The 72,089-nt window shown below is 45.8% G+C and overlaps 1 protein-coding gene across 1 annotated transcript; it reads right to left on the reverse strand.

Annotated features, from left to right (window-relative positions):
* Window positions 1-7,741: 7,741 nt before the first annotated feature.
* Ankrd50 (ankyrin repeat domain containing 50) lies at window positions 7,742-39,045 on the reverse strand. Its single transcript, XM_075950351.1, has 5 exons — window positions 38,908-39,045; window positions 36,926-38,227; window positions 19,055-19,284; window positions 9,666-13,201; window positions 7,742-8,166 (listed from the first exon to the last, which is right to left on the reverse strand). Exons 2-4 carry the CDS (start codon window positions 37,435-37,437, stop codon window positions 9,669-9,671), a joined length of 4,275 nt encoding a protein of 1,424 aa, XP_075806466.1. The 5' UTR covers window positions 37,438-38,227; window positions 38,908-39,045; the 3' UTR covers window positions 7,742-8,166; window positions 9,666-9,668.
* Between the last annotated feature and the right edge of the window lie 33,044 nt (window positions 39,046-72,089).

Genomic DNA, 72,089 nt, shown 5'->3' on the forward strand with positions numbered 1-72,089 from the left:
GATACACGCCTAGATTACCGGCAAACAGAGTTTCTGATAGACATGTAGAGACAGGGTAGGTTCACCAGGAAGCGCTTGCCTTTGATCGGGAGGGGTCTGACTGCCTAGACTCCATCTTACTGCGTTCCTGACAGTGTTTGTCCTCTGTGCTTGGAGGATAAAGAGCAAATGAATCATTTTCGCCCGACATCGTAACTGGCTTCTAAATTCTTCTCTATTGAAAAGTCAGCCGAAGTCAACTTAATGGTTGCCAGCCAGTTCAAAGAGTTTCGGACCTGGTATCTGCTGAAAAGAGATTAAGCAGCCAGGATGGGTGTACAGATGAATAAGGGATGTGTGACCACCTAGCCGCACTCAGCACTATCTGAACACGGCAGATGGGAAGGCAGGGAGGAAACATACCCTCGCTTGGGCCATGAGTGGGGTTCCTGTTTGAGCACAGCTAAGCAGAGACTATGTTCTGACAGGTGGCCTGACATAGCAGGATTTACATGGGGCCCACAGCACACAGCTGTTTCTGAATGGAAAGAAAACACTACGGAAAGTAATCGAACACTTACTCCGCGAAGATAATTCAGACACACCGGGATAAGGAAGGCTCGATTTCTATCCCCCAGCAGATTGCAGCGTCAGCAAGGAGCTAACTCCAGCTAACTCAGAAAAGGAACCAGCAAAGACAAAATATACCACCTCAGTACGAGAAAGAAAAGGCTGGGAGAGGCAGACTCAGGTCGTTGAAGATGGAGACCCAGCCAGAGAGGAGGAAATTATTTTAGAAAGGGGAGGGACAGGATGGGGCTCACTAAATCTTGTGGGGTTGGCTAGAGGGAATGAATTGGAAGAAGTAACTGGAAAGGCAGGTGAGAAAAAGTCTGAGAAAAGCCCTGGGTACTTTGACATTGCCTTAGAAATGAGAGCTCCTCAGCCTCCTTCATAGTTAAGTCCTAAACTTTTTCTCTGAAGTGACTTTAATAGATCTTAATATGTCAACATGCAGCAGTATGATCCTTCAAAAGAGAAGCCAGCTGTATAGCAATTAGTAGTCGCAGAGTGACAAATATCTATTTTATACTTACTAACACAACGTGGAAACGAAGTCCAGTGAGAGTAGATGGCGGGCTCAAAGCTCGTGCATCTGCTAGAATGAACTGCACAGAGAAAACGCTGGTCAACCCAACCAGAAGGGGTAATTGGTTCTCCGAGAAAAATAGAACAGTTCCTTGGCTCTTCTGGGCATCAGCCACCCAAATGGGATCTTTCATATTAATTCAGTAGAAATGACCAACTTGGCCTTCTCACAGGCATCAGTGTGACCGCTGGCTGGCTGCCAGGGAAAGTTGACAGTCTCAGGTGTGGATATACAGTCTTTGCAGTGTCCTTAGAAGATACACATAGGAAGCTTTCAAATTTATGACAAGGTAACATTTTGTTAAAGTTTATGTGCTCCTGTAAAAGTGCTTTTATTACTGAGGTATGGTAGTAGGGATATGTATGTGTGTGTGAGTATATGTGTTCATGTGTGTGCTGGCACACATGTGTGTGGATATAGATGCACAGATGTGTGTCAGTGTGTGAAAACTGGAGTGTCATCCCTCAGATGCTCTTCCTGTGTTTTGAGACAGGGTCTCTCACTGTCACAGAGCTCCTGAATGAGGTTAGGCTGGCTGATAAGCCTTAGGGAACTGGAACTGCCTGACCGTCTCTTATGAAACATCGTAGCCAAATTATTAAAGACCATCAAATGTGGAAAATCATATGGTTATCTTAACAGTCTTTCTTTTCACAAGAATATTACTTTCTTAAGACATAAGGAGGATTACATTGGAAAAGACTGGGCTGCATTAAATCTGGGTGTGCCGAGAAGCATAAGCAGGTACCGTGCCAACAATGGCACCTGGCTCTGCCGCACACATTGTCGGGGCTGAGCATGGGTACCCAACAATATAAGTCTTAGCTGTCAGCACAGTACATTTGTCTTTTTCTGCTTTTGACTTGGGGTGCTGAGGACAGAACCCAGGGCACATGCTAAATGCACACTCACCCCAGAGCCACACTCCCAGCAAAATGTGAACTCTTGTTTTTACAATGTTAAGGGAACCCGAAGATAAGATACTGAGAAAATTCTTTGAGAATTTCATACATGACTCTGTGTTTCAGGCTGAGACAGGACGATTGCCAGTCTGTCCTGGGGTACACAGCAAGGCTGCCTCAAAACCAAACCAATCCAAACCAAACAAAATATAGAGCCAGGTACTTGTATTCTACTCATTGGCAAGCCTAGAAAGGCAAAACTACTAAGAAATCTAGTGAGTGGTTCTTGGGGGGAGGGTGAGAGGAGAAAACTGATTGGGAGTAGGCAATGAGCCTTGAGAGGCTCAGAAAATATTTCCCAACTCAATTACGCTAGTGAGTTTATCAGACTCAACAAAGCACCACAAGCTTGCTGGGCACAGTGGCATGTACCTAGAATCCCAGTATTTGGGAGGCTGAGGCAGGAGAAAGTGAGTTCAAGGCTAGACTGGGCTATATGAACCCATCTAAAAGGATAAATTTATTAAACAATATATAAAAGTGAATTCTGGTAGATATTGCTTTAAAATAAATTTAATAGGACTTGTGCCAAAGCAAGCTGTATTTCTGTGTGTTAACAAGGGAAATGAAACTTAAGATGTCATTTATATCACTATCTGTAACCAACAAAGCACCAGGGAGCCCTTCTAATCATTGTCCATAGCTTTGTGTGAAAGACACATCACTCAAGTAAAGATATACATAATGAAGGAAATGAAGAGACTAAAATATATAAACAATTTGGTTAGCAACAGCTCACCTGTGGAGTCAATATCTGAAACAAAACCAGAATCTTAAAAATTACATTTTGTTTACGTGTGTGTGTGCACAGTTCATATATATTGAGGTCATGGCCACTGTGGGATCCTTTTCTTCTTCACTCTGTAGGTTCCAGGGACACACCTCAGGCTTGGCGTATGTACCGATACTCTCTGAACCATCTTGCCAGTCTTGAACCAGATGTTTTAACAATCAGAGTTCAAGCCTCTCTAAAGCTCTTGGGAGATGAGCTACACCAACAGAAACTAAGGCAAGATTCGGGGAGGAGATGTGAGGACTCTCAACACCCTATGAAAACGTAAGCAGCTACTGATGGTGGTAACTACCAACAGATGATGCTGGTCAAAAGCTACACATCAAAACACAATGAGGAAAGTGGTCACTTTAACAGGTGATGCTGGTTACATCACCGACTCAGAACAACTAAGATATTAGAGGAAAAGAGAGGACAATGTCATCAGGACGTTGGGATGGAAAAAACAAATAATAATCTCTTTTTGTTAACGTAAGCCAATTAGAGGAAGAGGGCAGAGTCTGAGAAGACACTTGCATATATTACCCAAAGAATGTAGTGACAATGGGAGCCTGCAAACCAAGAAACCTAAGGGGGATCGTGGGTGAGTTCTCTCCAAGTTAGAATATCCTAGTACACTTTCATGCAATGCTTAATATCATTAGTTGCCTGACAGATACAAATTCAAATATCAACGCACTATTAATACATGACTAGAGGGGAAAAAGAAAATTAAGTAACTGCTGGCAGAGACGTTGAGTGAGAGTCCAGTATAGAGTTGATGGAATGGAAATGGTAACACCACCACAGAAGAGTGATAATAGCTAGTAAAAATATTGCTTTATTAACAACAAATGCATACATTTACGATATATGCAAGAAAACCGATGTCAGAATTATCCACTGTAAAGTGGTACATTCAGCTAACAGTGGGCTACTCTAACATTAACACAGGGACATGGCTCAGTAGTTAAGGCACCTGCTACTGAGGTGTGAAGGCCAGTTCAAATCCCCAGAAGCCACATAAATGATGGGTGGATGTTGCTGCTCGTCCATTGGTTACTCCAGGACTCAGAAGCCAGAGATGGGATCCCCATGGGCAAGCTGGCTAGCGTTGCTGAGCTCTGGATTCAATTCAGGAGACCCTGACTCAGAGAATAAAGAGCAATGAAGACTCCTGATAGTCAGCCCTGGTCCTCCTCCACAGATACACAAGACCATACAGACACACATGCAAACACAACTGCACAGACACAGGCAAATACATACAAATACCTACATTTAAGAAAAAAAAACCTTGAAAAAATGGAAATCTAAACATAAGTTTCAAATTATTTTATTGTATATTGGGTTGTTTTATTTATCCTGTAATGGAAAGCCTGGTAGGCAGATCTCATATCTTCACGGTAACATTAACACATATGTTGTATGATGAAAATTTCCCAGGAATGCAGTGTATTCTTGAGTGTATCTCACCACTAGCTGCCCTGTCTCTTTCCTCCACCAGTTGAATTCTGCTTGGCCAAGAAGTGTTTTTAAAACCCTGTAAGTATCACTTATTCTGCTCAAACATCGCCTACATTAAAACTGCTTAGAATATTATTTTATCAACCCATCAAGTGCACAAAAATACGAGTGTAGGAAAAGTTTTCCGGCCCCGCAGCCACTCTCAAATAATCACTAAGAGGCCTAATATTAGTTACAAATGCTCGGCCAGTAGCTCAGTCTTGTTACTAACTAGCTCTTAACCTGTTTCTATTCATCTATGTGCTGCCCCAAGGCTTGTGGCTTTTACCTCTGTCCCATTTTGTGTGTTTGACTAGCTCTCTATCTGGCTGGTGACTCCCTGAGTACACCCTTCTTCACCCCTGCATCCTCCTTAGATTGGTTGTCCTGCTTATACTTCCTGCCTGGCTACCGGCCAGTCAGCTTTTTATTAACAGTGATGGCCATACATATTTACAGTGTACAAGGACTGTTCCACAGCGTATGAGTAAGCGGATGATTGCAGGAAATGATGAGTTCTAGGGAACTACATTACATCATAAAGTCATGAAGGACAAAGAACTGTTGGCCTTCTTAGGAGCCTTCCCTGGAAAGAAAAGAACGTACATAAACTCACGGCTCCATGTCCAGGTCAGTGCTGGCTTCTTCTGGGGAAGAGCACACAACTTTATTTGGAAAAAAATCCATTTCTCCAGAAAATTAAAAAAATAAAACAAACAAACCCAACTATCCAGGGTAAGGCTGTAGTAAAACCAAGAGACATGCATGTACACATCTCATCTCGGATAGCAGAAACTGACAGAGAGGTCTGACTGACAGTAACACTCTGTCAGAGGGAAAGAAACAGAAGCGAACACTTATCAAAGCTGTGTAAAAGATAAAGGCTACCATCTTGGTCTCCTGCCTCCTTCGGTCAGGCCAGCGTTATATCTCGCCCCCAGTTTTTTAACTTATAAACTTTATTAACTTACATCATGCACGCGTTGTTCCTTAAAGGATAAAGTTAAAACAAGACACCTTCTGTAAAGCAAATAGATTTATTATGCACTTCATGTACATTGGGATGTTCTCGCATAATATAATACAAGGGATAAAATAAACTTTACACTGTGAAATTCAATGTACATTTTAGGTTATTTATACACCCCACACAGAGCGAACAATAGAAGGAAAGCATTTGTCTGCCACTGTATTTGTGGAACGCGTTGACAGACGGCATTAAGCAAAACAAACAGTTGCATAGCCAAACAGCACGGGCAACTCGCTCCTGTCTCTGAAGTAAGGGGCTGTTTTTGGTTGAGGAATCTGGTAGGGGTGGGAGAGGAAGGAACAAAAGGTATTCGCTGTACACCACAGGGCGCTGACTTCTGGTCCTCTTTCTCCCCACATTTTCCTGGACCCCCTCCAGATGTTCACTTTTCTGACATTTTTACCACTTCTCCTGCCAGTGGCACTGACCTTCAGCACGGGGTGTGAAGGAAACGATACAAAAGCATTACAAACACGCGACATCCCAAACTGCTGATTTACAAAATTTAAACATTTGAATTTCAAAAATAGTTATTTATTATTTATTTGTGGGACTGTTTCTTAGCTTTGTGATAGAGCAAAAGCCATTGCTTTTCCCCAGTGTGGCACTAACCTCCCGCATCCCAAACTGGACAAGCACAGGGGGGTGGCTGCATCACTCTGGTCAGCCCGATCCTCACACCAGAAGCCATTTTTGTTCTATCAAACTCCTTGAGGAATACTTATGAGAACCCTAGTTTTCCAACAGGCTCCCCTCCTACCAACTTTTCCAGGGGTGTAAAGATGGAGACAAAAACACTTGGAGAATACAGATCCCCACTGCGACGAGCCCTTTGCCCTTTGGTCACAAGGTGCAATTTTGTAAAAGCAATAAAATTAAATAAATACAATTTCAATAATTCAAGAGTAATAGACAAACTGGCAGCTTTCGTGGTTCTCTTCCTTAGAAAGAAAAAAAAAAGGTACACCTAATAAGAAGGCAGAGGTTCCTCTTCTATGGCAAACGTAGTGTGTGTGTGTGTGAGATGGAGTCACACTGGTCCTAATAACAGGGTACTATCGACAGATTCAGAAACACTTCCTAGGCTGCCTTGCAAGAGTCCTGTTAAGTGTCATTAATCAACGTCCCATAGGGACAAGAATTCAATCCTTGGGACATTCACATTTGACTTGTCAGTATCAACCACGCCATCACCTTGAGTGACTTCATCAGCTATCCCTCTTCCTGGTTATGACTGGCGGGCGACACACAGGAAACGAGTTTGGCTGACATTGAAAAACAAAGCAAGGAAAGGCTTTCACAAAGACTGGAGAGAGAAACACACAGCACAAGCAGTTACACATCTGAGCTTCCACAAACAACACTACTCGTGCCTTTCCCACGTGATGACCATTACTGGCCTCTCATTATAACATTCCAAAGTTTTCAGTAGTAGCAATGGTTTTGTGCTCAATTTCCAAATTCTCTTTCCCCATTCCCCCTTCTTAGCAACAGTATGAGGAGAGCACAGAATCTCTAAGACCCGGGAGATGAACAGGACTACAGTGCTCAAGGATCAAACCGCCCTCGGCTTCTATACGATCCTGCCAGGCATTTGCACAATCCATCTAAACTGCTCCACGTTCCTGAAGCTGATGCCTCCCATACCTTGGCACCCAGCCATCCTATGTGCAATTGTACGAAGATGAAAACAGGAAAAAGAATGTGGCCAGGAACGTGCAAGCCCACCAGTTCTGTCAATGTGCTGTGACTAACGGTTAGTGGTGTCACCTGTGAGGGACAGCACACTGGACATTTCAGAACATCCATCCCAGCAAGTCATTCAAATGTACCCAGTTGGTTCTGACTGGGGCTAATTTGATTACGCAGTAACTGGCAAGTGGAAATAGCTCAGAGAAGTGAACATTCAATTACAATGAGATTACATTTCATTCAGCTGAAGGAGGCGAAGGCAGCCGGTGAATGATTCAGGGACCAGAGTCATCCTTAGCTGGACCTGGAGCCTCTGTCTGCACATGTGCCCCCGGGCACTAACTGCTCTGTCCCTGAGAATGTCCAAGCTTCAGGAATGGTGGTCCATCTACTCGCAGGTGGGATGACAGGCAGGTAGAAGATGGCTCAGAGCCTCAGTGGATGTAGAGCTCTTCCGCCTGTAGTCAAGAGTGGCCAGCGTCTCTGCCTGCTCTGTCATTCGGCCTTACACGGATGGTGCTTGCCTGGATTTAAACTGCCAGAGTGACTCTTACACCATGGAAAACTTGTCACCAAGTCATTTGTTCACCTCCATGTGGCATCAACACAGAAACTCATTTGTATCTAACGCTGAAGGTTAGCAGACAAAAAACAGTTGCAAGAATTGCTTTATTGAGTAACATCTTTAAATACACAAGAACCAGGCACACCAGACAATGCGATGGGACTGAGTACACACCACAACGCAGGAAACAATAAATACGGAACACTGTCTTTGCGGAGACACCTGACTGTGGCACATGCACATTTACAGAATGGGAAAATACTCAAAACCGGGTTTGGTTGTATCGAGGAGCTGCAGTTCACATCTGCATTTATTCGGTGTGGCGGAGACTGCTTCAGCATGGGGTTGCGCTGAGAAGGGCAGCCTTACTGGGTAGGCACATGACAGTACATCAGGACACAGTACTGAGGGAGTCACAGTCTGGCCAGCACATCCTCCGGTGTCCTGCTTCCATCTGGCAGCTGAACGGCCATTCTGACCACAATGCCTTCTGTTTCACAGAAGGGGAAACTGAAAAAAAATATATATATTTTTCTTGTAATGACAGTTTTAAGACCTTATAAAAGAAAATTATTCTACCAAACACTTACCTTCTATCCATTTTTTACAGACACAGAGGTAATACTTCGTTTTCCTAAGAGAGATTATGAGCTTGCTTGTGTGTTTGTGTGTGTGTGGGGGGGAGGTGTTGCACCATCACAACCAAGTATTTGGAGGAGTATTTCTGAGTGACTTTGGATTGACCGTTCATCTGACCTCACAGAAGGATGTTTAGTGTTAGAAGATACTTGTAATGATGGTTAATTTGTCAAATCCCTAAACTAGATCACTGAAGACAAGAGGAGCAGAGATGGAGATGCCAGCTGGCCGGAGTGCGACCGTCACAGGAAGTCAGGCCTTCTACAAAGCCGCTGGACATTAGACAAGCTGCTTAATGAAATCTTCAGTTTATTTAGACATGGACAAGTGCCGGTGAGGGACACCCAAGGCGTACACATGAGCTCCTGCTATTTCTCCACCCACTTTTTCCTATGTAGTGCAGCCTCCTTTGAGATGGAGGATAAAAAGAGCTATTTAATAAAAAAATACTAGTGATCTGAACTTAATATATGGTCTCTATATCCTGCCCCTAAATATGGAACTAAGTAAATGATAGCCTAAACCCTTCACCATGGTCCACACCTGTTCATGATACATGCAAAACTACTAGATTTCTATCAGTTATTATAATAAAACTTGATTACCAATTTAAATCCATGGTCTGTTTCTGGGTGAAACAGGCAAACTAACATTTGCCAACCATCCACTAGGCACAGCCTACTGTTTCCAAACCAGAGTGAATACTTAGAAAACAGTCCTGTTTCCCACCAGAAATCTCCTGGGGGAGGGAAATGATAATACAGGAAAAAATTCTTAGTCTAGAACTGACAGATGATATATTCATCTGCTCATCCTCCTATCCAATATATTTTTTACAAAAGACTGCCACAGGTTCAAATAGGATTAAGCACATGAACTCAGCATCGACTACACACATCCCTTCAGTCTAACATTTTGAGGGGAAAAAGGGAGAGGAGATAAAGAGTAAATAGATTAAGCGTCTATGTATGTATCACCAACTATATATTATCTGTCGCCCACTGTCTCTGTCTATCGCTATTACCTGTCATCTTCTACCTATCAATCTATGACTATTACCTATCATCTGAGCCATGTATCAACACATCCAATGTCTATTACCTATCTACATAGATTAGCATATCTATCCACTGTCTATTACCTATTAGCTATCCTATCCTCAGTCTTTGCATCTGTATATGGATCTATCAATTCTATGCTACATAGGTGCTTTGGACAGGTGCTAGCATTTGGAGACCTCAAACTGAGCAGACTGGCTGGGATGAGATCCCTGAATGTGTGCCCAGGGGAGGAGCCCGAAAGGCCTTAAGAGCACCAGGAAGATGGGATTTTAACTTATGGTTCCTTCATTCTCCCCACTGCCTTCTTACCTCTCACAAGGGCGTTTCCTTCTTGTAGTTGAAGCTGGGATCAGAGCCCTCAATCTGGAGCTTCAGGGCTTGTTTAAGGTTCAGCTCTGTCTCGGAGGGAGGGAAGCCCTCCAGCACCTCTGGATGCCCTCGCTCCTGCACTGTTCGCGGGACGGAGACCCTGCCCAGGAATACCTGGTTGCTCTGCAGATGGTAATTGGGGTTCGTCATTATCCCATTCCTCTTCTTCTGCTCCCCACTCTGCTGGTGGATGAGAAACTGCGGCTGGCTGCGGCTGCCATCCTGAGCTACAATTTTACACTGAGATTCCCCCGGCGTCTGTTTAGGTGGGCTACTCCCAGACTTAGCAACAGGTCCTCTTTTGTCAAACTGGGTCATTTCATATTCTAGAACCTTTGGCTGTGAGGAATTATTTTGCTTAGCTTTCTTCCCAGCTGACCCAGATTTGCTGGAGTTTTCTGATTTGCCTCCTTTATTTGATTTTGTTGACTTCAGACTTGGTTTGACTTGGCTCCACTCAAACTCACTACTGGGGGAATTATGGCTGTGTCCTAAGGACTGGGTTGTGGAAGAAGGGGACACGACTGACTGCCTGCTGCGGCTGCGCGGCAGCGAGTGCTGCTGGATCTGCTCCGTGAATGACAGGCTGTGGAAGCTGTCAATGGGCACCGTTTGAGCCGTGGCTGTGGAGGACGTTGTTCTCAGGGAGGAATTTTTGGAGCTTTTCAGGGAATTGTTGGACAGGGACGATTTCTGCCGATCCACAGTTGAGTCTGGAGACTCTGATGGAGAGCTGAAGGCATGAGCTGGCCCATTGGGCAGGCCCCGGAGGGAAGGCTGCAAGTCACCTCCACCAGTCCCCCCAGAGCTGTTGGACCTGATGGTCAGAGACTGCATCTTGGTGGGTGCCGACTGCGGAGGCTTCTGCTCCATTGTGTGGACAGGGGAAGGGGAGCAGCCATTCAGACTGGAAGCACCGTATTTTTCTAACAACTTAATGATCTGAGAATGCCCGTTTTTGGCTGCTACTCTCATGGCAGTACGTCCAAACTGGTCGGCGTGATTGGGATCAGCGCCGTGCTCCAGCAACACCTGCACCACATCCACATGTCCCTCCTGGGCCGCGATGCAGAGGGCCGTGGCGCCTTGGTTGCATGTGTGGTCCACCACGGCGCCATGCTCTATCAGAAGCTGGACTACTTTGACGTGGCCCTGCCAGGCTGCAGACTGCAGAGCCGAGCGCTTCTCATTGTCTGCTGCGTTGACGTCGGCGTGGCAGGCGATCAGCACCCGGACCATCTCCACGTGACCCTGCCAGCAGGAGACGTGCAGCGCTGTCCTTCCTTCTGCATCGCTGGCCTCCACATTTGCACCGTTCTCCAAAAAATACTCAGCCATGGTAAGCTGGTTCTCTAAGGCCAGTATGTAAAGTGTGGGCCGCCCATCGGCATCTTTGTAGTTCACATCAGCCCCGTGGCTAAAGAGTAATTCCACGATGTCCCGGTGCCCTTCCAGAGCAGCAACACGCAATGCATTCCTGCCATCATAGCCTCTCTGGTCTATGTTGGATTTGTTCTCCAGCAGGATCTGGACGCAGTCATAATGGCCTTCCTGTGAGGCCAAAATGAAGGGGATGCGCCCGTCGTTGTCAATCTCATTTGTTCTAGCACCTTGTTCGATCAGAGCTTCACATATTAACCTGTGACCCTCAAAAGCTGCCATGTGGAGAGGCGTCCAGCCAGCATCATCTCGGTGGCTCTCGTCCAAGCCTCTGTCCAGGAGAGTGCGCACCACCTCCACATTGCCCTGTGCCGAAGCTATGCTGAGGACTGTCCGGCCCTCGCTGTCGATGCTGTCCACGGCTGCGCCCCAGAACAGAAGCGTGTTGACCACAGAAGCGTGCCCCATGGAAGCTGCAGCCAGCAGGGGCGTCCGCCCGTTGTTATCCGTGTGATCCACATCTGCTCCTCCTTCGAGAAGCAGGTCCACCACATCCACATGGCCTTCGTAGGCTGCCACCAGCAGAGGCGTCATTCCATCCTTGTCACAGTGATCGACCTCGGCCCCTCGGTCAATCAAGAGGCTCACCACTGACGCGTGCCCTTTGCTTGCAGGCACACAGAGCGCGGCCACCGAGAGAGCTGTTCTGCCATCCACGTCCTCGTGGTTGACCTCCGCACCGTGGTCCAGCAGGTGCTCAACGATCTCTCTGTGACCCATGTATGCTGCAGCGATCAGCGCGGTCCGCCCCTCGTTGTCAGCCTTGTTGACCTCGGCCCCATGCTGTAGCAGGTTCAGGACGATGTCCTCATGGCCACCCCAGGCTGCTGCCCGCAGAGCCGTCCGGCTGTCCGCATCTGCACAGTCCACCTTTACGCCAGCGTAAAGCAGGGCAGACACCACCTCAGTGTGGCCCCCCCAAGCAGCGGACCTCAGCGCTGTCCAACCATCCTGATCGGTATGATTGATGTTGGCTCCACACCCAATCAAACAGTTAACCACCTTCGTGTGTCCTTGTCTAGCAGCTAGCGTGAGTGGAGTGTGTCCATGGGAGTCTTCGATCTCCAAATCCGCTCCCCTGGAGACCAGCAAATTCACAACATCCAGACTGCCACTGTACGCGGCATTGGCCAGCAGAGTCCTCCCGTTGGAATCACACTGGTTGACAGAAGCCCCGTTATCCAGCAATGTCCGAATGGAGTCCTCTCTCTCGAGGGCTTGCCGGACGATGCAGGAAGTGCGATCATCCTCGCTGTTGACATGAGCGCCGGCTCGGATCAGCAGCTGCAGCACCTCTTGTTCCTTGGGTATCAAGGTGGACAGAGAGTCTTTGACTGGGGTGCCATTCCAGATCATCCACAGGGCCAGTTCGGCTGGCTCCAACTGCAAGTTTGAATTAATCAAGTGCAAGGCAAACTCTTGTGCTTCCAGTGGGGTCAGGTTCCGGGCCTGGCAGGTGTAGCTCATGGCCAGCATCCTGTGCCCTTCTGCCGCGTTACACAGGTACTTCTGGGTGCAGTGCTTCACATCCAGGAGCCACTCGGCAAAGCTGTGGTGAAATAGGATCTTTGTGCTGCCCAGCCCATCCACCAAGAGCTTGGAGAGGACATCCAGCTTGCGCTGGAAGTCTTCCAAGGTTAGAGACATATTTTTGGTCCACACGGCATGGTATAATTCTGTCATGGTCAGGGGCCGGCAGGCCGCAAGGATCACGTTCAGGATGGGCTGGACTTTGGCAAACTGTTTTCGGACAAAAAGTCTCTGGCAGAGCCAGAGATAGAGACCGTTCAGAGTTCCTGGGATGTCGCGGATCTCTCGGAGCATGATGAAATTCTCCACAACCCCGTCCAGCACGCGCTCTAGATACAGGAAGCACCCGCTGCTCTTGATGTGCAGCTGGTTCAGAGTCTCCGCCGTCTCCTTGGTGAGGTGCTGCCGAAGAGCCTCCTCTTGATCCAGGCGGTGGAGGATGTACTGCTGTACGTCCTTGACGATGTACGCCTTCCGAAGGTCGTCCAAACTGATCTTCCTGAAACCTGCAGAAGACGGCCAGGCTGAGTAAGTAGAATACAGAGGTGGGCGGGTGTGTGAAGAGAGTGGACCAAGGCAAATAACCTGACTCACGGCTTAATACTAATAAGAGGATCTACCACTACTGCTTGTACGGAAACACATAAACGACAAAGCAATGAGGAGCTGTCTTGCAGCTCGATGCCTATTTCAACCCCTGTGCAAGAAGCACTAAGTGGAAACAGACAGACACACACACACAGCTACAGAAGTACCTAGTGAAGACACTCTGAATATCAGAGATGTGAGAGCCAAATAGGTCTGTTTTTACAGGATGATCTTTTTCACACAAATAATAGCTATTTCTGCCCATCTGTTTGACTATGTTTCAGCCTTGATGTGAACGGTTTATATCAAAACAGTAACACTAGTCACTCTCTTTATACTACATTGCTTTATGATATTAAATTAAAATAATTAAATCTGAAGACTGTCAAGAAATAGCTGGAACCAATTAAGATGCAAATTTCCAAATTACATTTGTAAAATTCTAGCACTGTAAAAAAAGACACTGAAAGTCAAACAAAGCTAAAAGCACATGGTGGTGGTTACTCTAATATCTTCAAAGCAGACTATGACAACAGCTTCTAAAGCAACAGGTCTCAACCTGTGGGTCGTGACCCCTTTGGGGGTCACATATCAGATATCTTGCAGATCAGATATCTACACGACGATTCATAACAATAACAAAATTACAGTTATAAAGTAGCAATGAAATACTTTTATAGTTGGGGGTTTGCAACATGAGGAACTGCATTAAAGGGTCTCAGCGTTAGGAAGGTTGAGGACCACTGCTCTAAATGGACATCAGTGTCCAGACCTGGATTTGTTAACAACTGTTTGTCTCATGAAAGTAAAGGCTACAGATAAACTCATCAAGGTTGGTGTTTGTTAGGAATGGCCATCCCCAAACCACTCAAGAGCAGAGCAGGCAAGGATGCAGACCCTTTGAGATAAAAGACACTCCAGAAGGGACCATGGCATGTCCGACAGCAGCCGCCTCAGGGACGTAGATCCATGCTGTGCTGGGGATTACGAGCAAAAGGAGGTCCACACAGGGCTGGGTGAGTGTGGATAAGTTGAAAGTGAGCTCCACATCTGCCTTGACCAACAGGATTGGGCCACTATCACAGGTCTGGAAAGAAGACTGACCACTTCAACTACCTGAACCCAAGGCTGAAATACCTGAGGGCATTTTTTTTTGAAAAGTACAATCTGCCAACAACAGACAAGATAAAATAACACATGTGCAGTGCCCTACATTTATAGAGTGGTACCTATCCTATAACACACACCACACACACACTACCTAAACCCTCCATATCAAAAGTCAAACTCTGAAAGAGGCTGAACAACAAGGAAGGTTTAGAATTGAGTTTGGCCTAAGTCTGACCTCTCCCACATTCCTAGCCATGTTAGCGTGTACTTCACAGTACAGTCTTGGCCATGTTACTACCTAGTGTGTATTCCCTTGAGCTGTTCTTCCATAAGGTGACTAATAACCTCACGTGTGTGCCTCATGCTGTAACCCTTTAGAAAACACACTTCGACCAAAGTACATTTGAAAAAAAAAGAAAAGAGCCAGACAGTGGTGGCACACATCTTTGATCCTAGCACTTGGGAAGCAGAGGCAGGTGGACCTCTGTGAGTTCAAGGGCCAGCCTGGTCTACAAAGTGAGTTCCAGGATAGCCAAGGCTACACTGAGAAACTCTTACCTTGAAAACCACAAACAAACGAACAAACATATCAAAAAACCCCACACTTTATTTTGCTTTCATTTAGTGGCTGTATTTTAAGTGTTAGAGTTTTGTAAGCATAATTATTTTAGCTTGATAACATAACATGAAATAAACCCTTCCAACCTAAAGGAAGGCTGAACACATGGCCAGGAATGTCTGGCACCCCACATACCCTAGCCATTTGATATGACTGGTCCCCAAACCTCTCGTATGTTCAATTCCTTGTTGTCTTTACAACAGTTCAGGGTAAAAAGGAACCCACCAGGACTGGGAAGCTGAGGCAGGAGGATTATGAATTTGAGGCCAGTCTGGAGTACATGGCAAGTTCTAGGCCTGTGGCTAATAAATAAAACATTACTAAAATGGTATGTAATAATGTTTAAAAGTTTCCAAAGTGATGTGCACATAGTCTGATCTATGTCGAAGATTATATAACCCATTATGCATAAATAACTATAATTTAAGCTAATTAACTAAGATCATCTGATGAAAACTTGAGATAGAAAAGCCTCCACAGTGCCAGGCCTGATGTGTTCAAAGTGGGCTAAAGAAAATGCATTGAGTCAGCTTCCTTGTGTGCGGCAGAACTGGGACTGAGTGCTGGGCAAGGGCCTTTCCCCTTGGGCTACAGCACTTTCAATCTTCACTCACACAGCTGTCCTGTACACGAGGACCAAGGGGTCAGCATCAGGGCTTTGTGGGATGCTGACAGAGCTACAAGGAGGAAGTGGTGGAGCACGGACTGGATGCTCCACAGAGGGAATCGAAATGCTTACACTTGAAGCATGATCTTTCCTAAACTTAAGGAGTGATGTGGATTTAAGAATTTATGTTTGCCACCAGCAACAGTTATGTTCAATTAAGACATGATTAAGAGCACGGGGCAGGCAGCTTGTGCCAACAATCCTAGCACAAGGGAGGCAGAAGCAGGAAGACTGCCACCGATTCAAGGTCCACACGGGAAGGCCCATTGCAGTCAGGGTGAGACTTAGCGGCAAAAACAGAAGAGAAATAAGAGCAGAGGTTTAGTAGTGCTCAGTAGTGCAAGCTGGGCCGGCACATGCAAAGCTCTGGGCTGAGCTGCAGTGCACATGCACGTGCGCGTACGTGCACGTGCTCGCGCGCGCGCGCGCACACACACACACACACACACACACACAGAACTCAGTCTGTCCGCTGACCAACAACCTTGAGAACTGAAAACGACTTCACTTATTTATTGGGGGGCTGGGGATGGAACTGAGCCCCACACTCACGTAGGGGACATTCCCAGAGCCAACGCCTTCTCTTTTGAGTGAGAGTCTCTCACTGGCCTGGAACTCACCATGTATGCTAGGCTGCCTGGCCAGTGAGCCTCAAAGGCCCTCCTATCTCTGCCTCTCCAGTAGGGAGCTTATCACACCCTACTTTTTTATGTGGGTCCTAGAGCAGGTGCTTCACCAATGAACCATCTACAGGCCCATTAAACCACTTTTCTATCTTTGGTAAAATATTTCAGTGGGTATGACACTGCTTGGCATTGGCTAAACAAATGGGCTTGAGTCTCTTCTACAGTCAGTGCACAGTTGGTACTCTGATAGTTCACATGGTCAGAACCCTTCTGGGACCCCAGTCTGTGCTCACACAGTGAGCACCCTGTTTTCACAGAGACTACATCCTACTGAGAGGATGGCTATGGGTAGTAAATACACACATGCGATCCAGAAAAATTTTCAGTGATACTGCATTCATGAAAGAAATGAAACCAGACAGAGTGACTGTGCAGGAGGGAGCCACAAATAAACGAGAATGGAGAACTGGGTGGTCACCTAAGTGGAAAGATGGCAAGAAGTTCAAGGGATGAGCATTTAGCAGAACATCATATGCAAACCGTAATGTGGAAGAGGCAACCTGACTTTGCAAACGCTGGCTGAAGACCATGCAGAGGGAGCCCTCAGGCTGAGGCAGGCATGGGAATCACTGCGTGCATGGAAGACTGTAATACAGCAGAAGTAACCCAGGACCATGATGGTCACACTTCCTAACTCAGCAAGTCCAAACGGACTGGAGGACAGACAGTCATTGACCAAGCCGTTCTGCAACTGAAGTTGAGTATCTCATCCAAAATGGTTGGGATGGGAAGTAGTTACATCTTCTCAGATTTGGAATATCTGCTTATACATAAGGAGAACAGAACCCACCTCCCAGCACAGAACCCATCTGTGTCACATGAACATTATCCACACATCTTGAAGTGCAGGTGATATTTTAAGTACCACACAAAACACAATCTTGACCTTGAATTCTCCTTGGATGCACTCAGTTTTTGGATTTTGGAGCACTGTGGACTTTAGGGGTCAGATGAGAGGATTAGCCCGCAGTGAAATCACAAGGAAAATCAGAAGCCAAGGAATAGAGGACAAAAGGGATGAAGTGGAGGCCTGTCGTCTCACTGGATTTCTGTTACTGTGATGAAACACTATGACCAAAAACAACTCGGGAAGGAAGGGTTTATTTCATCTCATAGCTTGTCCACCATCATCCAGAGAATTCAGGGCCGGAACCTGGAGGCAGGAGCTGATCCAAGAGACCACCAAACAACACTACTTACTGCCTTGTCACCCTGGCTTGCTCCCTGTTTCCTTTATATAACCTGGGACCATCTGCCTGGGGGTGGCACCAGCCCCACAGAGGACTGAGCCCTCTAACATCAATCATCCATCCTCCAGTTGCCTGTATACCTGCCAATCTTGTCTCAGGTTTCGGGTGAGGTTCCATCTCTCCAAAGGTCTCTAGCTAGCACACTTGTTCACAGCCAAGAACACCCAGCAGTTGAGGTCAACGACCCAAAGATTTCAGGTCAAAACTGAATTTTATTAACAAATTAAATTGAGATGACTAGAATAAGAGAATGTGTAGGAAGCCCTTACCATGCCCCAGGCACATCTAACCTCAGAGGACCCCACATTACAGACAGGAAATGGAAGGTCAGGCAAGCGGCCTGAGGTCACACAGTCAGCAGTGAGCACTAACACGTACACTTTGTAGTGAGTCATTTGTGCAAACAGAAGGCTATATAGCTTGGGGCTGGAGTGATACTCAGGGGTGATGGCATGCACAGCTTTTGCAGGGGAGCTGAGTTTGGTTCCCAGCATCTCCACTGGGTCACTCACAACGGTCTGTAACTCTGCTTAGAGGAACTCAAGTTCATACACATGCATATACACTTCAAAATGAAACTTAAAGTTCATAAGCTATATAGGACACAAAATGAGCTGATGATACTGGGTGACTTGGACAGGGAGAGAAGAGGCCATGCCCTCAGCCATACACAGGAGCTGCGGCATAGCACTGGCTGTGGTCACTGCTGAGACCTTATCATGTGCGCCCCTAAGTCGAGCACTTCATAGAACCCAAGGCCACAGCAGTGAAGCGCTGGGTTTAACCCTGTCATGACAAAGGGATGCACGTGAGGACCTCTGGCAGGACTTCAGGGACCACAGGGAGATACTGATCAGTGATGGACGAGCTGGAAAGTATGGAGACCTACTGAAAAATAGCACAGCTCATCGCTACGTTAGGTCTTACATGGGAAGTAGGGAAAGAGCGTTTTTTCGTATGTTCACACATTTTTGTGTGTGTACACACGTGTGGAGGCCAAGGAATAACTTTGGGTGCTACTCATCCTCAGGAGTCAGCCATCTTTTTTCTGAGACACAGTCTAGGCTAGGCTGGCGGGACAGTGAGCTGTAGGGGTCTGACTGTCTGTCTCCCCAGTACTGGATCAGAAGCTTGTGCCAGCACGCCTGGCTAGTTTTGCTGTTGTTTTTGTGTAGGGGGGGGGATTCATACATGTATGACAAGTACGTTACGCACTGAATTATCCCCTCAGCCCAGGGAAAAAATTTTGAGAAAAGCTAATGTAAGTGACTCTACAAAACACCATGCCTTATTAACAAGATCCTAAGGTATGTTGGTGAGAGGCTGAGAGGGTGTATGCAGCAGTTAGGCCTCCATCTGCCTACTCTATCCTTAGAAGAAACCCAGCTTGGGCTCGGTCTTAGAACACACAACTCTGGGCGACACGCAGTCTTGCTCACCAGTGAACATTTTAGTGACCGCTCTGCTTTGCTTCCGGGCGGAGCACAGGAGCAGTAGCCATGGGGGAAAGAACTCGTGGTGACCAGCCAAGAGCTCTGCCACAGTCCCGGAGAGGCTGGGTGATGTCTGCTCCCCTTCCATCACATTGCAGCCTTCGTCCACGGAGTCAACCAGCAGGTAGAGGCTCTGAGAGGGCGGCTTCATCCCCAGGAGCGGGAGCAGCACACACCTGTAAGACAGACAGCCAGAGAGCAGGGCAATGTCACTGACAGGGCACTGGCATTCACAGTATGCATGTTGGCATTATTGGTTAGAATGTCCTAAGAATAGAGATTTCAGATAAAAATGCATCCTCTAAGTAGTTCACTTCCCAATACAATCAGCTTCTAGTACAGTGTGTGCTGTGCACTAGCCTGTGCATATGCTCTGACTCAGGGTAATTAAAGGTGGTAGGAACTGGATGAAACTAGATTTCAACACCCTTCACGGTGTTTTAAGTCAGTTTTAAAATGCTTAGATTGTCTTTGTGCTGAAAAGAGACAACTCCGAGGAGCAGGCAGAAACCTATTGTTGTGGTTTGATTTTTGGTCAACTTGACACAAGCTAGGGTCACCTGGGAAGAATGAGCCTCAGCTGAGAAAAACACTCCATTAGGCTGGTCTGTGGGCAAGTCTGGACTGCACTTTCCTGACAATCACTGATGTGGGAGGATCCATCCCAGTGTGAATGACGCCACCCTGGGCAGGTGGTCCTGGGAAGTATAAGAAAGTGGGCAGAGAAAGCCATGATGAGCAAGCCAATAGGCAGCAGTCCTCCATGGTCTCTGAGTCAGTTCCTGCCTCCATATTCCTGCCTCCAGTTCCAGCCCTGATTCCCCTGAGTGATACTATCTGGGCCAAACACAGATTAATAAAGGCAGGTTAATTGAGTTATAAGAGCTAGCTGGGAACAAGCCTAAGCTAAAGAACAAACTTTCATAATTAATAATGTCTCTGTGTCATTTGTCATTATTTGGGAGCTGGTGGTTCCCAAGAAAAAGCCCAACACAAGAAAGTGCTACTATAAACCATCACTGACTTTACATCTGTCAAAATCACAGAACTGTACACGAGCCACTATTACTACATGAAAACTAAAAAACATTTACATGATATAAAATATGCGAGAAAATATAACAAGCCTCTCCTGGTAATGTGTCCCTCGGTGTGGGAGTCTGAGTTCTCAGTAGTCGGCTGACTCTGCTCTTCACACACTAATGCTGAGCAAGTCAGTACACAGAAAGTCTTTGTTCAAAGGCTAGCCTGGCCAGGGCCTCCAATCCCATCATTACTCCTCAAGCTACCAAGGTCCACCCTGCCCTGGCAGCATGCTGAGCCCAACTACGGGTTTCTGTTTCCAGGCTCTGACCAATAATTGCTACTTACCCATTCCCTCCAACTCTGCGGGCCTGCCTGTGGGCCTATGAACAGGCCCTCTCGTGCCAGAGCCCTCCCTGTATGCCTACTACAATGCACGCACTCCTCGCCCCAGAGCTCAGCTCAGACACACTCACAGAAGCCTGCTCACTCTGCACCCTGTAAACACACACTGCTCAAATGCCCTTAACTACTAGGACTAACCAGGTAACCCAAGGAAGCGGTAGTGTAGCATCTACCTTCCTGATCTCTAGGGAAGAGAAGGACTTGCCAGGAGAACTCACCTTTTCTCCACCAAGAGCTCATCCAGGGCCTCATGAAGACTTGCTTATGTTTGCTGGGTGAATATATTTGTAAAACATTTGCTTATAAAGATTTGCTTATAAGGATTTTTATCCCCAAAACATAAAAAGTTCACAACACTCAAGAATAAGATATCTACAAGGCCAATACTGACACAGCAGTTTTCTTCATTCCAAATGTAAACATAAACGACTCTCGGCTGGCTACTGCGGGCTTGCGGAAGTTGGCTTTATGTGACAACTTGACTGGACCACACGTGCCCACATGTGGTCTTCTCTTCTTCTGGATTTTCTAAGGCTCAAAATAGTGGCTCTTATCCAATCAGCCAAAAGCTAACTGCATGACTGCCTGAGTTGGCATCAGTTTATTCCTTTCTTCAGGCTCAGGAGAAAAATCAGCTGTTTGGGTCTTGAGAACATGAGCTTTGCAACGAGAAATTGCACCACCACTGCCCTGAGGTCTCCTACCCGCTAGCTGCATACCTTGCAGTTCTCAGCATACATCACCATGGAGGTGAATTCCTTATAATTAATCCATGCATTATAACTTCTGTGGAGCCTTTTGAGGGCTTACTCTAAAGCCATTTACCTTACTAGTTCTGAGAATGTTCTATGTACTCTGAGGATTTCTATGTGGAATTCTTAATTGGACCTATACAGCATGTTTCTACCACCCTCCCCTTTCTATAGGGAGCTGTGAGGTTACAATACTCCACAGTACTGGGGAAAAGACTCATTTTGTGATTTCTTTTAGGTTTAGTTCTTGGAATAAACAATTGAAACTATTCCCAGAGAACACACTGGACCTACAAAGGTAAGCAATGTCATATATTGTAAGACAGTATATATTGCTCCAGGGCACCTGTAATCCACAAATTCAGCAGGGCTGTTACAGCCAGCCCGTGTAACAGTGGGGACTTGACCTTCTCAGACATTAGAAGTATCCTAAGAAATACCTGAGGCCAACTCTGGGAGTTCAGTTTCAATAAAGCAGAAGCAGAGTGACCTGATCCCTCCATTTCTGACAAATAAACATTTATTCTCATTGTTAGGACACTTTAGGACATGGCTGCTGGTGCAAACCTCAGCCAACATGATTTTGAATGGTCCTGCTGCCCCAATGCTGAGGAGGAAAATACAAATTCTGGAAAAGAGGGCGTGCGTGCACATTTAAGCGCTTAGTTTAAAGGACATTTACAAAGACACATACTCAGAACCAGTAAGTGAAAAAAACAGCAGATACCAGCAGCTAAAACTGGGACAAGACAAAAAACAAAAAAACAAACCTAAATCAAAGGATACAATTATTTCAAGTAGGTTGCATTAACTTTGAAAACACATTTTAAAAGGTCAGATCCTATAGTGACCTACTACAGGACAGTTTATGTCAACTTGAACAAGCTAATGTCACCTGAAAGGAAGGAACCTCAATTAAGAAAAAAAAAGCCTCCATAAGATTGGGCTGTAGGCAAGCCTGCAGGCTATTTTCTTAGTAATTGAGGGAGGGCTGAGCCCATTGTGGGTGCTGCAGTTCCGGGGCTGGTGGTTCTGAGTTCTATAAGAGAGCAGGCTGAGCAAGCCTGGTGACCAAGCCAGTGAGCAGTACTCTTCATGGCCTCTGCATCAGCTCCTGCACCAGGCTCCCACCCTGACTTTCCTCAGTGATGGACTGTTCCCTGGAAGTGTAAGCTGAAATAAACCCTTTCCTCCCCAAGTGGTCATGGTATTATTATATTTGGCCAACAGTAACACTAACTAGGGCACTCCCCATCCTCGCAACCCTAGTGCTGCTAAACAATCCCTGGTGTCTTTATTCACAATAGAGTACCAGAATCCTCTATTAAACCGCGGTGGACAGACATCAAGGCTGCTGATCTGTCTATGAGAGAGTCCGGAAAGCGGGGCAGTCACAAAACTTTGGAGCCCATGCATCTAAAAGCAAACTGTGTCAGCACTTACTCTGTTTCCTATGTAACAGTACTACTGGGTTCTACTACATAAACCTGCGTTTCTGCCGGAGGCTCAGGTCTGTGAGAGAACATGAAAAGGAAAAGGGACAAGGATGGAAAGAGCCAGCGAGGTCCTGTGGGCTCCGGACATCGTGGCTCTGCTTTGTTACTTGCTGTTTCCTAGCGAGAAGGTGCACATCCGTCTCTCTGAACACTCACATCTGAGCCATCCTTTCTCCGGGCTTCCGCACAGCACTCCGTCAGTGACGAGTGGTACATGACTGGAGTTGTGCAGGCAGACTGTCCACTTCTGTTTTAAACGCTACGGTCAGACATTCTGACTGGAGGGGCTTGAGGGGATGGCTCAACGGGGAAAGTCCTTGCTGCATAGGTTGAGGACCTCAGTTAGAAACCTCGCAAACCAGGTAAAGTGTGTATCTTGAAACTCAAAACTCCGAATGAGAAGCGGGCCATGAAGATAGAAGATCAAGTTCAAAGGCCAGCTAGTCTGGAGTACACAGTGGCAAACGAGAGAAAAAGGAAACAGGCACCAAGGGTGCCCACTGCCCCCTCCACACGCACACCATGGTGTATATAACTTATAAGTGGGCACTAAGCTGTTCTGACTCCAGGGGCGTGTGAAGAACCAAGATCCTCAAGTGTTTAGCACTCAGAATTCCACACAAGACACTGAATTTTGGGCTGAAAGGTCTTCAGGTCACGAAGGCATGCCCTTGAAGAGGTCACTGGGACTCAGGCCTCCTTTTCTCTTTCAATACCCAGCCGTAAGAACAGCAGCTGTGCTTTGAACATACTCCCCCACTGATGGCTAGCATCCCCAACAGAGGCCTAGGGATAATGGGCTCACCTGACCAGAGACCAGAGCTTGGAAAGCCTGAGCCCAAGTTCAAAGGCCTTTATCTCTGAGCTGCTTTCCCCACAGAATGTCAGAGTGTGACATTACCAGATTACGCACTTTGAATCCTAGAGTCTCAAGTCTCTCTCCTCCCTGTAAAGTTCAGTAGCTGAGTATTAACCACGTAAGAGCTGATGATCTAGCTCAGTGGTGGGGCACCCCCATGTAGCATGTGTGAGGGTCATTTACCTAGAAGGTTAATGCTAAATCTAGCATGTTCTAAATTACCTCAGAGGACATACTGACATTTCTACCAAACATTTTATTAATAATCACTCAGTTCTGAAAGCAAAACAAACAACAAAACAGCCTTTAATAAAATTTTTTTCCCCCTGGGGGGTTTTATTTGCTTTTTACAGAAGATTAAAAATACTAATAACTTTTATCTTGTCTTCTCTTGGGAAAACAAACTTAGATTGTGTTTTCTTTTCTTAAAAAGTGAATCACCACCCAATAAATGAAAACATTTGTAAGGGGTGTATGTGTGTCAGGGAGATGATAGTAGCTGGTATTTTCAATCATTCGGGGATAAAACACTATATATTCATTCTCCTAAACAACTGTAAAAATATTTTGTCTGTATTTTAATAAATAAAGTTTGCCTGAAGATCAGAGAGTAAAACAGCTGCACTGATCGGCCTTACAGACCAGGCAGTGGTGACACACACCTTTAATCCCAGTAGCCACACTAGTTGCCACAGAAACCGGGCGGTAGTGGTGCTCACCTTTAATTCCAGCACTAGCGAGGAATAAATATAAAACAGGAGGAGACAGTTCTCACACACAGTCTCATTCTGAGATTCCTGGAGGCAGGATCGCCATTTCAGACTGAGGTCAAGGTAAGAGCCAGTGGCTGGCTGTTTTGCTTTACTGACCTTCAAGTTGAACCCCAATATTTGTCTCTGGGTTTTTATTAACCGTGCTACAATCAACAGTAACAACAGCCATCTGTCGATTAAAACAAGGTCAGTGATTAACCTAACGGGGGAAACCTGTTTCTGAAACCTTGACCAAAGCAAACATGAAATATGATAGCATGAAGAAAAACACACAGCAGTCAAAAGCAACTCCAGAAGCTTAGCTCTGAGAGAACTGGGCCCACTCTGCCCAAAGGTGTGCAACGACGGCCAGAGACCTGCTAGACCTGTGGCGAGCACACGCATGCAGTCCTGTGGAGGCAGGAACTGAGTAGAAAAACATCTGCACACACATACAGTCCCGTGAAGGCAGGAACTGAGTGGAAAAACATCTACACACACATACAGTCCCGTGAAGGCAGGAACTGAGTGGAAAAACATCTGCACACACATACAGTCCCATGAAGGCAGGAACCGAGTGGAAAAACATCTGCACACATATACAGTCCAGTGAAGGCTGGAACTAAGTGGGAAAACATCTATGTTAATGCTGGAATCAACTCAGGGTAGTGACTTGTAGTTTCACATTGCTACCCCTATTCAAAGGCAACAATGAGAGCAAGGCATTGCAAGTGGGGGGAGGGGGCGACAGCAAGCAGAATGGTGAGTCTGGGGATCCAGACAGAAAAGGGGTGTAAAAGACAGGATGGCCAGAGTGGTCACCCCAGAGCAGACCAGACCTAACTAACACTGATGTCCAAAGAGAAGTAATTTATAACACAGCCCAAGGACTTAGAAAAGCCAAATTAATATTCACAGGAAAAAAAAAAGCAGGGATGAACTCGTTTTAAAGAAACAAGACAAGGCACAAATCCATACAATGGGAAAGTTCCATGGCATTCCATCCGTGGTGACTCTGCAGAGTGAACAGGGAGAGTGCCAACAGCACAGGCCTGCCTGGGCCGCCAGAAAAAGCAAAGGCCAGATTATAACACCTGCATCTATGGAGAGAGAGGCGACAAGAAGGCGAGGTGAACCACAGTTCCAGGCAACAGGGGCATTTTCCAAGATGGGGACTGGTCTGCTGGTTTCGGGATATCTGAGGATGGGCGGTGTGAGTGGTCACAGGTGCAGAGCAGGAAGCAGCTGGGCCCACTAAGGGCCTCTGCCAGGAACTGTGCCCATGGGGCCGGTGGAGGTCAGTCAGGTCCACTTCAGAGAGCAGCAAGTCTGAAGTGTCTGCACACAGATTGGTTTTCCCCACAGCCTGTTTGCTAAGTCCCGGTCAGTGTTTACAAGGCTGAGGAAAGTAGGCCAAGTGTGTCTGCAGGCCAGCAGGCCAGCTCTCAGCCTGCCTGCTGGAAAGAGAAGTCTGCTTACTTTAAACACAAACAAAACTCTAGAGAGCTGGAGAAGTCTGAAGTTGAAAAGGGCAGGACGCTACAGAGCTAATCTAAGCATCACCGAGGAAGACATGAACCTTAGAGCCCCAAGGAGCTGACGTGCCTCCAGGACCTAGTCAGAAGTGTGGCAAACTATACAGGGCTTTGGCAAGACCACAAAGAGTCCTGATGATAGCCTTCCATTGGCACTGCTGGCCCAAGGAGGGAAAGGTCCTCACTGATAAGAGACACCATTAGGACACTGCTATCATCCAACACACTGACACATACTTAAAAATTTATTGGGGGGTGGGGGTAGAGGGATGGCTCAGTGGTTAAGAGTGTTTGTTGCTCTTGCAGAGGACCTGAGTTCAAGTCCAGCACTCATGTTGGATGGCTCACAACTCCCTGTAACTCCAGCTCCAGGAGATTCAACACCATCTTCTCCCCTCTGCAGGCTGTGCACTCACACTCACAAATCCACTTCAGGCACACACACAGGCACAAAATGAAAGAATAAAAACAAACCTCCTTTTCCTTTTTATTTTATGTATATGTGTATTTTTGCCTGCATGTACGTATATGCACCATGTGTTGGGTGTCGGCTCTCTGGAACTGGAGTTACAGATGGCTGTGAGCTGCCATGTGGATGCTGGGAATGGAACCAGGGTCCTCTAGAAGAGCAACTGCTGAGTCATCTCTTAAGCCTGATAAAATATTTAAAGTAACTGTGGGAGCTGGCAAGATGGCTTGGTGGGTAAATGCATCTACTGCCAAATCTGAAGGCCTGACTCCAATCCCTGTTGCTACATGACAGAAGAAGGGAACTGACCTCTACACATGTGTCATGGCACAGCCACACACACACGCACACACATAAATAAATAAAAATTAGGAATATGGATTGGTAGCCTACCGGCAAAAGAAACAGCAGATAGCCAGATAACTCCAGGTTATTTCCAGCACTCAGTTCCTGGTCGTCTTCCATGCCACCCTCCACAGCATATCAACCATATAAACACGGCACATGTCAGAAGACAACTCCATTAGAGGCTGCAAACACAGTTCTCCTCCAACTGTGGTCATGGGGGATGCTCCCTTTGCTCTCTTATCCTGGCAGCTTGTTCATCAGACTCCACCCACCTCAACAACAATTTCCAAGGCTCCTTCATCTCCCTTGAAACAGACGGCACATCTCTTCACTGCTCCTCCCCTTCTACCCAGTCTTCTCTGTCTTCTGCCAACAGCACACAAGCCTACGGCTCCTCCAGGTTCTGCTAGAGTTGCTCCTGCATCACAGTACAGGCTTTGGTCTCCCAAGTACTGGCCCCTAGGGTTCATTCACGATGCCAGTGGTTGGAGCTTTCTCACACTGTGGCTATTCCTAGGACTTGCTTGGGACTTGCTGCCATGCAAGATCCTCAAGTTGCAGGACTGCTTTACAAATGACACCTTTGTGCATGCTCCTCTCCTCCTATGGCAGCGATTCCTTCTTATGTCTTAACAACTACTTAATCAGAAAGCCCACCAGGTTCTGAGCCCCATGCTTCTACTCTGCCTGCTCATTTGTGGCCTTAGATGCCAGCAATGTCCCACACAAGCCTCAGCTGGATCTGAATTGATTGCTCACCTTCTGTGCTTACGCGTTAAGGCTCAGCTTTTCAGAACTCACCCTCCAGTGTCCAGCCCTCCCTGGGCTCCTCCCTTCAGCTTCTATTCTGCAGTAACTCAAACTCCCAGCCTTCCAGTTTTCTAATCGAGATCCCAAGAGCCAGACCGTGGTTTATTTCTGACATAACTCACATTCAACAAGCTCTCAGTTTGAAAACAAACTCAGAACACACTTCTCCTGGGCCCTTCACTTCTCCCAGGGCCAAGCACCTGCACATAGATGACCACACTGGCCATCTACTGCTTTCCTTGTTTGAACTCATCAGTCACGGTGACCTTATGAAGCCAGACGTCAGATTATTTTTTGCCGAAAGAGCTTCCAGGGCTTCCAATCTGCTCAAGAGAGAAATAAATGCCCTCACAACATCTAAGGAGCTTTCAGGCTCCTGGCTACTCTGCTTCCCACTGTGAGCTCTCCCCAGCCACACAACCACACCTCGGTTCCTAGACTTAAACCAACTCTCCTACCCAGGCCATGACCTTGTACTTGGTATCTCCTGGGCCTAAAGGGCTCCTGTCAAACTTCCTTCTAAACGTCTTAAGACAGAGCAGCCCTCTCTACTCTCCCAGCCCTGGCTCCTGCCCTACTTTGCTACCTGTCATTGTAACTTCTATTTGAACCATCTCCTCTAGTTATCAAGAACAGAGCCAATAATCACACAGGACGTTTGCCGCGCCTGCTTACCGCATATCCTAGGACAAGGCTCGATGCATTCAAAAAAACAAATGAAACCAAGTACAACAGCAGCCTCAGCCACACTGCACACCTCAGGCTACTCTCAATAAGACCAGAATGTAGTTCCCTACATCCCAATCAGCTGGCTCACCACTGTGACTCCAGCTCCAAGGGACCCGACTTGTTCTTCTGGCTCTCAGGACATCAACAGTCTTGTGGCATATACACACACAAGCACATATGCATAAAAATAAAGTAAATCCTTAAAATAAAGTCACACAGGAAAATGTTGCCTAACGGTGCTGGCTGCACAACACCATCTGCACAGTGCATCTCTGCGACTCCAGATATCCCAGGTCTCAGACCTCCCAGAGAGGACCAGTGAGGTAAAGAAGGATCTCCTTAGCTGTTCTCACTTTTACTCCCTCTGAATTTGGGAGTATCTGGCTACAGCAGGAAGATGATGTAATTTGTTCATCTACAACTCTGTAATTCATATAACTATATGTGTAAACGGTCTCACACAAGAAAATGGATTATTTAAGAATCAAATGTGGCTGAGACAATAAAAATTATATCGTTGTGGCCAATATTAGAATGCTTTATATTAAAACAAGTAGTTGGCTATTAGTTTAATAGTGATTGCTGTTATTATATCTATCCCGAAAAACCATGTACTGCACTTGCTCAAAAAGGTAGGCAAAAAGTCAGTTAAAAATATATAGAATGACTCCAGATGGTGATCACTGAGAGAGAGAGAGAGAGAGAGAGAGAGAGAGAGAGAGAGAGAGAGAGAGACAGAGAAGAGTGGGGCGGTAAGATGCGCAGGACAGCTGAGGGAGGGAGTGTGGCTTGGTGGGAGGGTTTACTAACTTGTGTGACGCCCGAAGTATGGGCCCCAGCACCATAGGAAACAAGAAAGTAAGAGGAGAACTGAGCAGGAAGGCTTCCAATGGCGGTAAAGACACAGACACTAAAGTGACTCTAGGAGGAACGGCCATGCAAAAATGTCTCGGCTGTAACATAACCTATCTCAGGGATGGGAGGAAGGCAGTGTGACTCAAAAGCAAGGAAGGGGGTCAAAGCATTTCAGGGCAAGGTCAAAGGACAAGGTCAGCAGGAGAACATTCAGGGCTCTGGTTTTCTTCTCAAGGTGTAAGTGGGGAGGTAACGTGACCTGACCTGACACTTTCTCTCATGGCGCAGGGAAGGCTGCCATGGTTCTGGCAACACAGAAGGATTTAGCCATGGTGGGAAGTGGAAATAGGAGGTGCTGCTGCCTTAATCTTGCAGATGATACAAGTTGCTGACAGACTGAGTATATGGCTGAGTGAAAGAGTGAAATGATTAACCCATGACTCCCAGATTTCTAACGAAAGCAATGACTTCCCATTTGAAATATTCCTTTCTTCTTAGTTTTCCAGTTATTTTCACAATCTTCGTCTGTATCACACACCCTGCCCCCAATGACAATTAAGTATACTCTCCTTTGTGTCTATGTATGTGTTTTATCTAATCCAGGCTTGGGGTCAGGTTGCAGATGGCCTGTCTCTCCATAACTGTTATCATCTCTGGATCAGCAGGCCAACTACAGCACATTCTCACCACAGTTCCGTTGCTATGGTGATGGCAAGAAGTACCAGAGAGAAAGCCGCACTGAAGCCTCTGTTAAGGCCACATCTACCACCATGGCCCAAGCCTCAATCCCGAGAAAATCAGAGGCAGACTTGGCGCTAGACCTCAGTTGCTTCAACTGTAGACTGCAACTCCATAAGGGGTCCCATCATTCTCAAAAACTACTGTGTAACAGTAAAGATTTCCGAATACACCACGATCCAAAATTAGATCGACATAAAATGTGGAAGGAATCCAGGGTGTGTCTGGCAGCTCGCCTATGCTGCGTCCCAGGACTTCACTGCAGCCTTGGCTCTGAACACGGGACACGGAAACTCCACACTGCACACGCTGTTAGACCAGAGGTCTGAAACACTTCGGCGTGAATTCGGGACCTGCACTGTGAATCACCTTGCATATTGCACAGACAAAGCCTTCTGCTCTTACAGAAACATGGTGGCTAATTGCAGAAAACACAGTCTTTCCGTGCTTTTCTACTTCATTCCTTGGCATGTAAGCAGCAAATCAGGATATCTCTGGATTGTACTTGCAACATGTTGTTGGTTTTTTTGTATTCATTTAATAAATGTGTGACAAGTATGTGATACATGTGCACACACACAGACAGACACACAGACACATACAGACAGACACACACATACAGACACACACACATACACAGACAGACACACACATACAGACACACACACATACAGACACACACACATACACACACACACACACACACATACACAGACAGACACACACATACACACATACATAGACAGACACACAGACACACACAGACACACACACACACATACAGTGTTAGAAAAAAGAAAAAGGAAAGATGCCTTGGAAGAGAAGTAATTTGAACAAAGGTCAGCGAGGGATGGCCAAGCGAATGACAGGTACAGGTCAGGACAGTGAGATCTGGCGACACGTAAGACAGCTGCACTGTTGACCACGTCACTAGATAAGATAGAACCACGTACATCAAGAACATGTGAGGGTGCTTTGTAAGGCAAACCTGAGAGAAACCAGAGGAAGAGCCACCAAAGAACAGTCAAAGGGGACTCCACGAGAAAGAACGATGAAAACTGTTCAATGGCATTAGCTATGCAAAAAACAGGTCGAGCTGCAAGCTCAGAGGCTGCCATTCATACACCCAGATCTCCCTGCGAGTATCCCTGACAGAAGTCACTTTCCAGTAAGAACTGTGACAGAGAGGAGGAAGAAGAGGCATTTACAGGCACAAGTTCCAGACTACTTGAGTGCAAGCCTGCAGTGGCCACTCTGGGCGTTACTGACGTATGCAAACAAATGAAACTGTCCGCACGTGAACAGTGCAGAGTCAATCAGAGCATGTCAGCCCCACGTGCAGACAGCAGCTGACTCAGCCTCCACATACTGTCAGAGAACCTTCCCTAGGAATGAACAAAAAATCTGAATGTAAATGTTAAATTCTGGAATTGGGTAAAAATATCCCAACCTGTAGGGCACAGCTTTCTTCTCTCTGGTGTGAAAGAAAATCAAAGTTATACAAAGCGAACTAAAAATATGGGCACAGGAGCAACACGCTGTGCCAGTGTTACCTGACTGCTGGGATGCCAAGGATGGGAGGAGTTACAGAGAGCACTTGAGGTGCTCAGCTCTGAGTCCACCTCGGAGCAAGAGAACAGATCCGAGGGAGAGAAAGTGAGAGGCTGGAAAGAATGCACAGAAGAATGCAATGAAGAAATGGCTCCGGGATTAAGGGTGCTGACTATCATCCAGAGGACCTGAGTTCAGTTCCCAGTACCCACATGGCAGTTCACAACCACCTGTCACTCCAGCTCCATGGGATCCAACTCCCTCTTCTGGCCTCCGCAGACACCTGAACTCACGTGCACAAACTCACACACAAACACATGCAACTAAAAATGCTTTTTAAAAACAAATAAACATTGTAACCACCTATAACTCTAGCTCCGGAGCCCTGACTTATTCCAATGCACATACACATGTATAATTATTTTTTAATTTTTAAAAATACTTTTTAAAAAGAATGGAAAATGACAGTTATCCTACATAGTATTAGTTATAAAAAACAAGTGATGGAAACAGAGTATTTTGCCATGAGCACACACAAGAGAAAAAGAAAGCAGGCCCTCTGCCCTGAGTCCACTGTTGAAGAGAGGTGAGATGAAAGATGGGTATTTGGCTATGAAATTACCTAACGTCAATTCACACAGAGGACTAATAAAATAAAAATCACCATATTAGCCTGCTCTGCATTTAAAACTAGCTTTAACAATACAATATTTTTGTTTCTGTTTTTTAACTCATTCAAAGGCTTCAGCCTTTCAGTTATGTTCGGGGAAACTTTAGATAGGCAAGCAGCATTATACATTCATTAAGTGATAATTACTTAGAGCTGCTGACATCATGCAGAGTGCTAACTAAGCACTTGAGTAGGCAGGAAAAGGTCCTCAGGCATGAATGACATCATGAAGACGGTGAAGAGGTGGGAACAAAGATGCCTGCATGAGTAAGAGACCCCAGGTAAGAGCACGGGGATGGCGGGTGAAATCTATCACCGGAGAGATTCAGATCTTCGGGGTGGGGACTGATGGCTCAGCTTGAGATCTTCTTTCCAAGTCCACTGTCCTTGACCACTGACTAACACAGTTCCCTGGTAAACTCTCAGTACCTAGAGCCATTCACCCATCTTTAATATTTCCTCACAATTCTATTCCTTAACACTTAATACCAGAGGGAAAGGGACACCCGCAAGTACCATCCAGAAATAAAGGCAGGGATAGAGATGAAGGCTTCTGGGCACTGTGTCCACCTGAATCTAAAGGACCGGGAAGGCCTCATTGGGAGTTTGTAGCCCAGTGAAATGACATCTGTCCTGCTTCTAAGGCACACAGGAGACCTGAAGCTACTGTCCCCAACACCTCACCACAGAGATAGTTACCATTTGCTCAGACATAGCTGGGATTTGCTAACGGTTACAGGGCTGATAGGAAGCCCTGCCTCAACTGTTCCAATACTAGAGAAGAAGCCATGTTGAAAGCAAAACACACAGCTCTTTGTAATGAAAACCTGGGGGTCATGGGGGAGAGAGGGGCCAAAGAAAGGCCATCAGTTCTCAGCACACATAAAAATGAAAGCACTATAAACCTAGGTCCTTTGAGTAACAAACATGAATTTTTTTTAAACACTGTAAATATATAAAATTAATTAAAAACTAAAAGAAAACGAAAAGAAGCAATCGTGTGTTTCCGTGTCTCTTCAGTAAGGGAAGCAACACTGCATGGCACAGTGCTCATGTGTCACAGGGACACTCACGGGTGGTCAGAAGCAGGCCGGGTGCTGCTGAGACTCTGGTCTCTCTGACAGCAGGGTTGCAGCTGCCCCACACTGCTTTATCCCCAGCCCAGCTCGACTCCTCCAGATCTCAGCACAACTCCACTGTCTGCTCAGGAATGAATGAGTGAACGAATGAATGAATGAATGAATGAGAGGGGGACTTTGGACAACTCTACTGAGAAGCAGCATGGCATGTGTGAGGGGTAAGGAGCTGCCACGTGTACCTAGATTAAAAGTCACTCCAATAAACTCAGCCATGCGTCACGTCACGGAAGAATGTAACCAGTGGTACTACACAGTCTACCATGGACTAAGAGCAAAACACAAGGAAGAAGTTGAAAGGCAAAACTAAGGGAGAAAGTCAAGTGGATGAAAAAGGCATGACTGAATCTCCCTCTGCCAGTTCCCCAGCTAAGAGTTTTCTTCATCAAGGGTAGATTGCTGCCCTAATGTTTCCTGTGTATCATAGAGCCATTAATTATCAAGATTTATATGTTAAAGTATGCTACAAAAGCTGGCTTTGAAATTTTTATCGGAAGGAAAATGGATGCTCCTATTTTTCTAGGCTTACATTTATATTTTATTTAATCCTATTATCTAATTTCACTCTATGCTGGCTAGTTTTCTGTCGACTGGACACAAGCTACAGCTATCTGAGAGGAAGGAACTTCAGTTAAGAAAGTGTCTCTGTAAGATTGGCTGTCAGCAAGCCTGTAGCACATTCTCATTATTGATGATTGATGAGGCAGGGGCCAGCTCATTGTGGGCGGCGCCATCCCTGGGTTGGTGGCTCTGGGTTCTATAAGAAAGCAGGCTGAACAAATCAGTAAGCAGCACTCCTCCACGGCCTCTGTATCAGTTCCTGCCTCCAGGTTCCTGCCCTGCTTGAGTTCCTGTCCTGAGTTCCACTGATGATGAAGTGATGTAGAAGCATACCCAAATAAATCCTTTCCTTCCTGGATTGCTGTTGGTCATGGTGTTTCATCACAGAAACCCTGACTAGTAGCCTTAACTAGGACACACCCCATTAACTGTCTACTACAATGTCTCCCCAAATAAAGTAGTTATTTGGAAACAACAGCCCTTTCCTGGGTGACCTGTTGAATGTCCAAATCAAATACATTCCTAATAAACTTTTCTGAAGAGTTCACTCCAAGTGAGTTGTGTATGTCCACTTTGTACTGTTATAACAAAATATGAGCGGGAAGGGTAACAATGGGCTTACTGGGCTTCTTACAGTTTGAAGAGTGGGACACTCAGGATGGAGGAGCCTCTTAAGGGACTTCCTGCTAAATGCCTGCACGGAAAGCCAAGCAAGCAGGCACACAGGAAGTAGAGGTGAGACCACCAAGGGACTGGTACTTCCGTCAACCAGAAGCGCAGTGTGGGTGTGGTTTTCACCCACAGTCCTAACTTGGCTTCCTTCCCTTCCATTAGTTAATAACTTCAAATTAGGTAGGAAAATAGTTACAGAGTAAATTCTGAAGGGGAGAGAATTTCCTGAACTTTTTAAAAAGGAAGATCACCAATATTATGAAGAAGTTGTTGCTCGGGATGAGAACACACCAAAAAAGGAACTCAGATATCGGAAGACACATTCTAGGAGTAATTAAGATGTCACCCAGATATCTTACAGAATTATTTAAAACCCGGCTCCTTAATTACCAAGTTACCTTCAGAGAAGGCAGTAAGGGGGAAGGAGAGTGTTTATGTGCCGTGTGGAAGGCATGGAGGGCTTCCACACAGGGTGCCCTCCACCAAACCTCCCACCTGTACTGATTTTCTCATCAGCTTACGCTCAGTAGTCCTGAATGGGATGGCTAACAAAACAGAAGATTTGTCCAGTTTACTGGACTTTATTTACACATAACAAGTCTAGAAGAATGTCATGTCTCTCAAACCCTACCCCAAGCCGACCACACATTTACACTATTCACCTTCAACCTTTATGGTGACTCTACCAACATGACTGCTTTCCAGTACTGTGATTAAATGCCTAGCAAGAAGCAACTTAAGGGAAGAGGGCTTTGGGCACAGTTTGAGGGCACACAGTCCATTGCACTGGGAAAGGCATGGTGGCAGTAGCTTCCGGCAGATCATCAGATTAGGAAGCAGAGAGCAGAGAGGAAATGGGGCGGGGCAACAACTTCAAGGTCCATTCCCCCAATCCCCGGGGACCCACTTCCTTCAACTGGGCCCCACCTCTAGGGCTGCACCTACCAGTGGTCCAAGCTTCCAAACACAATCTATTGGGGCATCTCCCATTCGAACCCCACTCTCCCTGACAGTCTCCGGGCCATCTGAACATGGCACTAAACACACGCCAACATCTCCCAGCTCTCCACCTTCACCACACACAGCTTCTACTACTCAGAAGTCCATCAAGCAACTCCTCAATTACAATTCTATAGAGATATATATCAAGTGTCAGGTATGCTGTTGTGTGATATTTTGATAGTGTTCCTAATAAAGCTTGTTTGGTGTGACCAAAATTAACCACAGAGGTTTTGGAGGACAGAGGACAGACGGGACAGGAAGTAGTAAGGTGGGGTGGAGAGGGAGGAATGGAGCAGGTAGGAGAGGATTGGTGGCTTCTCTGCTTCTCTCATCCTTCAGGTCCTTGCCCCCATATCTGACTCCTGAACTTTTATTGATAAAGGATATTTAGATTAATGTTTCAGTATGCAACTCCCCAACCTGTTCAACCTTAGGTAATTTCCTTCTGCTTTTTCTCCCTCAGTTTCTTCATCAGGAAAATGGAATAAAGGTTTCTCATGTCATAGAATTCCTAAGAAAATTCCATGGCTTAATATTTGTAACACCCTTAACATAGTAATTCCCAGTGTTTGCTATTATTATTGACTACTTTCAGTATCACCTGCAAAAGCATTCGATTTCAGGACAGGAAACACAGCTTTCTGTCATCCTCTGCAAGTCCCTCTTGCAGACACACGAAGCTCTCGGGCTTGAGAAGGACCACAGAATACTTTACACAGACTTGGTCCTGGAGGAACTGGCCAGTGCAGAGCAGAAACAGGTGCACAGGGAGCACAGGAGAAACAAGTACACAAGAGAAGTGAGGCATCGAGGACCCCGTGACCGCTTCTACACGAGCAGGGACCCACAAGCAAAACTTATCTCCAAAGAAGGGCCTTTCCTGGAATGCAGCTTTGCATCTGAAACCATTTTCCAAAGCAACATGTTCCCTTACACCAACCCTTCTATCAGAGATTCTCAATGGGTAAAACAATGGTGTCTTCCTCACTCAAAGCACTAAGATGCTTCAAATGTTCGCTATTGTATAAATATCACCATAGATCACTCAACTTTTCCCTTAGCTCATAGGAGAATAAACTCCATAACCAGAGCGAAGTTCCCGAGACTCTGTTTTAGAGAAGGTACCTTTCGTATTTACAGAAACTATAAACACGACTATAGACAAAAGCTGGCTTCAGTGAAATCACACCCCAGTGTCTTAGCACAAATTCCCCTCCCTATCTACAGGCATGGTTCAAAAAAGGAGTATTCTACTATGAAATGAGCAAAATTAAGCCTCACTTCTAAGCCACAAACTATGCAATAAAACAATAAAGCAAAGTTTGTTTGGCTCTCTTTCCTATTAAAACTAGGGAGGTGTAGTGAGGAGCAGTGCTTGACAGCCAACAGCTAGGCAGTCTAGTCAGGGTATCTGATGCACAGATAAGCCAGCATGGCTACCTTCTCACAGTTACCTTTTAAATGCTTCCGCCGGGTTCCTCTCACACTCCCCAGGCTCTAGGAGACTCTGGACGGCTGGATCCCTCAGCTTGTCCTCATAACCTTGGAGGAGTCCACTCTGGCAGATCTGGGCTACCAGCCCTCTGACGAACCCTCCGACACACAGAGTGTCCGAGTCCTGGGCTTTGCAGAAGTGGAAAGCCAGAGCCTGGCGATGCAGACCTCTCTGCACGCTGGCTGGGGAGCTGGGCCACAGGAGCTCAGTGCACAGGGCCGTCTTCCCACTGCCAGGCCCTCCCACCAGCAACACACCCCAGGAGGCTCCCTTCCCAGAGATGGCACTAGCGTTATTCCCAGCATTCCCCACGAGGGACTGTGTGTTGGCTGCACTGGTACAGCAGCTTGATTTCTCCTGGAGGCAGTGCTGAAGTTTGTGGAAAACCCACTCCCGACAGTAAAACTGCTTCCCTTGCAGTAGACTCGTTTGGGCCATTCTGCAGACTTTCTCTTCCCAGGGATTAGTCATAATAGGCTTTGTTTTGTTTTGTTGTTTGTTGTTGTTTTGTTTTAAAAAAATCTTCAGTGTGGGCTAGAATCCGGATACATTGCCACAGGCTTCATGTCCATTTGTACATAACTTATATGTTAGTTCACTGGAAATAACCAGTTACGGGGAAATTCAACAGCCCCAGACTTCATTTGGCAAAGGAATGTGCATGTCTTTATTTGGTTCCATAGCCTTAATTAGCAAAGGATATATTTATTTAATTGTCAAGCAGATGTCAAACTGGCTTGCCCCGAAGCCGGGCAACACCATTCCTGGATCTTTCGGCGGGGGGTCACAGAACTCTGTGTGGCTCAATCTGCAGTTCATGTGACCGTAGATGTTTCAAGTACACAACTGAGAAAACACATCTGGAAACAGAAGCGAACGGCCAGTGCTTGGATCCGGAGAAGACGCCCCCACAGCACGGCAAGGCTCAGTGCTCTAGCTGAACGCGAGATGCAGAAAAGCCATCCATTATGTTAAGTGGCACCAGAGAGAGATTGCATTTAGACCGTAGGTAGGTAGCGCTGCGCCTCCCGCTGAAGGATGAGCATTCCGAGCCTAGTTCTCGCCAGTCTCAGACATCTGACCACAGCCAGGGAACTGTTTCAAATTAATCTCTTATGTGGCAAAAATCACAAACCTCTGTTGACACCTTCTTAATGGAAAACAGTCATAAAATATTTCTTTTCGAGATGACAAATCCTTAATAGACCTGTTTGTAGGTTTCTCGGCGTTCCCATGTCCAGGTAGTCAACAATTCCCAAAACTAAAACGAAGCAAACAAAAATACGTTTAACGCAAAACACCGCGTTCAAACCCATTTGTTACCACTCACCCCATAAAGCACTTTCAAAAGTTACATGATTACCCCTTAAATAAGCCCATTTTCCTTTGTACACTTTTTTCTTTCCGTATGGGTATGCTTCCGAGACAGACTTTATCAGAATTAACCCAGATTTTGAAAGACTCGCCGTTCAAACGGAAACAAAATGGTACTTTATGCCACCTACAGCACCACCCTGGATTTCAGCCCGAAAGCCCTCGCAGCGTAGCCGTGTCTGAGCGCCACTGAGGCAGCTCGGGCTTGCCCCGTCCGCCGGGGCTTCTTTGTTGATAGTTTGCAGACCCTAGGGGAGGCACGGGGCTGCTGCTGCACCGGACCTGCTCCTGCAGAAGGCCGGCTGAGCCCGGACAGGCAGTCCCCACTCGGACCCACTCGGACGCCCGCTTCCCTTCGTGCTCCCGGCCGCAGCTCCGGCACCGGCTCGGCTGACAGACAAAGGCTCGGAACGAGGTGCAGCCCGGTGCGGCGCGGGCAGGGCGCGGCCCAGGTCCCGCCGCGGGCGCCGCCTCCAGCCCCGGGAATCCAGAGAGGGGTCTGACCCGCCCCGGCCCGGGCTCGGCTTGGCAGAGGCCCGCTCCACCCGGCCCGCTGCCCTCGGTTACCTCAGTCCTTTCGGCTCCACGCGCCCGGGTTCCCCGAAGCCGTTCCACCGCCTCAGCCGCCCGGTGCACTCCTCCTCGCTCCCGCCTGCGGCTCTCGGCCGCCGCCAGCCCGGCCGCCCCGCACCGCGGCGCTCCGCCCAGCCCCCACAGCCGCCACCGCCGCCGGCGCAAAGACTGTCTCCGCCAGCGCCACCGCCCCGCCCGCCGCGCAGGGCCCGCCCCACACAGGGCCCGCCCCTCAAAGACACCGCCCAACCCCGCCCCGCTGCACGCAGACCACGCCCTCCGCGGCCACGCCCCTCCCCATAGGTCACGTCTCGCCTAGACCCCGCCCCTCACACTCAAGTCCCACTCCATTGGCCCGCCTCGCGCAGGCCCGGCCCAGTCTTTCTTTTCCCCATAGGCCCCTCCCAGCTCATAGCCCCGCCTTCTAGGCCCAGCCATTCCCCTCAGGCCCCACGAGCCGCGGCCCCGCCCCACCCCGCCCACCGTCCGCAGCTCCCGCACGAAGCTAGAGCAGGCGGTGGCACGGGGGTGGCTCGGGGTGGTTCGGCGTCCTGGTCCCCAAGCTCGGCTCAGTAGCCGCCTTTGTGCATTGGGTCCTGGGGCTCTCCCGTGGAAAACCGGCCTGTCGTCGGCCTCTGTGCCTTGCTAAATAGGCGGCTCAGTTAGACCCGCCCAGCCTGAGGGGCGGGGCGGTATCTCGCGCACGCTTAACTCCTGCACCTGTCCAGGTCGGCAGCGAAACTGCAGAAGTGACTACGGACCCCAGAGTTGCCTGAAAGCGGATCTTTATAAAGACACAGTTTGGGGACACAGCTTTAGTCAATACTTAGCCTGAGTCTCCTACAGCATAGGGCAAGACGGTAAACGCAGAGATTTTAATACGTATGTAGACTCGTTTGTTTCAGTTGACCCTATAAGTATGATTTCTAGTAAACTAGTCGCTGAGTTAATTAAAGGAATAGTTTAGGCCTGGACCAGAAGGTGAAATACTGTTTTTGAAAGGCAGTTTTCATATGTAGCACAGGCTGGCCTTAAATGTGCTATCCTGCCTCTAGCTCACTAGTGCTAGGATTACGGGGATGGATTATGTCTGCTAAAGGAATATCTTTAGCTATAACAGTCTTTAGTCTTCAAGCCCATTTGGGTTTTAATTTTTCACTTATATGTATCTCACAAGTCACTTTTATAATTGTGTTCCTCCTAACAGAAAAAAAACGTGCAATACGTTACATACAATTTTATCAAATTTATTTTTATCAATTACCTAAATACTAGGAATAACATTAGCAGACATTTGCTCTTGCTATATACATCGGTTTGACTTTGTTTGACACAGAGTCTCATTGTGCAGCCCTGGAGGGCCTGGAACTCACTGTGAAGACCAAGGTGGTCCCACTCTTGTAGAGATCTGCCTGCCTCTACCCAGTGGGTGCTGAGATTAAAAGTGTGTGCTACCAAGTCCGCTGGCTTTCATACATTGTTTAGCTAGCCATATTTCCTCTAACAAAATCTTTCTGGGAAAAGAAATTTAAAGAATTGTTTTCCTTATCTTTTTAAAATTTCCTTAACTCTTCTTCACAGTTGCATTAATTTGAAATTATTCACACTTTCAAATATATTTCCTTGTATATTAATTTTTATTTTATCTTTTATTTTTCTCCCTGTTAGAGGTGAGGTACCTATTAAGCTCAAAGCAAACTGGCTAAGTATAGTCTCACTTTCTAATTTCTTTATTTGAAAGCACATTTTTCATTTCAAATCATTTCTTACATTGTTTTTGTTCCATATTCAAGGTTGTACACCTCAGCAATATGGTTGAAAACATGCTCATCATACATACTTTTAAAATTTATATCTATCTTAATGTTTTAAGATTTATGCACTGAAAACTTATATTTCTTTTTATTTTAGTCATTTATGGATAAAATAAGTTTTTTTATCTGGTTAGGAACACAACTCTAACCAAAAGATTAACCCCACAAACAAAGTACTAAAAAACACAAATAAAAATTCAGACTAGAATGTTAAAAATGGTTAGTTTTCTTCTTTGGCCAAGGAAAATATCTATTTCTACCTCTTTGGCAGAGAAAAATATCCTTTTCTACCTAAACCCTGATTTCAGTCATTTCGGCAGACAGAGGCCAAAAACACCAATAACTGAGATTTTAGAGTGCTTAAGTCAGATGCTTTGAAAATGCAGAGGACTCCTGCCAGTACTCGGAGGCAGATCCTTGGGTTTGCTACAAAACCAAGTTAAGGACTTGAACATCTTCAGATTATGCACAACTTTGAAGATTGTGCTTGCTGCGGCTTCCTTACCAGATGACACGGTCTTTACTGCACATGTTCTAGACAGCTTCCATTCGGCTCCCATTGAGTGTCAGGAAGGCACATGTTGCAGGGATCCAAGTGTGGGAGGCAGTAGCTGACCACAGCACAGAACAAATTCACAAGTATCAAGCCACACTGCGCACGCACACGTGTGTGTGTGTGTGTGTGTATGAGAGAGAGAGAGAGAGAGAGAGAGAGAGAGAGAGAGAGAGAGAGAGAGAGAGCACTAGCAACTCCCTTAAAGCTATATTTTGTGTTTTGCGATAGCTCACCATCCTAGAAAGAAAAGAGCTTTTTATCTGGTAGGGCTAGGGAAGAAGTTGTCCCCGGTAGCCTCTCCCATTTCCCCACAAATGTAAAGAACTCTAAACAGTTTAAGCCATGCCCCACTCAATAGGGCAAAAGCTGAAAGCCATGATGGTGCCACACCCATCCCACATGCGCTTCAATGTTGCTATTAGTACAGGTATCGCTACACAAACATGGGACATGTTGGTTATGCGGACTGAGCTTCACAGAAATGAAGAGCATAAAACAGCTTTTTACCATTTAAGAACATGCTAGCTCACACCTAGAATCCCAGCACTCCAAAGCTCACGACAGGAGAATTAACTGAGAGTCCGGGGCCAGTCTGGACATCAAAGGACCAAGACAAAGAGACTGGAGCTTAGTCATGGGACATCTTGTGGCTGTCCCTCTGAGTGCCTGTTGGAGGAATGCCTGTGTGAGCTTTACATATGAAAGGTACTTATTGCTTGCACTGTTCTAGAAAATATACCTGAAATAGCCTTTAAAATATAAGAGGTACAGGTGTTTTTCCTCAAAGGATAGGAGAAACCCCAGATAACTTGTGTTTTGCAGAATGCTGGCCCAATGCAGCTATGGTTCAGCCACTGATGGCAAAGTTTTGCCTTTATTCTCTAGCTTTCGAGACAGAGCATCAATTGTCAGGAGACCCCAGCGTTACACCTACAGCAGACTTAGTCTCATGAAGTTAAACCGTCTACCCTTGTCCAACTTTCAGAGGCAGAAAGGAACTTTTAACGAGCAAGTTAGGGTCCTCTCACAATATGTCAGGCACTGAACTTGCATGCAATTTTAATGATCTTCTAATTTCAGCCTTGAAGTCTTCCTCCGCCTTTCAAAGTGTCTCCTGTGCTCAGAAGCATTCGCTGAACCACACCGTAAATATCTGAGCACCTTGGAAACCGACTTAGCAACAAATGACCTTCAGGAGTCCTTACCTATGGCCTGGGCCATACGTTAATATACAATCATAGCGATAATCCCACGGAGTTACACTGATTTGAAACTACTGTTGAGTGCCATCCACCAAGGTGAACTTTTGTAACTTTATTATGTCTGCTACACATCCCTCCAGTGAGATGGCAACATTGGCTAAATTAATCACTTCATTAGCTTGCATAAAATTTGTTAACTTGAGCGTTCCCAGGGAAATGAGAGCCGCTGTTTAATCACTTGTCCTCAGGCTGGCTGTGCTCCCAGCAGCACACCTGACTTTTCTTTCCCCAGACTGCTCGTGTCTGCTGAGCCACACTGATAACTTCAGCCAGTGTGATAACTTCACATTGATACATTGATAGCTTGCCCTCCCTCAGAAGACTAACGTCATGGGCTAGGATGCACAAAGGTAAACTGTAGAAGTCACAGATCTAATTAGACATTTTCAAGGGTTGGAGAGATGGCTCAGAGGTTAAGAGTTAAGAGTGCTTGCAGAGAACCAGAGTTCGGTTTCTAGCACCCACCTTGGTTGGCCCATAACCTCCAGTTTCCAGTTGTTCCTACCCCTCTGGTCTCTGGGGACACCTGCAGTCACAAGCACATACCATATACTTGTGTGCACACGCACGCATACACACACACACACACACACACACACAATTACACAATTAAAAAATAAAAGTAGCCGGTTGTGGTGGCGCACGCCAGTAGGATTTGCTGAAGGAGGCAGAGGCAGGAGGATCACGAGTTCGAGGCTAGCCTGGACATTTAAGGGTTGGAGATATGGCTCAGAGGTTAAGAGCAATGGCTGTTCTTCCAGAGGTCCTAAGTTCAATTCCCAGCAACCGCATGGTGGCTCACAACCATCTGTAATGAGATCTAACACCCTCTTCTGGCATGCAGACATACATGCAGGCAGAACATTTTATACAAAATAAATAAATAAATAATAAATAAATAAATAAATGTAAAGGCTTCAGAGGCTCCTGTGGGTCCTACAGCCTCTGTTCTCCCCAGCACTGAGAGCTCATGGAAGTCAACTGTGATGAGATGAAGATGACAGAGATAGCCTCCGACACCACAGGAGGCCTCCCATGGTGTCTGCCACAGAGCTGTGTTCCTCTTTGAAATTGGGCCACAAGGTTTGCCACAAAGCTGTAATTCATAATTTTCATAGCAAGTCAACTGGGGGTAGGTGCCTGTATTGTTGATTAGCTCAATATATTCTATCATCCCTCTTTTAAGGGTGTTAAATGAAAAGATTCCCATTCTTCAACAGGAAGGTAAAGTGGCAATGCCCCCCCCCCACACACACACACACCTAGCTACGGGGTTTCCTAGGTAGATGCCAAGATGCACCCTACCTCCTGCAGTGGGTGTCTTTAGGCAATCCCCTTGATGTACCTTGTTGGCCACATTAAAATGTAACAGCTTGAGCGTCCATCAGCTCCAGGATTTTCCACTGTGGGAAGGCTCACATTTAAGAGCCATCACTAAGAAAAGAGAGGCCCAGGTGGTCCAACATCCCTGGATACAGTGAGGTCCCAAATGTCACCACCTCCATGAACTGTAACCAAGAACAGTGACAAGATTGTCCAACCGAGCCTGTGAAGCCTCAGGAACTCCAGGGTTAACAAAATGGCCTCAGCGTCAAGCCTGTACCCTGCCCGGGTGGTGTGAGAGACCATCGAGTGACCCACAAACGCAGGCTGAACGTAATAATCCAGACTCTGGAACATAAATGCTCCCAAAGTGAAAAGTGATCATTGCACAAACGAGAAAACACCACTCTCGACTTCACAGGGCGGGCTACGGCCACAGTTCAACCGGGAACAGGGAATGACATCACGGGCAGCTATCGGGACGACGTGTGTGAAGCAGCTGCATTTTGTGTTTACGTTGTTGGTAACTTTTCTTGTTGCCACACGAATTAGCTGTCCAAAGCGGCTTTAGCAAGTGGGATGGTAAGTTTCCCGTCAATGTGCAGAAGCACCTGGGAGATGAACCCCCGATTTTGACTGGGGGCCCGTATTTTGATTATGTTAATTGGCGTGAGAGCTGTGCCCACTGCGGGTGGCATGCACTTCCTGATTGGAACCCCGAACTGTATAAATGGAGACCACAAGCTGAGCACATATCATGTGTTCTGCAAATGAACGCAACAGCAAAATAGTCCTATCTCCTCAGCTAATTCTAGAAAGTCGGTCGACAACTTGGCATTCCCTAAGATTCAATTATTTTAAATAAAGAAGGTTAAAATCACCTAATTTTTAAACGTTGGGTGTTGGTTGGAGTGATTTCCATCCAACAAGAAAGTCAAATTCTTAATTTATGTTGTTAAAAATTAAACTATGTGTGCCGCAACCTATCTTAAGATGATTTTTTTTCCAAAGGTAATTTGCTATGACATAATCGTTGGCATTGGTGTATCTTCCTCAGAGACGTTTGCTGTTTGATATGATCTTGGTCCTGTGAGCATGTATTATAGCGCGTGGTAGTTTGATTTGGCTGAGTTTCAAGTGAAATGAATGAAGAGTATTTTATTCTTTCGAGGCCTTCATTATTTGCTTCCGGAAGATCTTAGCAAAGTCACTTGCACAAGCGACTGGCACTTTCTGTGATTGATAAGATACCAGCTGTGCTTTGCACGAGTCCACACGGCACTGGCTAGAAACTCTCCCAGAGTTTCTGAGCGGCCAGGAGAACAAGGTGTTACCACTAGATAAGGCAAACCTGAGCTGCGAGAGAGAACACAGCAACCAAAGGTCAAAGCAGAAACCAAAAGTTCACGGCACGGAACTGTCCTCATTTGCTTCCTGATGCTGTGGTAAACACTGACCAAAAGCAGCATTGAGAGGGGAGGCTTTATTAAGCTTACAGTTACAGCCCATCCCATAGGGAAGCCAGGGAAACCTAGAGGCAGAAGTTGAAGCGGAACGTGGAGGAGTGCAGTTTACCAACTTGATCTCCAGTTTGATTCTCTCTCTCTCTCTCTCTCTCTCTCTCTCTCTCTCTCTCTCTCTCTCTCTCTCTCATCTCAAACAAGTCTTTTTTAAAATGTATATGAGCCAGGTGGTGGCGGCGCACACCTTTAATCCCAGCACTCCGGAGGTAGAGGCAGGAAGAATTCTGTGAGTTCGAGACCATCCTGGTCTACAGAGCAAGCTCCAGGTCAGGCTCCAAAACTATAGAGAAACCCTGCCTCAAAAAAACAAAACCCAACAAACAAAACTGTGTGTGACTGTTTGCTTGTGTGTGTGTCTGTGCACCACACGCATACAGAACTCTGGGAGATGCTTTAGAGGGCATCGGAACCCCTGGGACTGTGGGTGCTGCCGATTGTACTTGGGTCCTCTAGAAGAGAAGCCAGTGTTCTTAATCTCTGAGTCACCTCTCCAGCCCTCAGTTAACTTTCTTATATAGCACAGGTCCACTGGCCTTGGAATGGCATTGCTCAAAGTAGCCTGGGCCCCACTGTTCTCAATTAGCAATCGAGAAATGCCCCACAGTCATGGCCCCAGGCCAGTCTGATCGAGGCATTTCTTAAGCTGAGATTCCCTCTTTCCAGGTGTGTGGAGAGGATGACAAAGATCAGCCATCACAGGAGTTACCAGAATGAGGGCCCATCAAAGGGATTTCAGTCACAGTAGCCTGATGGTTTTCAGGCCGTCTCTCTGATTCTGTACTGTTGGGGTAACAAGGAAGTTTTCGTGCACCTCTGCGGGCTTGGAAACAGCAATGGCCCCAGGTAAGGATGGGACAGTGACCTCGGGAGTTCTGTGAGAAGTGGAGCCTGGCTAGCTGCCAACAGGAAATGGCTACAGCTGTAGGACACTAAACTCTCCCAGTCACGAGACGGAAGTCTGGAACAGAAACTGAAGTTCCCCCAGCGAGCACCTGGATTGGGACTTAGTGACACCTTAAACCTAGGGTCACCTGATAGAGTCACCCGAGTCTGGCTGCGTTTCTGCTGCACGGAAACCGAGGGGGTGATAAGCAGAAGTTCAGATCCTGAATCTGTGATAACTTGTTTGCTAGCTGCAGAAAACTGATAGATCTCAGAACCACAAGGCCACCCCAGAAATTCTCAGATATGTGAGAGGCCTTGTCTGGGAGTGAGCCAAAGCCATTAGAATTTTAAGGATAACAGACAAGGCTTAGAACCTTGGCATGGTTACTAGAAACACAGATTAAAAACAAAAACAAGCAAACAACAACATTGCAAGAGAGGGCTCTGGAGGCCCAGAGGCCTGAGGAGGAATGTGTTATCAGAACAGGAAGAAGGGACATTTTTGCTTCGTGGTCAGGGCAGGCTTAGGGACATGAATTCCCGAGTCTATTTATAATATGCAGCTTTGGCGTGGTGAGCTTAGGCTAGGAGCAGAGGAGATTGCTAAGGGCTAAAGGTGAAGCTTTGCCCTTTGTTTCAATAGCGAGAGCAGCTCAAGAAAGGACTGTGAACCGCTAATAGAGAGGTCACAGCTTGGGAATTCCCCGGCTTCAGAACTGGGATGCAGACAAAGGCTGAGCATGCTCAGACAAAGACTGGTGGACCCTTTGCTGAAACCCCAGAAAGAGCAAAACCTCGGAGGGTTCAACACCAAAGACCGAAGGTAGCCTCCTGTCCAACCTGAGCATCCCTCGTGGCAGAGGCCATAAAGGAAGTGTCTATCTGTTTTGTGTCTCATGGGGGCATCCATGGGAAGCCGAAAGGGTGCATGAGAACATGTAATCTCCAGGAAATCGTCCACTTGGGCCTGAAAGGAACAGAGGTTTTATAAAATAGCATAGACTCAGGAAGCCGGGGCCACCAGAACCACTCATCTACTGATACAAATCACTTTTCATAGAAGAGGAAGAGGGTCAGAGTGAAGATTCCAGAGGACCAGGACCAAAACCACAAAGGATGTTCCCAGACTTTTCCCAGATGGGTTGAAAACCATCTGAAGTTTCCCATTTTTGGATGGATGAGAATGTTTATTCCCCTACTTCCTCTCCTTCTTCTCCTCATCTCTCTCCCTCCCTCCCTCCCTCCCTCCCTCCCTCCCTCCCTCCCTCCCTCCCTCCCTCCCTCCCTTCTTCCCTCCCTCCCTCCCTCCCTCCCTCCCTCCCTCCCTTCTTCCCTCCCTCCCTCCCTCCCTTCCTCCCTCCCCAACTCTCTTTTTCTTTCATTCTTTCTCTCCTTCCTTCTCTCTCTGCCTCTTTCTTTCTTTCTTTCTTTCTTTCTTTCTTTCTTTCTTTCTTCTTTCCTCCTCCTCCTCCTCCTCCTCCTCCTCCTCCTCCTCCTCCTCCTCCTCCTCCTCCTCCTTCTTTCGGAGACATGTTCTCACTATGTAGCCCTGGTTGGCCTCTAACTCACCAAGTTCCTCCAGCCTCAATCTTTGGGATTATGGGTGGGTGCCACCATGCCCAGCTTGAGTCCATTTTTAATTGCCCTATAACAACCTGCCACACCTATAGTGTTTCAAAACAGTTGAAAAGAGTGTCCTGTAGCTCTGGGGATCCACTGCCTCTGTGTGGCCTCCAAGGGCATCTGCATACACAGAGCATACACTCACCAACACATATCCACACACAAACATAAAAAATTTAAATCTTAAAAAAAAAAGAGGCATTCTTTTTCTCTCTTGAAATTAAAAGCATAAGGTAGTGTCTCTGCTGCAGGCACCACCTTGATCTTGTGTGCCTCATCCCATGGACTGGCCTTCTTTTTACTGCACCACGACTGGGTATTTCATGACAATGCGAAATACATAAAAATGCAGAAAGTGGAACTTTTGAACCCCACCACTAAAATATGCATATATGCATAGAGGGGCATATTATTAATTCATACACGCATGCATATGCATAAAAGGATGGCATTCTAACTCTCCCTGTAACTGTCCCTGATGCTGCTGCCTGCAGTCCCTCTACGACAGGCGTTTTCACCAGCAATAGAGCCTTGTGACTTCTGAGCTTCATTGTACTGTGTGCATTCTCAGCCCAAGCATGCTTCACACACACACACACACACACACACACACACACACACACACACACACACACACTGGTGCCTTCTCATGCTGTTCATCTTTCCTCTGAGGGTTTTCTTATCAGCTTTTTCTGTGGTTAGAGGGCAGAAGGGTATACCTCTGACGCTCCAGTTAATCCCTGGCGTCCTTTTGGATGGCACCTTTGCCCGCACTCTCAAGTGCGTTCATCTGGATCCCTGATGTCCAGGTGTATTTGGAGATAAGGCCGTAGGTGGTGATTCAAGTCAAATGTGTTTGTAAGCTCTGATCCAGTAGGACCGGAGCCTCAAAAGAAGAGGCAGGGATGCTTGCGCGGAGGAAATGCTAAGCAAGGGTGCAGGTCAATATGGCCATGGGCAAACCAAAATCAGAGACCTGGCCAGATTCCAAGACTGCTAAGCCTTAGACTTCTGGTTTTCAGAGCCACAAGAAGATGCATTTGTGTAGGTTGCATCATTGTTTGCTGCTCGCTCTGGTGGCAATTCTAGCAGTGGAATCCAGGGACTGCACAGCTTCCTGCACAGTTCATATGCTGCCGCCCAATAACAGAATAGAATCCAAACAAAATCAGCAGACACCCATAAGCACAGCTGGCCGTGTGAAGGTGAGATTGCAGACTTTTCTCCTTAACTTAAAGACTTGGGAAAGGCCAAGCTCTATGTCTCCAACCTTCGGGTTCTCCTAAGTTTATCATCTAACTTCTCCCCTATGCTCCTGATAAAATCTGCTGTCAGCAGTCTCTAAAGACTTGTGCCAATTTTCAGACCTCCCCCAGCTTGTCTTGATGTCTCAAACACTGCCTTTATATTAGCTACTTTCCTGGTTATAACACTATACCCGACCAAGCTACTTAAGGAAGCAACGGTTTATTTTGGCTCACCGTTAGAGTCCCTCGTGGTGGGGAAGTGTAGCAGCAGAGGCACGAGACAAGAAGCATAAGAAGGTGAACGCGGATGTTCAGCCTGCATCCTCCTTCCTATTTAGTTCAGGGCCCTTGACCAAGGAATGGTGCCACTCACAATTAAAATGGGTCTTCCCATCTTAAATGACCCAATCAAAATTGTCCCTCCTGCTTTTCTCCTAGGTTCTCCTAGGTCTTGTCAGGTGGACAATGGTAGCATCATGTTTTTCCTGGGTGAGAGCCCTGTTGGTGGAGCTGATTTCTCCTGTAATCTTCTTTTGGTTCCACTTCATCCACGCTTCCTTCGGTGTGATGTTTTCCCGGGCTCTACATCCCGTCCTCTCTTCTCTGAACACAGTCACATTCAAACGTTTAACCTCTGCTCTTGTCTGTATCAAAGGCTCCCTTGAACAGGCCTGCCTACTTCACCTCTTTTCTGCAACCACACTCTCCGACACTATCTTGCTCTTTGGTTTTGCAGAGGTTTGGAATTTTATGTGTTTAGATATTGACTGCCAACAGAAACTTTGAAAAGGAGGAAATAGAGAATGGAGATAATGAAGGTCTTAGAATTGGGGTAAAGAACTTTGCAGTACAACCTTGCTGTAGATAAAGAAGAGTTAAACAAAACAGTGCACACTGGATCTTCAAGGAAGAAAGAGGAGGATTGGATAGCTGCCAGCTCAAGAAGCCCCTAGGTCTGTTATGCTCTTGGCTGGAAGCCACCGGGGCAGGACTTAAGACATGCATCCTCTGGCAGGAGATAGGTCAAAGGAACACCTGTAGATATTTTAAAGCAATACTAGTGAGCAAGCTGTTAAGGCCATCCGCTTGGTTTTCTCTTTTCTTTTTTTATGTCAGGCCGTCAAGTTTTTATTCTTATTTTTCGCCTCAACACCCATTTATACTTTAATAGTTATTGGAGAATCATGTTTGTGCAGCTTGCAAACTGTGCTCCTATGGGAATGTACTTGCCCTATTAAAACAAAGACTGTAAATATATTCTGCTTAAATGATTATAAGCCAATTTCATGCCGATGCAAATAATATAATTTTATAAAAGTTTGTTTTTCAAAGCAGTAATAGCTAAAGATTGGGAGAAGACTTCAGCTCCCCCCCTTTGACAAAGCTCTCTAATGGGAAGTACAATAAGGGACAGCTGGGATCTCTGCCTGCTGGAAAATACACTCTTGCGTTGACTTGTTCTGGCTCATATACACACCACAGCCAAGCCACGCACAACATGTAGTTAGAAAAGGCACAGAAGTATAACAGTTTTTTCATACAATAATTAATGTTTAGCTTCATATTGCACCAAAATTTGGCAAACAGCAGCATCTTAAACATTGTTTCAAAATAGGATCCTGGTTCATGTCAATCCATTGACTGGTTCAGTAAAATCTGGTTGGTCTGTCTTACACCATAACAATATATTTTACTGGCACGTATTACACTAAATCCACTTAGTCTATCTTAAACTTCAAATGGACATTTTTTTTCAGACATGATTGCATAGCACCGAATTTTTATGATTTGACAAATATTCTCTGAGGCTCGTAGACACCTTCCCTTACAGAACACCCAGACTAACAAGAAACAAAACCCAGTTCTTGGGATTCCCCACAAAACTCATTCTAGAGAGAGAGAAGGAGGGGGGTTGTGTGAGTAGGGAAGGAAGGAGCAAAAGGAGCAAGAAGGGCAAAGAGGAAGAACAAGGCATGTAGGCATGCATGCATAAGTCACCAGAAAGGAACACTTTACTTAGTTTCCTGTTTTGTAGGTAGACTTCTATTGACAAAGATGACCACTAGCATTCTGAGATAACTGTAATGTGTATGGGTATCTTATCTGCATGCATGTTTGTACACCAAGTGCATGCCTGGGGACTGAAGAGGGTGCTGGTTCTTCTAGGGCTGTAGTTACAGATCAACGGGAGCCTCCTTATGTGTGCTGGAGATCAAACCCAGGTTCTCAGGAAGAGCAACAAGCGCCACTCTTACCCACTGAGCTATCTCTCCAGCCCTAGTCCCGTTTATTTTTGTTACACTTTGAAAGCCAACAGTTTGTCATTGGCAATCAATACTGCCCCTTGTTTCCCTGAAGGTGACAGGCGTGCCTTTCATTGTTGAGAAAACCTCCACGAGACACCCCAGGCTGAATTGTGACTGTGAGAACTGTCTGATAAAGACAGTGCTCGTGAAAACTGCATAGCTCAACTGTGTAGGGCACACTGAACATTTACCAAGACAATGGGCTCACACAGGTATGCAGGAGGAAATGCACCCAGCTGTGAGATTTTAGTAGACATAACCTCTGTACACTCCTTGGCAGTGTTGTTAAATCAAGCTGCCTTCATTTCTGCACTCTAGCCGTGCAGTGGTTCACTTCAGTGACTTATGACCCCAGTGAGTGCGCCTACCAGTAGGATCTTGAAGCATCGACGCCTTAGAACCCTGAGTTAAATATTGGTGCAAAGAAAAAGCAAATTTCTGTTTAATATTTTGATGGAGATCCCTTTAGCCTTATGGATCTGTTACTAGTGTCTTAGAGACCTTTGATGTGGTTTGGAGAGATTTGTATGTGTGCCTACTGCAGACCCCCACCCCCAACTGTGATCATTATCTTCATTAATGTCACCATTTAGCAATCAAGGCCATGACAGGAGAACAGAAATTCCAATTAGTTGCTCAAGGGGGTTGATTGGATCTTTTTTTTAAAGACAGAGTCTCCCTGTGTAGTCCTGGTTGGCCTCAAATTCACAGAGACCCACCTGCCTCTGCCTTTCCAGTGAGTCAAGAGGCGGATTTTATCTGTTAACGTGCATGCAATTTGAGGCTCCTAAACATTTGGTCCTGAGTGTCTGTGAAGGGGTGTCCAGAGGAGATCGGTGCATGAGGTGGCAGGCTGTGCAGGGGGTACCAACCTCACTGTGTGTGGCACCATCTAAAGAACTGGAGTCAGACAGAACAAGAAGACTGAAAGCCTACTTTGTCTGTCTCTTTTCTTGCCAGCCTCCTGAGATATTCCTCTTTTTTCAGACATGAAAAACATATATTTTTTTCAGAATTTCTGACCCTGAGTCTGTGAGGTTTATCAGCTCCTGCCCTCATTCTATACCATTTATCTTTGGCCTTAGAGTTCCATCCCTACTTCCTTTAGCTTGCGTGGTTCAGAGGCCTTTAGACTTGGCCCAAATAGCATTGCCTCTCCTCATTCTTAGCTTCTGAGCCTCGCTGGTCTCTTGAGCACACCCCTAGCACTCAGCCCAGCCATGTTTTGACCCTGATTTCATTGACCGTTTCCAAACTTGATTCCTTTTCAGTAGGAGCGCCCTGTTTGATATTTCTGTTTTTATCAAGGAATCACAACTGTCCAGTGTTTCTTCCTTGTCCAGCTTTCTTCAATGTTTTCTCCATATTGCCACAGGGGGCTTTCATTAAAAATCACGTCGCTCAGAACTTTCAAAACTTCTGTTGTTTTATCAAACCCCTGTCACCAGGAGGATAAAGTCAGCCATGCTTATGAGGACATAAATGTCTGTGTGATTCTAATACTGCCATCGAGATGAATGACAGATCTCTCCACCTCCCCATAGTCCCATCGTAGGTTCCCGAACCACCGGCATATGTAAATGCTTTCACCCCTGAGAACTGGAGCCAGCCGGTGCAATGTGAGCTTTTCCCTACCTGGTCTCTCATCTTCTGTAATATTTAACACTAATTATTTGGATGACTTTCTACTTCACACCCTGTGAGCTCCTCCAGGGCAGAGGCCATATGTGTGCGTCACGCTCGCTCCCACCCCCTGCTCTTCCAGCAGGCATTATTATTCCTCAGGAACTCGTGTTGAATAAATAAATGTGCTCGGCCTAGCCCGGAGAGCCACAGAGTTGCTTTTGTAAAAACACTCTCATGTAACATCACCACAGCACGGTGTTTTCATTTTAATCTCAGTGAACATATCTTCTCATCCCACACAAATCTGTTCTTCCTCTTGGATTGCTATCACTGTTTGGGTACATTCTCCCTTTGGCTGCTCAAATCACAAGACTAGGCATTGCCCTGTGCAGCTCCTTTCTCTTTGTTATTCATATGCAATCTCTAGAGTCACCAAAATACCTTTTCTTTGATTTGTTTTTTTAGGAGACTCTTTTTGATTCATACAATGCGTTTTGGTAATATTCATCCCACCACACCCTTTGGTTTTGGAGACGAGTTCTCACTGCATAGCTCAGGCTGGTCTTGAACTCTCAATTGTCCTGTTTTTTCCTCTTGAGGTCTGAGATTAAAGGTATGTGCCGCCTTGCTGGCCTAAGCACCTTTATGGCCATGCTTCCCCAGCTTCTCCTCGTTGCCCCTTGTTTTAACCAGTTCAGATCATCCACTTCCCGTCCTCACCGTTGCCTTCTGCTACTGCAAAGCATTCTGTCTCCTAACTGATGCCCAGTGCTTTTCATGAGGTCTTATCATTAGCTGCCCTTCGTGGGTGCAAGGCTCTTTGAACAACTCCCCCTATCCCTGTGATGGTGATGAAACCCCACCCAGTAACCACTTTATCTTGCCTTCTTCACCTCTATGTATTTTTTATACACACACTAATCCACTTAGCCCTTCAGACCCCACGTTTTGGAAGTCATACATACTGGATTTTCTTCAACATTTCCTCTATTGGGATCTAGTTATTCCACAGGGCCATTCAATAATCTGATGAATTCCAAGGAAGACAAGCCCTGCTGCTGCCAAGGACTAAGTCACACTTTATTCAATTTCCAGTGATTATCAAATCACCTTTAAAGGAGGAAAAGGGGGTAATAACCATGGGCTCCCTTCACGGCAGAGGGTGAGCCGTGAATTAAAATTACGGCCCATAAGCCAGCAGCCTCAGCCAGGGCTCTTCTGCTAGAGTTAAAAGGTGAGATGAGAACCCAACACAATATGGAGAATCATTGTGATGGGAACAATTACTTCGCAAAACTTAAAAATGCATGGAACGTTTTGTGCTCTTGAAATGTGGCAGCGTAAAACACAGTGATGGCCTTTGTCGGTGATGGGACAACTGAGTGATGATCGTTATTCCACTGTCCTTGAAATCTCTGCTCTAAAGGGAAACACAGTTCTCTCTCTCTCTCTCTCTCTCTCTCTCTCTCTCTCTCTCAATATGAACAATTTTGCAAGTATGAAAATACATTAAGAAATGCCATACTTTATATATTTTATGGTTCAGTGTAAATTAAGTCGGGCACCATTCTGTCTGTGACTCTCCCACTGTGGAGAAAAAGTACTCAGGAAATTTCAGAGAATGAAGAGGCTCCGTAAGTCTTATTATCTTGGAGTTTTTATCTCTGTTTCTCCACTAGGACTAAGGTTATGCTCAGTTTATGCCCTGCTTTGCAGATGTAAGAATTATGAATGTAATTAATGTAATTAGCTCCTGGGGGGCACTTGAGTGGCTTCTAGGGTGTTGGTCCATCGTGGGGAAGAAGAAGCAAAGCCGAGTCCATGCTCTGCAGAGAGGACCTGCAGACTGTTTACCGTTGAAGCAGCAGTCCCTGGGACCGGCTTCCTCTACTAGGCTTGAGCTCCTGAATTTTCCGTGACTTCTTAGGACATGCCAGAGCACATGTTCATCTTAAGCACCTGTGGGAGATACTTCATGCTCCAGGGGCAAAAATTAAAACTATTAAATGAAGTCTAACACGCAGAAACTGACTAATTGGAGCAGATGCTGGCGTGAAATATGACCTAGGCACTGCCATGTCCTTATTGGTTGTTAGTCTGTTGGCTTTCTCAAACTGTCTTTCCGACTCTCAGGAGTTCTCTCATTAATACACAGTGAATATACATTGCATCAGACATTGTGGGAAGTTTGGTTTGAACTCAAAACCAATGAATTCTCCCCTCCTTGAAGTTGTGATCCTCAGAACAATAGGTACAATGGCCCCTGGGCCTGGTTGTCTACCTAGAGAACATCCCATTCCTGGGTTCTTTCCATCTGCAAGATGGTTAAGAGTTAGTTTTGGAGATGCAGGTCTCTCTCTGACTCTGTCTCTGTCTACCCTCCCCCCCCCCCCCCCGCCCACAATCTCTTCTCTCAGGATCACCCTCTTGATATATTTCTCTTTTTCTCTAGATGTTTTTCTCTCTTAGGCTCTGTCTCTCCTGGCTCATACCCATTTCCTCTCTTGAATAGGATAAGAAATGCCTTACATGAATATACCTGTCAGTTTGAAGCCAATGTGGTCTATGCAGTAAGACTCTGTCTCAGAAAAAGAGAAAGAGAGAGAGAGAGAAGGGAAGAAAGGAAGGAAGGAAGGAAGGAAGGAAGGAAGGAAGGAAGGAAGGAAGGAAGGAAGAAAGGAAGGCCTTGTAGGGTAGGGCAGCCCATCATTTAAAAAATTTGGCATGCCTTTGTCAGTTTCAAATCTCAAACTCAAGAACCTTGCAATCAAGTTATTAAAAAATTATAAAAAGAAAAAAATGTAATGTTTTAAAATATGTTTATTCTTTTGTGTTGTGCTAAAGTCATAGCTATCCTCGGCTGCATGCGGCCTAAGGGCCACTCAGTTGAAAATACCTCTAGGCAGTGAGCGAGTGAGGTACGCATTGAGTGTGCCTGCAACTCTGTGGAAGGCTCCTCCACTAAGGAAAGATCCCACTCATGAATGTGAGTAGTTCCATGCCATGGACTAGGGTACCTGACAGAGTGCAAGGGATGGGAAGAAAATCCCCTGTCTCTGTTTCCTGGTTCCCCAGATGTAAGCAAGCAGTTTTCCACCATTATCATCAAGAACTAGTCCAACCGCCAGGCCGTGCTCATGGTGACAGACTGTATGTCTGGAGCCATGAGAAAACAACCCTTCCATCCTCAAGTTGCTTCTGTGAAGTATTTTGTTATTCACCAGGTTTCTGCTGACAAAAGAAGCAAATAGCACACTGTTGCAATTGATGCACGGTGCAGCAGCACATATGTCCTAAAATAAACATCCGGGGTACAGCTAGGGACCCCTCTTCTACCACAGTCAACAGGCTCTCCCGTTGAGACGATACTAAGCAATTGCATGCTGGGAATCATGTCCTGCTTGGTGTAACTCTTCAGTCGGTTTTCCATTTCCTTTGCCACCTCCGTGGTAGTAAGCCCAATCATACTTAGATATTCTGTGGGGATCGGCTCCTAAAGTTTAGGGATGGGCCTGGGACTGTAGCTAAGGGTCACCTGCACAGGACACGGGTGCCTCCAGGGAAAAGTTGCGCAAGTCTTGTAGCGTTTGCACCTAACCCACCCGTAAGTGTGCATTGTAAGCGCCTTCCCATCGTCACGGTATGGAGTGTAGATTCTACCGTCTGCACATCGATTTTCAACAAGGAGAAACACCGAGTGTTGGGCACAGCTGCAATTATTTCCAGATGTTTTCCATCCGTGGGTGGTTGAAGCTACAGGTGTGTCTGACTGTAGGCTAAGAACTTGAAAGGGGATCGAGTGAGGGGCAAGTCCTGAGAGATTTCAGGAGAGCCTCCCGGGAGCAGATGAAGGAATTGCGGGCGTGTTCCCGAACACCTCTCTGTACCTTGACTTCCTCCACTCCATGACTCCTTATTTGATTAGAACTTGCCTTTCTCTGGTACTGAAACAGTCCTCATTAGTATTACAAAGGAGGTTTTAATTACAGAGCCAACAGCTGACGTGGCAGGTCTCCAGTGAGGCAAGGGACTCTCAGTTATTCACCAGGTTTCTACAGCTCTTCATGACGCTTCTCAATTAGGCCCTGACCCATTTTTCATCTGTTTAAAACCTTTTGCACTCGGGATATTTTATTACGCCAGTCTCCTGCTTCACTGATGGAGTGAGCTCACTTTGCACTTTACAGGAAAAAAAATTAGATAGTTGCCAAAAGTCAACTCTCCTGTGTCGTTCTCTGGGCCAGCATCCCCCTAGGCTCTCCCGCTTCTGTCCCGGGACTAGCGTTCATCCCACACATGGTAAAAAGTGATGCTCTTTCTCTTTTGCTTCTCTCTGTTCTTCTCTCTCTTTTTGAGCGAGTGTGTGTGTGACTGGTGTGTGCGTGCGTGTGTACGTGTGTGTATGTGTATGTGCGCGTGTGTGTATGTGTGTGCACGTGTGTGCACATGAGCAGAGGTCAAAGGGCAACGATGATTATTGCTTCTCTGTCACTCTCCCCCTTTTATTTGTTTTATTTGAGGCAGGGTCTCTTGCAGGCCTGACACTAACCAAGCAGACTATTCTGGCTGACCATCCAGCCACAGAGAGCTGTCTGTTTCCTCCTCCTTAGCACTGGGATTATAGTGTGGGCCACCCACCCATCTAACTCTTTAAATACCCATTCTGGATATGGACTCAGGTCCTTATGCCTGAAAAGCAAGTGTCTTATTCACGGAGATCCTTCTCCAGCTCCTTAAATTTTCTCCTTAATGTTGCTCATAAGCACCCCTTTGTTTCCTAAAGAAAGAAGTCAAATACAGTGCACACACTCAAAAACATCTGAAATTCAAAGCATGTTTCAAATGGTGTCATCTACAAATGACCGTGTGATGTAATACATTTAGCCATTACACCTCCCTTCCTCTGGGCTCAGGCAGCATCCTGAGGGCTCCAGTGGCCAGTCTCCTACCCTCATATTTAAGGCCAGCTACTTTCCAGCTGCTGTTGGAACTTGTTTGATTTGTAACCAAGCTCTTCAAGGTTTGAATGCCAGCAGCAAGAAAGTCATTTAAATTCTTAATTTCACAGCTGCTAGTGTATCAAGAGTCAGTCAGAAACTCCCAGGAATATATATTCATTTTGAACGAGTCTTAGGGAGGGATGGGGGAGAGGAAAATGAGATAAATACTCACTTTGAGGTTCTGTGCTAGGCTATTCAAATAGGATATATTAGTCACCTGGTGTTACCACCACTCAGCAGCCACCAAGGCTGTTGGGGACAACAGAACAGTGGAGGAAGTGCTTCTAGGTGGGAGGGAACCACAGGAACCCAGCAATGGTTGTTAGTTTATTAGCTATTTTTCCCTTGGAACCGTTGACTCACTGTTGGTAATATGTAATAGCCACTGTTTTATGAAGATGCTCTTTATTGAAGACATCTGAAGATTATTACATATGGTTTTGGTTGGGTATGGTTTGCGTGGGAGGGTCGGGATGTTTGTGTGTGTGTGTGTGTGTGTGTGTGTGTGTAAATATATGGTGTATGTGTGTGAGTTTGTATGTGTGTGTACAGGTGGGACTGCAGTACAGACTTAAGTGTTCTTTGTTCCTCAGGATCCATCCACCTTATTTTTTTGAGACAGTGTCTCTCGTTGGCCTGGGGCTCATTCATTCAGCTGTCCGGTTAGCAAGAACCAGGAACCCTCCTGCCTTAGCCACCCCAATGTACCGTTTATTCTCATGATCTTATTATTTATATTAATAATAAGTTAATATTTTCATATTATATTAATATTATCATCGAGGGTCAGTTTCTGGCTTGGAATCTTATTTACTTATCTGTGACGGCTTTGCTCGTCCTTTTCCATGCTCTGTTGTTTCCAGTTGATCCAGTTAAAAATTGGGAAAAGTAAAAAAGGCAGACATAAACAGATTTGACTTTTTTCCCCCCACACCATACATTGTTCTATTATCTCCGGAGAAGCTTGATATCTTGGGATGACCTGTGTCAAATGGCATCCACCTCTTACTGAAGCACTTGGGAGGCTGAGGCAAGCAGGATCCGAGTTCAAGGTCAGTCCCAGTGGCTCAGTCACAAGACCCTGTTTCAAAATGGTAAACCCCAAACCAGCTCCCCAGAAGAAGGATGCTGATGTATAAAACATTATTTTAACTAATTTTACTCACTATGAGAATGCAATGGAATATATTTTAGTTATGTCACTTCTGAAGTCTGTTTATCTCTAAAGTGGACATATAAAGCCAAATTACCTTATGTTTTATGGGGAAAAGATTTAACTAGAGGTCAGAACTGGTTTCATGGTGAAGCCAACACATTTAAGAGAGGAAAATACAAATATCAACATGGTCTCCACTGACTTTACCGCTCACTCTGAAGACAACATTTGACTGAATTAATTCCCCCTTTCTCCTTTTAAAGCCCATTTTAATTAGTAAATAAAGTCAATTAAGAGTTGAAATCACTCTCTTTGTGTAGAAGATAGACCTGTAAAAACACCTTAAAGGAAGCTAAGATTAAGTGGACTCTGATAAATTAGATTCCACAGGGATCCACTTTGTGGATTCAGGTTTGTGTTTTTGAGTATAAACATCAGGTGGGTTTAACCTACAGTTGGTGAAATTCCCTGAGCCACAGATCTCTTCTTTGCTCAACCCTTCTAAAGTCAGCCCCTATAGGTGGAGACTGCTCATTCATTTCCTGGGCGCCTAGAACTGAAGAAAAAAAATCACAGAGAAACTGTATTAATTAAAACACTGCTCAGCCTATTAGCTCAGGCTCCTTATTAACTAACTCTTACATCTTAAATTAACCCATTCCTATTATTTTATATTTTACCATGAGACTTGTGGTTTACTGGTAAGATTCCAGTGTCTGTCTCCTTCAGCAGCTACAAGGCATCTCCTTGACTTCCCCATCTTTTCTCCCCTATCTCTGCTTGGAATTCCTGCCTTGCTCAATTCTGTACTGCCATAGGCCAAAGCAACTTCTTTCTTAACCAGTGGTGATAAAACATATTCACAGCATACATCAAGTCCCATTAGTGTTAAATGATATTACCCATCTCTCTGAGGAGAGTCAGGATGCTCAAATCATGGTTTGCACTAGAGGAATCCCACCCTCCCCCCCACATCCATCTTCCTACTTTCTTATTTTCTATCATAGACTACTCACACAACTAATATTTATTTCTCTTATTTCACAAAAGCTACAATATTTTTTCTTAATTGTTGAGTGTATAATCTTACTTTAAATTATCAACTTTATTAGAGTATAATTCGCATATGATAAGAACTTTCTTCCTTGCAGTGCTGGAGATGGAGCACAAGGCCCTGAGCATGCTGGGAAAATGCTTCTGCACTTCTTCATCATACCAGACTGACACACGGAACCACTATACACAATTAAAACAGAATGCTTTCATTGCTGGTAGAGTGTGGCCATGCCCTTTGGTGTGAAATAGCTCCCTGTAATGTATTTGAACATGTACTTTTGATATTTTAATTATGAGTATGTGTGTGCATCCTTTGCAGTGAAAAAGGCTCTTTCATACTCTCTTCCTGTATAGTATCAACCCCCCCCCTCTTTTAGGTGGATACACAGACCTTTTAGTAAAGTAATATATTCAAGTTCATACATTGTAACTTCAGGGATAAAATCCAGGTCATTTAAGCTCAGCATAGCATTGTATCTGTGTGTCTCAGATTCCCTGAAACCTTACTCCCAACACAGATAGTCTATCACTTATGATAAATGTGAAGAAAAAAAGCCTTGAGCTTGGGGTAGAACTGAATAGAAGTCAGCCATAGAACTAAATACATTGATTGACATATCAGAACAGAATATTGGTAACTGGTTATTCTGTCAGTGTTCTCTAGAGGAACAGAAATTACATATTCAATGTATATATACGAAGGCAGTTTGGCTAGATATCTCAGTGATCTACAGTGTTCTCTGGAATTGTGAAGAAGTAGGCTCCAATGCCATTGAAGGAATAAACTTGCCAATGAAAGCAAGCAGGCAAAGAAAGAGCAAAAGCTTCCTTCTTTCAAGTCCTTTGTGTAGGCAGGCGTGGCCAGATTAAATAAAGGTGGATCTTCTGTGGTGGTTTGAATAGGAATGGCCCCAATAGGTTCATATATTTGAATGTGTAGTCACCAGAGAGCGAAACTGTTTGAAAAGATTGGAAGGATTAGGAAGTGTGGCTTTGATGGAGGAAATGTATCTCTGGGGTTGGACTTTGAGGTTTCAAAAGCCCAAACCAGGTTCGGTGTATCTCTCTGCTTGTGAATCAAGATAAATCTCTCAGCTATTCCTCTAGTATTGTGCCTGCTATGATGATAATTGACTAAACCATTGAAACTATAAGGCAGTCCTAATTAAATACTTTCTTTCATCAAAGTTACCTTGGTCATGTTGTCTCTTCAGAGCAGTAGAACAGTGACCAAGACATCTTCAAACCTCAAAAAAGCTAGATTAAAAGTGGGTCTTCCCATTCTGCCAGATTCATAGATCAGTGACTTGCTCAGTTATCATCAGAGAATCTTCCTCCTGCATCAGAAATACAGAGACCCGCAGCCAGACATTTTACCGAGAGTGTGGTACCTTGGAACCCTTAGGTTTCATTGGGTTGTCTCCATAAAATCCCTGCCAGGGAACCCGAAGAAGAGGAGGCAGATAGAGTATAAGAGTCAGAGAAAATAAAGGAATACCAAGCAAATAAGGCCCTCTAAATAAACAGGATCAATGGACAAATGAACTCACAGAGACTGAAGCAGAATATACAGGGCCTACATTGGTCACCAGGTCCATTGTTTATGTATTACATCTTTCAGTTGAGTGCTTTTATGAAACTCCTGAGTGTGTAGATGAGTAGTTCTGTTTCTTGTGTCTTCTCTTGAGTTTTTTCCTTCTGTTTGTTTTATCCAATTCAAATGTGTTAGTTTTTTTTATTATCATCCCTTAGAAGTTTGTTTGTTTTTTAATAAGATACAGAAAGGGAGTAGATCTGGTTAGGAGGGGAAGTAGGCAGGAAGTGGGAGGAGTAAAGGGAGGGGGAATTGTAATCAGAATGTATTATGTGAGAAAAAATTTATTTCAGTAAGAAAGGGGGATGGGTCCATTTCAAATGATTTAATGAAAAAAATTACTCACAGCCACCTGGGTTTTAGTTAATTCCAGATGTATTCAAGTTGATGACCAAGAATAGCCGTCACAAATCTACCCTTTGTCAACTCGACACCCAATCGTGTCTCCGTATGTCATGCTTAATTTCCAAATGAAAACAATATCCGGGTCATAATGACAGTTAATGCGATCTAACTGTCCTTTGTGTAACCACAAATGCAGTACAAATTTTAGAATAGTTGGCAAATCCCTTGAGGGACATTCTTGAATAAACTTAAACATAATAAACACTGATATTTTTTAATTGATGTACAAATATCTGCATATAGACATTCTTACCGAAATACGATAGAAACACTTCAGTTCATTATAATTCTTGGTTCTACAACTGGTCACATGGCCTTAGCTGGTATTTATAACTGCCCCTACTCTGCTACCCATTCTGCATTTCCTCCATGACGGAGAAGCAATCAGATCTTCTCTGATAACACTGTCATTACTTCCTTAACCTCTTGACTTCTAGGCATTAGAAACCCAAAGTGACCAGGCAGAAGTCAAAGTCTGAACTTCCTATTCAATGGAACGTGTTTTGTGTCTTCTTGCAATAAGCGCTCCCCATTCTAGAATCAAAACTTTCAGACCAGCCCAGCTTAATGTTGTGGGAACAGGAAGCAAAACACTTCCTAGTGTGACACTGGGGGTGATAATGAATGTAACTATTTTGCTTTTCATCCCTTGATTCCTGGACCCATGGATCCTGGCTAAGGGAGAAATCATACCATATGTTGAATGCTGATTCAAAACATATACTGCCTTCTGGAGAACCATGCCCAGCCTCCAGGCTCCTGCTAACTAATAAGTACTATAACTATAAGTGTCTTCAGAAGGCCATGCCATCTTTGTATCAGGCAAGCTGTTTCAGGGTGGTAAGGAACACGGTAAGACCAGTGGATTCCACGATTATGGGTCCACCAATAGATTTCTCTGGATATAAAGTGAGTTCCTAGGTCAAAAGTATAGGTGGGATAGTATGATGGTGCATAAGGCATTCTGTAAGCCCATGTATGGTCATTTTGGTGGAATCCATACGTGGAGTAAAGGCAAATCCACAACCAGAATAAGTTATCTACGAAGAGTTGTCTTTTCTACAGCGGAAGTGGTCCAATGTAGTCAATCTACAGTCAGGTCCCTGTCTGGTCACCCCAGGGAATGGTGCCATATTTGGGGCTCAGTGCTGGTCTCTGCTGTTGGCAGATCTGGCACTCAGCAGTAACTGTGCCAGGTCACTCAAATGAGTGGAAGTCCATTTGTTGATTTCATGCATTATTCATATCTCTGCCATCACGGCCACTGTGTTTGGGGGCCCATTGGGCAATGATAGGAATGGCTGGGGAAAGAACTGGTCATCCTATCTACTTGAATATTGAATCCTCAGCTGAACTCACCTTTTGATGAGCATTGGTATGGGACACAAGTATCTTCACGTCCTTTGCTTATTTGGAGAGATCTATTCATATACTTCTTCTCCAGATGTCTTTTTTCACCAATTTACCTAATGTGCTCTTTTCAAGTCTCTGACCATCCAGCTAATCCTTTGACTATAATCCATGAATCAGTTGAACAATCGTAAGAAGAGCCACCAAAGCTACTGGTAGGCCACAGCAGCAAAAGACAGCTCTCAGCCTTCTGATGCCTGCATTCTTTCTCTCTGTGTTCTAATGCTGAACAGGCTAAAGAAATTTTGAATTCTTTTCTTGAAACATTAATTTACTCAGTCCAATTAATTCTGGGACCAAAGTCATATTCTACCACGCCCAACTAAGAATGTCATTTATAATACAAGTTTCCCAGGGTAATTCTGGGAATGGCCAATTAACGCAATTTTGTGCTATATTGCTTCAGTTGGGGAAGACTGATTGCCTAAGGACATGGGGAGAGTCTTAAAGTTCTGAAGAGAACTTTCCTCACAGCTGGAATGTAGTTGGTAACCACATGTTCAAATCTGTTCTCTCAAGACAGCCTGTATTGATCAGTGTGCTGGTTTCCCATCAGTTAGTGATGTCCCAGGCACATGGCCTCTGTGGCAATTTGAATATAATTGTCCGCCATAAGCTCATAGGGAGTGGCATTCTCAGGAGGTATGGCTTTGTTGGGGGCTAGGTATGGCCTTGTTGGAGGAAGTGTGTCACTATGGGGGTGGGCTTTCAGGTCTCCTGTGGTCCAGTTATACTCAGTATAGACACAGTTCATTTCCTGTTGCCAGCAGATCAAGATGTAGAACCCTCAGCTCCTTCTCCAACACCATGTCAGTATACACGCTGACATCCCACCATCCTTATAATGGACTAAGCCTCTGAAACTGTAAGCCAGGCCCACATAATGAAAAATGGTGGTGGTCTTAAAGAAGAGAAGCAAAGACATATTAAAGAGAATGAATAATACCCAGTTTCCCTGGAATGGCCAGAGGAGGCTTTATCTTTACAAAGCATTTTAAAGCTGGGTCTGGAGAACTTGGGGGAAACACACGGGAGCACATCACACCAAGGTCTGGATGGTAAGATGCCCCTCCCTGGATAGACCTCATGGCGGTGAGCTAGAGGAGGCGAGATAACACATTAGTCACCTATTCTGAAAGCCTCCCCAACTCTGACCGTGACATCACTATGTGGCTCCTGCTTTAGAGACCATGTTACAGTGAGGGATGATGGGGGAACTTAAATGGACTCAGAAGGAAACATCGATCTAGCAGAAAACATCTGAAAAATGCATTGTTTCCAACACGCTGTCAGGCAGAAAATTGGGTAATTCAGTGTGGAATTTTCACTTGAATTAATTGTTGAGAGTATTTAACCTAGTGAGACTGTTCTTCAGCTCAAACTCATAAAGATATCTCAGCTCCACAGTCCTCTTATCTGTACCCTAGGCTGAACAAAGCCCCTGTGCGGGAATCCTAAATTTAAAAAAGCCATCATCGTCTTGTTATTAAAATGCTTTTGATTAAGCTTGGATTCTGTTATTTCAATGCAAACCAATGCTTATCAGCAAAACGTAAGGCTTATCCAGTCTCATTCATCTGCATCCGGCTTTAATCCTGCAGGGCTCCACATTCTCAGAGGCTGCATATGGCTTTATTAATCCCAGCACCTCACCGCCTGGAATGGCATTTGACACATGACGAGCGTTTCACACTGTCAGCTTAAAAAGTTAATGGTGCGTGATTAAATATTTAAAATAAACTATAGCCCATTAGCTTAAATACACTGTATTTGATAAAAGTAAAAAACAATGAGAAATTAAGAGTAGCATATTTGCCGAAGATTTTAAATGCATGCATTCAATCTGTCTACCTTTTACTGAACTATTAAGTAAAACCAAATTACTAAAGAGAAGGAGCGGCTGCACACAAAGGAAGTGGAGCTGGAAACAGACAAGGACCTGAAAGGTAAATGTGTAAATACCTGAAAAACTTAAACCAGGAATGAAAACTAATAATGTGAACTGGAAAGTATCATTCACCTTTCTACCCCACATTCCAAGAAAGCAGTGTGGAACGAAGAGAAAGTCTTCACAGCCCCTTCATGACCACTAGGAACAAGCACATACATAGCCTTGAGTGGATATAGGATGGATGGATGGATGGATGGATGGATGGATGGATGGATGGAAAGATGCATGAACAAATGGGTAGATGGATGGTTGATGGACGAATGTATGGGTGGATGGGTGGGTGGGTGGTTGATGAATGAATGGATGGGTGGATGGTTGATGGCTAAATGGATGGGTGTTTGGATGGATGGATGGGTGGGTGGATGGTTGATGGCTAAATGGATGGGTGTTTGGATGGATGGATGAATGAATGGGTGGGTAGATGGATGGATGAATGGGTGGGTGGATGGTTGATGGATGAATGGATGGGTGGATGGTTGATGGATGAATGAATGGGTGGATGGGTAGGTGGGTGGTTGGGTGGATGAATGGATAGGTGGATGGGTAGGTGGGTGGTTGATGGATGAATGGATAGGTGTTTGGATGGATGGATGGGTGGGTGGATGGTTGATGGCTAAATGGATGGGTGTTTGGATGGATGGATGGATGGATGAATGGGTGGGTAGATGGATGGATGAATGGGTGGGTGGATGGGTGGGTCGATGGTTGATGGATGAATGGATGGGTGGATGGGTGGGTGGGTGGTTGATGGATGAATGGATGGGTGAATGGGTAGGTGGGTGGTTGATGGATGAATGGATGGGTGGATGGGTGGATGGATGGGTGAATGGATGAATGGATGGGTGGGTGGGTGGATGGGTGAATGGATGGGTATTTGCTTATAAGTATGTATGTATGTATATATGTATGTGTATTCCTTGTATGCCTGGTGTCCAGAAGAAGGCCTCCAGTCCCTCTGAAACTGGAGATACAGACAGTTATGAGCAACAATACTGGTGCTGGAAATTGAACCTGGTCCTCTTTTAGACCAAACACTGCTCTTAACTGCTGAGCCATCTATCCTGGCCCGAATTGGATATATTTTCTTTTTAGGATCCTGCATGCTCTTTATTTATTTATTTTTTTAAAAAAATAGAATGTAGCATATTCTTACAATGTACATCTCCTCATCTCTCTTTTGACATGTAATTAAATAGTCCCCAAACTTAGAAGTGACATAAAGCGCCAAATTATCCCATGTTTTGTATGGGTTAGACTGAGTCTAATCAGAAGGAAAATGACTTGAAGGTGAGAAAGGAAATTCTATTTAAATGTGATGATAGCATCATGTAATATATCGCAGAAATGGAGTATAGCTTTTTTTGAGCTATATTATCAAAGAGGAAGGCCAGCGCAGGGTAGCTCAGGGTTCAGAGAGCAGAGTGTGATCTCATGGCTCGTGACTTCTTCACCACCCTATAAGTGTCCCTTTCATCTTAACAGGTGTGTAATTGAGATCATAAAAACATAGCAATTACTGAAGGAGTTGTCAACCACACCATCAACAAAGGTCCCTATTTAGCTTCGGATACATGATGTGACCTTCAGGGGAGATACATCTCGGATACGAATCAAGTTGTTGCGTTATTTGAAATAAAGAATTAATACTCATGATCAGATAAAATAGGAAAGGGAAAGTTCCCTTGCCTGTCTGAACTTCATTTTGTTACGTACTATGAAAGTTTCTAAATGCACTGCTTTCAAGCTTACTCCTGCTAAAGTCTTTCATAGTGATGATGCATGTTTGCTAAATCAATTTTGTAGTCAAGCCTTTCCCTGACAGCTCAACCGAAGAATTGAGAAACAAACGTGGGGATTTTTTTCTTTTTTAATTTGAAAAAGATTTCGTGAGCGGAGTCGTAACTATCAAATAATTTGGCGGTGGGCCAATAAAAATGTTGATTGCTGTTTTCTCTCCTGTACCTGAGCTCCTCCTACTCCTCTTTCCTGCCCCACCTCGTTCCCCTCTAAACCTTCCCTTCAACTAGGACTTTATCATGGGGCTTCAATAGTTTTTCTGTGGAAAATGTTTGTGAAAATGTTTTTTGTGGTTACAGTCCATATCTGTAGAAGGCCAAGCTTGACCATCTCTTTCCAGCAGCTAAATGTCTGTGTTTGGCGGTCCTGTTCCTCCTCATCTTGCCCATTGGCCACTTCAAAGACAGCCTCAGCCTGGTGTAGGCCAAGCAAAGAGGAGGGTTTCCTACGCATATGCTTCATTTGGGATAACCTGGTTGCCAGATGCCGACATGCAGCTCCCAGCTCTTCCGTCTAAAAACCCTCAAATTCCTCCCAACTCACTGTCTGTTTAGGGAACCTTTCCGTTTGGATGTTGGTAGAGACCCGGCCTGGTTTCTGAGAGGAAGTAACGAGAGCCCTAATATGGGTCTCTGTCAAAGCGAGACTAGCCAAAAAGTCAGTACGTATGCCAACAGAAGAAACGTGCCCATTTGGAATAGTTCTTATTCCTTTCCAGATTTATTTTTGAAATATCGTGAAATACTGACTCCTTTTTACCTCCTTTTCATGGATCTTTGCAATGGAATTGGCAATGTTCTCTAAAGCGGTGACTGACAAGAGTGACTTGGGACGTGGTTGAGTGATTATAAAAACTAAGAAAAATGGCTTCCCGGAGCGTATAAGATATATTAAGAATGTGAGAACTTGTGTAGAGGCTGACATATAAAATAAGGGTTTATTGATTCAAATATAATTATCTCAACCTAGTGCCAATGGTTCTGAGCATTCTGCGAACAGATTTATTACACAGTCAAGGATATGACATGCTCCCGGTTACATTCGCTATATTCTAGGTTACTAGGAGGTACCAATTCCAAGCTTGTAACACACGAACTTCAGAGCTATGGATGAAATGCAAGTGGCTCCCTGGAGGTATGGAGTGTTTTCCGACTAGGTACTGCATACGATACTTACAAAGACGAGCTCTTTTGAGGGGAAGGAGACTACACTTCCGATGGGCACACGAAACCTCCACAATGGCACAGAGCACAAAGGAGCGCATCTATGTGCTCTTCTCCTCCGTCTCCTTTCTCCTCACCGTGCCCCATATTCCTTACAATCCCCTTACTGCTCAGGTCTCCCTCCTTCTCACAGCCCCCTCCTCCTCACAGTCCCTCCTCCTCACAGCCCCCTCCTCCTCACAGTCCCTCCTTCTCACAGTCCCTCCTCCTCACAGTCCCTTCTCCTCACAGTCCCTCCTCCTCACAGTCCCTTCTCCTCACAGTCCCTTCTCCTCACAGTCCCTCCTCCTCACAGTCCCTTCTCCTCACAGTCCCTTCTCCTCACAGTCCCCTCTTCCTCACAGTCCCTCCTCCTCACAGTCCCTCCTCCTCACAGTCCCTCCTCCTCCCAGTCCCTCCTCCTCACAGTCCCTCCTCCTCACAGTCCCCTCTTCCTCACAGTCCCTCCTCCTCACAGTCCCTTCTCCTCACAGTCCCTCCTCCTCACAGTCCCTCCTCCTCACAGTCCCTCCTCCTCCCAGTCCCTCCTCCTCACAGTCCCTCCTCCTCACAGCTCCTCTTCTCCTCACAGTCCCTCCTCCTCACAGTCCCTCCTCCTCACAGTCCCTCCTCCTCACAGTCCCTTCTCCTCACAGTCCCTTCTCCTCACAGTCCCTTCTCCTCACAGTCCCTTCTCCTCACAGTCCCTTCTCCTCACAGTCCCTCCTCCTCACAGTCCCTCCTCCTCACAGTCCCTCCTCCTCACAGTCCCTTCTCCTCACAGACCCTCCTCCTCACAGTCCCTTCTCCTCACAGTCCCTTCTCCTCACAGTCCCTTCTCCTCACAGTCCCTTCCCCTCACAGCCCTCTCCTCCTCACAGACCTTCCTCCTCACAGTCCCTCCTTCTCACAGTCCCTCCTCCTCACAGTCCCGTCTCCTCCCAGTCCTTCCTCCTCACAGTCCCTCCTCCTCACAGCTCCTCTTCTCCTCACAGTCCCCTTTCCTCACAGCTCCCCTCCTCCTTATCACAGCCCCCCTCCTCCTCACACAGACCCCTGTCCTCACAATCTCCCTCTTCCTCACAATCCCTCTCCTCCTCTCAGCCCCCCCTCCTCACAATCCCCCTCTTCCTCACAGTCCCCTACTTTTCACAGCCGCCCTGCTCCTTCCAATCCCACTCCTCCTCACATCCTCCTCCTCCTCACAGTCCCCTCCTCCTCTCAGCCCCCTCCTCCTCATCATCCCCCTCCTCCCCACAGCCCCCCTCTTCCTCACAGTCCCTTACTCCCCAGTTGCTTTCTACCACGTGGTCCTGGTGCTATGCCCTTCATATTAGAAGGGACTAGTAATTGCTTCACATTAGAAGCTTCTAGGAATTGCTGCTTGATGAGAGCAAAGATGCTATAAGAAGAATTATTTTTCTAATACAAAACAATTTTTGAATAAAAGGAATGATAACCATGGATTTCCATGTAAATATTTATTTGTAAACACTCTCCAATTATGCTAGCTACTTTTACAATGAACATTTCACAGAATACCAGGAGCACTAAGTTCTCTCCTAAGGTCTATGCCCAGTTAACAGTACAGGCTTGAGTTTTGGATTATGGAGCTTGCCTTAAGTCCAATCAGATAGTGCTTTGTCACTCCAGTAGCTTTGTACCACTCTTGTGGCAAGGCTCGGGGTTCACTGGGGAAGAGAGGGAAGGAAGAACGATTGCAGGAGCCCATACAGCAGAAGACTGCTCTCAGCAGGGTTTTCCACATGTGACAGGCACGCTGCACACAGGAACTCAGGGCTGCTGGGACTGCGCACACGAACACTGTATAAGAGTCAGTACGCTAAATACCAGCGTGGGTGGGACGAGGCTTATGAAGTTCCTTCCCAGCTGAGGAGCTATTTTTGGTGACCAATGGCTGGGAGAGGAAGGAGTGTATCGATTTCCTTCAAGGATGCCCGCACTTCAGTGGATGGCCCTACACCTGTGTGTATATTGGCGGTGAAGAGGACTCAGGGGGCTAAGAAAAGAGTTCATGAAGTTAGAAGGGTAAAGTGGTGGCGGCGGTATAGATGGAAGGGAGGGAGTAGAGGCGGGTTTGGTCCAAATGCATTGTAGGCATTTCACGGGTGCAACCATTTGACCGTTTTTGATCTAGGCTTTTCCGGTGACTACACCCGGCTTGGAACACACTTCTAAAACTTTGTTAAATGAATCTGCTTCAGATTCGAGAGCTGAGTCCCCTGTTTTAGGGCACTGTGGGTTCTGCAGATTCTCTCTGTTTCCAGCTTCAGTGTGGAGTTGGGGTTGTGGGATGAGGTTATAAGCATAGACGCGGATTACAGAACACCTTGCACACTGCAGCCTCTTCCTGCTTAAATACACAAACTCCCAGAAGCTCTACTGTGTCCCTGCTGTGCCACGACTGTTCTTTCGTGGATTAAATTGTGTTAGAGCAAAATAAACACAGGAAATACCAACACAAGTTTGACCTGCTTTTTCTTGATATTTCAGTAAAATTCCATTCTCAAAGTTTAGACAAAGCAAGTCTTTGAAGAAACAGTTTCACAGTCATTAAGGATCAGAGCCAAGAAGCCTTGCACCTTCTTTAGAACAAAACACACACGACTTACTGATCTGAAATATCTTAATAGAGAGCTTCATGAATAAATTTGGCCTTTCCTTTTTGCCTTGTAAAAAGAATAGCTTGTCCTGTCTCAGAAATTTCTAGAACCTTCTTTGAACAATAATTTTAAAAACTCAGACATTTGAACTTTTTTATAAATCCTCTAAAAGGTTTCTATTACAGGCAAGTTTGGTCAGTCCTGCAGAAATTAATTTAAAGTTCTCTTGCGTGTTTCAAAATATAACTCTTTAGTAGGCTTGACATTATATACAGGTTATGTGCAAGAGTTAGATGGAAGTGAGAGAAAGGAGATGGGGTCTAAGAAAGACAGTTTGAATGCTACTCCCTGGAGGGGAGGAAAGCACTTACTCCAGAGGCGTAGCAGTGGAGCTTCAGCATCAGCCTGACTACATCTGCAGTTGCCTAGGAGACTCATCTCCGGGGGGTGTCTGTGAGGATGTTTCTTGATGTGGGAGTGTCATATATCAATCTGATTTCATTGATTAAGCAATAAAGAAACTGCTAGGCCCATTTGCTAGGCCCACCCTTAGGTGGGTGGAGTAAACAGAACAGAATGCTGGGAGAAAGAAGCTGAGTCAGGAGTCGCCATGACTCTCCCACTGCAGGCAGAGGCAGGTTAAGATCATTCCTAGTAAGCCAGCTCGTGGGCTACACAGATTATAAGAAATGGGCTAGTCCAGGTGCAAGAGTTAGCCAAGAAGAGGCTAGATAGAAATGGGCCAAGCAGTGTTTAAAAGAATACAGTTTCCATGTAATTATTTTGGGTAAAGCTAGCCGGGTGGCGGGATTCAGC

This window comes from Microtus pennsylvanicus, chromosome 16, assembly GCF_037038515.1.
Source record: "Microtus pennsylvanicus isolate mMicPen1 chromosome 16, mMicPen1.hap1, whole genome shotgun sequence".
Classification (NCBI taxonomy): Eukaryota; Metazoa; Chordata; class Mammalia; order Rodentia; family Cricetidae; genus Microtus; species Microtus pennsylvanicus.

What these genes read in the sequence shown, in the direction of transcription:
- Ankrd50 (XM_075950351.1), bottom strand. Translation starts at nt 37,437, where the DNA reads ATGACTAATCCCTGGGAAGAGAAAGTCTGCAGAATGGCCCAAACGAGT. An exon ending in CCGGCGGAAGCATTTAAAAG is followed by an intron (nt 19,285 to 36,925) that starts GTAACTGTGAGA and finishes TCTGTCTTACAG; the next exon opens with GTGTGTGCTGCTCCCGCTCC. An exon ending in GGTCACTAAAATGTTCACTG is followed by an intron (nt 13,202 to 19,054) that starts GTGAGCAAGACT and finishes CGTCTTCTGCAG; the next exon opens with GTTTCAGGAAGATCAGTTTG.